Here is a 72089-nt window from a genome sequence, read left to right as displayed (position 1 = left end):
AGGCCCATTTTCAAGTCCCACTTGCTCCAGAGAGGTGTAAAAATATCCCTGAACAAGCTGATGAGAAAATATTTACATTGAGAAATTCCACCAGTGATGTCCCAGAGGTTAGCTGACTGACCTCCAACAGCTGCGACTATCTACCTTGATGCCTGGTATGACTCTGAGAAGCAGAGTTATTCCCATTGACTTCAGTTTTGGATAAGCACCTTGCTATTCAAGACAGTAACTCTCACCTTACCTCTGGAATTCAGCTCTTTTGCCCCTGTTTGACTGTAAGCCAACAAAGCTGTAATGTGGCTTTGGCAGAATCCAACCTGACTGCGAGTGAGCAAATCCTGCTTGGTAATACTGTTAATGACACCCTCCATCATTTTACAGATGATGAAAAGCAGATTTGATGGTGTATTTTTCCATGTTTGTACAGATCATACCTAGGCAACTGTCCACATTGTTGGGCAGCTACCAGTATTGGCCAGGGGTCCACACATTCTGCAGCACGTCTTCAGAACTACTGCCACAATATTATTGAGGTTAACAGTTTTTGCAGTGTCCAGCACCTTCAGCCATTTTTTTGATATCATGTGAAGTGAACTGAATTGGCTGAAACCTGGCATCTGAGAGGTTAGGGACCTCAGGAGAAGATTGAGATGGATCATCAACTCAGCGTTCCTGGCTGACAGTTGTTGCAAATACTTCAACCTTACCTTTTGCACTAGTGTGCTGGACTCTGTCATCATTGAGAATGAGAATATTTCTGGAACATCCTCTTCCAGTTATTTGTTTAATTGTCCAACACTATTCATGACTGAATGAAGCAGGACTGAGATGATAGATTTCCAGCAGCTAATACAACTATGCTCTTTATGCTTGAAATGATTCAACTAGTGGAAAACTTGCCCAATTTCCATTTCTTGGGCTCCTCGATTTCACTCTTGGCTAATTGCTGTGTTGATGTCAAGGGTTGTCACTCTTACCTCACCTTTGGAGTTTAGCTTTTTTGTTCATGTTTGCATCAAGGCTGTAGTGAGGTCAAATGCTGAGTAACACTTGCAGAGCCCAAACTGATGTGAGTAAGCAGATTATTGAAATATAAAGTGTCACTTGATAGTACTGCAGATATCTTCCATCAGTTTGCTGATCATGGAAAGTAGGCTGATGAGATCTACCTAGCTGGGTTTGATTTGTCTTGCTTTTTGTAGACAGGACAGATCTGTGAAACACCCTCTTGACTGTATATTTCTATGCTAACAGCACTATTGGGTCTTGGAATGGTGATGGTGATAACTGAAACAGTGTCTGCAAGGTATGATTCACTGAGCAGGTCTATAAGAAAGTTGTTGCCTGATGAAGCTATAGCACAGGTCTCCCAATTGTGGCACAAGCCCCAGATGTTAGTAAGGAGGACATTAGAGGGCTGGGATCGCCATTGAAGTTTCTGGTGCCGAGGTTGATGCTGGGTGAACAGTTCTGTTTCAAACAGACCCCAGCACCAAGGATATATTTCCCTCCCCTCCCCTATCAGCTTTCCGTAGAGACCACTCCCTCCGCGACTCCCTTGTCAGATCCACACCCCCCACTGACCCAACCTCCACTCCCGGCACCTTCCCTTGCAACCGCAGGAGGTGCAACACTTGCGCCCACACCTCCCCCCTCACTTCTCTCCAAGGCCCCAAAGGAAACTTCCATATCCGCCACAGATTCACCTGCACCTCCACCCACATCATCTACTGCATCCGCTGCAGCCGGTGTGGCCTCCTCTATATTGGGGAGACAGGCCGCCTACTCGCGGAGCGACTCAGAGAGCACCTCTGGGCCACCCGGACGAACCAACCCAACCAACCAGCTCGGCACCGCCTTCCTGACCTGCAGTCTTCTTCTTGACCTCTCCGCCTCCATCCTACTCCGACCTATCACCCTCACCTTGACCTCTTTCCACCTATCACATTTCCAACGCCCCTCCTCCAAGTCCCTCCTCCCTACCTTTTATCTTCTCCTGCTGAACACTCTCTGCTCATTCCAGAAGAAGGGCCTGTGCCCGAAACGTCGAATCTCCTGTTCCCTGGATGCTGCCTGACCTGCTGTGCTGTTCCAGCAATAAAGTTTCAACTTTGATCTCCAGCATCTGCAGACCTCACTTTCTCCTCCAGTTCTGTTTCATACCCTTTTGACTTTTCTATAGAGCATGGTACCACCTAGTGGTGTACAAGGTCATTTTTGGGGCAGTTGAGCATTGACCAGAATCTGTAGTTAATTTTGACCAAAACAATATTTCCTTCCCCACAGGACATAAGAGAAACAGTTGGGCTTTATGACAACTGACAATGGATCCTGCCACCATTGGTTGGCCTAGCTTCTTATTCCTGATTTATTTAATAATTGAATTATCATAAATTTTTTGTCATGACCAAACTTCACTTAAGATGTGAGGTTCCCTGGAATGCTGCAGAGTAGATTTATCAAAGCAATTCTAATGGATTTGAATGACAAGATTAAGTTGGAGAAGGTGAGATTGCCATCCTTGGAGGAGAGGATAGAGGTATATAAGATTATGGACCGGTTTTCAAAAGACAGACAAAAGAAACTGTTTCCATTAGCTGATGGTACAAGGACAAAGGGGATTCAAATTTAAAATTTTGGGCAAGTGATGAGGAAGAACATTTTTTTAACATGGCAAATAATAAATAACTTGAAATTTGCTGCTTGCAAGGTTGATAGAAGCAGAGATGATGAATAATTTCAAAAGAAAATTGGATGAGCACTTGAGGGAAATCAACTCAAGTTTAACTTGAGTTAAAAATCAACTCAACTTTAACTTTCCTGATATTGATTGGGAAAGCTATAGCTCAAGTTCGTTAGATGGGTCAGTGTTTGTTCAATGTGTGCAGGAATAATTTCAAAAGAAAATTGGATGAGCACTTGAGGGAAATCAACTCACATGGCAAAGGATAGAGAGTGAGGGAATGGGAGTAGCTGAATTACTCTACCAAGAGCCACATGGACCTGAGGTGCTGAATAAGCTTTTGCTTTTTTTCCAGTCCAGGTGGAAAATATTTGGCCCATTAAATCTGTACTCCTCTCTGAAACCACAACTCTGCTAGTCCCACACCCCTATCTTTTCCCTACACCCCAACAAATATTTTCCCTTCAGTTAATTAGCAAATTTGTCTTTTTGAACCAAATTTGAATTTGCCTCCAACACACTTTGTGCATTCCAAATCCTAGCCACCAGCAGCATGAAATGTTTTTCCTCATGTTGCCATTGATTCTTTTGCCATTTCTTCGATCATTGTCTTCTGACTTTTGACTGTTCGACCAAAAGGAATATTTTCCCACTACTCTGTCCAAAACTCTCACAAAATTGAACATCTCTTTCGAATATCATTTCAATTTTCAATAAGGAGAACAGCCCCAGTTTAGATTAGATTAGATTACTTACAGTGTGGAAGCAGGCCCTTCGACCCAACAAGTCCACACCGACCCGCCGAAGCGCAACCCACCCAGACCCATTCCCCTACATTTATCCCTTCACCTAACACTACAGGCAATTTAGCATGGCCAATTCACCTAACCTGCACATTTTTGGATTGTGGGAGGAAACCGAAGCACCCGGAGGAAACCCTTCTCTAATCTATTCATATAACTGGAGTCTTCTATGCCTGGAACCATTAGCACATCTCTTTTCTCCATCCTCTCCAATGAGTTAACATCCCCACTAACGTGGTGCTCAGAATTGGGCACAGTAGTCCAGTTGAGACAGATTCTGTTTTAAAACACTCATTGCAACTTGCTTGGTTTTTGTACTTGCTGCCTGCGAGCATAAAATCCATAATCTCACGTGCATTTCTGGTTGTAATCATTTGTACAAAATATAGGCAACTCATGGACTTATAGAAAACAAAAGGAAGATATAATGCAAAGCTGATTTAATTGAACATTTTCTTCCAAAACTGCTGTGAGGAAACAGTTTGCTTGCTGTCCAGTCCATAAGACCACACAAGATATAGGAACAGGTCATTCAGTCTGTCAAGTCTACTTCACCAATCGTGGTCAATCTGATGGTCCTCACCTCCACTTTGTTGCCTTTTCTTCATAACCTTTAGTTCCCTTACTAATTAAAATTCTATTTCAGCTTGAATATAGTTAATGACCCACTTCCGCAGGCCTCTGTGATAAAGAATTCCACAGTCACTATCCACTGAGAAAAAAATAAATCCTCCTCATTTCTGTCCTGGCTTGGGTGAGTCCTACTCTAAGATTATGCCTTCTGGTCCGAGACACTTCCTCAAGCAGAAAAAGACCTTTTTGCAAATCCTAAGAATCTTGTGTGTTTCAATAAGAATGCCTCTCATTCTTCCAAATTCGAGTACAGGCCCAACTTACTCAACTTTTCTTCATAAGACAGCCTCCCCCATACCTGGGATTAATCCAATTAACCTTCTCTGAACTGCCTCCAATGTCAGTATATCTTTCCTTAATAAAAAGAGAGACCAAAATTACCAAATCTCAATCCAGATGTGGACTAATTACTGTCTCTATATTTTTGGCAAGACTTCCCTACTTTTATACTCTGTTCTGTTTGAAGTAAGCGTATCATGCATTTGCAAAAAACAAAAATCTGCACAGCTCTTCCCAGTCACACTCCTCCAGGGTCCATTCCTACTGGTTCAAAGAGCTACTTTCTCCAGCATTATTACTAAAAGTGCAACCTCTGGATATTTTGGTTTGGAATGCTCCTCTGCAAGGGGCATTTCCTTTGTCTCTTGGGCCATTTTACAACATTCAACAATGACAACATTGCTATGGAAATGCAATTTATTGTTCAATCATCGCAAGAGAATAGTAATATTTGTGCAAAAGGAAATGGAGTTGGAAGAAGTGCAGACTGTGTGTGCAAATTAAAGTTTATTTGTTAACTAAGATGGCAGAACATTATTGAGAAACAGTCACTGCTGATTTAACATGGGTAGATGATGTCCTATTGACAATTTAAACATTGATTTCTTTTTATTGTCATCAACAGAATATATGGGTGCCATCTTCTGATATTTTTGTATATGGGAGAATTGGATGCAAGTTCAGAGGCCACCTCCTTGTCCACTATCTGTGCTTCCAATCGCCCCCACCCCACCCCAACACACACACACATATAAATATTTGCAGGGGTGACAGATAATCAGAGAAGGCAAATTGAGGCCTTTCAGATACCATTAACTGACCGTTTAGGTGTCTTAATTGCTGTTAAGTGAAGAATTCAGCCATGGGCATTCTTGCACATCATCTAATTGCTATGATCGTGAAAAAGGGGTGATTTCTGACTGGAGGAAATCTACCCAATTATTTCCCCTAATATCCATCTCCAAAGAGGAAAATTCTATGTCTTATTGTTGTCTATATTTAATGTGTTTTATGTGTGAGATCAGTGTGTTGGCTTACCCTTAGAATGATCTGACCCAATTTGTTCATGGAATGCCCTGCCAGTAGCAGTGGTGGACTCTCCCTCTTTATGGGCATTTAAGCGGGCATTGGATAGGTATATGGAGGATAGTGGGTTAGTATAGGTTAGGTGGGCTTGGATCAGCGCAACATCGAGGGCCAAAGGGCCTGTACTGCGCTGTATTCTTCTATGTTCTATGTTCTAATTTAAAACAGGACGTCTTGTGCACCTCATCATGCATATGGGGCAATCTAGGATCAGAGGACATCATCTCAGAATAAGAAGTTATACATTTAAGACAGATGAGGAGGAATTTCTTCTCTCGGGGGTAGTGACTGTGTAGATTTCTTTACCACAGAGGGCTGTTGAGGCTGGGTTGTTAAGTATATTTAAAGCTGAGATAGACAGATTCTTAATCCATAAGGAAATTGAGCGTTATAGGAAATAGGCAGGAAAATAAAATTCAGGATCATCAGTTCAGCCATGATCTCATCAAATGGCAGAACAGATATAATGGGCTGAATGGTCTATTCAAAGAGTCATAGAGGTGTACAGCATGGAAACAGGTCCTTTGGTCCAACCCGTCCATGCCAACCAGATATCCCAACCCAATCTAGTCCCACCTGCCAGCACCCGGCCCATATCCCTCCAAACCCTTCTTATTCATATACCCATCATGATGCCTTTTAATAGTATTGGCCTCCACGACTTCCTCTGGCAGCTCATTCCATACACGTATCACCCTCTACGCGAAAATGTCCCTTAAGTCCCACCTGCCAGCACCCGGCCCATATCCCTCCAAACCGTTCTTATTCATATACCCATCCAGATGCCTTTTAAATGTTGCAATAGTATTGGCCTCCACGACTTCCTCTGGCAGCTCATTCCATACACGTATCACCCTCTACGCGAAAATGTCCCTTATGTCTCTTTTATATCACTCCCCTCTCACCCTAAACCTATGCCCTCTAGTTCTGGACTCCCCCACGCCAGGGAAAAGACTTTGTCTATTTATCCTATCCTTGCCCCTCATTATTTTATAAACCTCTATAAGGTCACCCCTCAGCCTCCAACTCTCCAGGGAAAACAGCCCTAGCCCATTTAACTTCTCCTTATAGCTCAAATCCTCCAACCCTGGCAACATCCTTGCAAAAAGGTTTCACAACATCTTTCCGATAGAAAGGGGACCAGAATTGCATGCAATATTCCAAAAGTGGCCCAACTAATGTCCTGTACAGCTGCAACATGACCTCCCAACTCCTTTATTGGTCAGCGTACTCAATACGCTGACCAATAAAGGAAAGTATACCAAACGCCTTCTTCACTATCCTATCAACCTGTGACTCCACTTTCAAGGAGCTACGAACCTGCACTCCAAGGTCTCTTTGTTCAGCAATGCTCCCTAGGGCCTTACCATTAAGTGTATAAGTGCTGTTAAGATTTGTTTTCCCAAAATGCAGCACCTCACATTTATCTAAATTAAACTCCATCTGCCACTTTCAACCCATTGGCCAACCTGATCAAGATCCCATTGTAATCTGAGGTAACCTTCTTCGCTGTCAACTACACCTCCGAATTTGGTGTCATCTGCAAACTTACTAACTGTACCTCTTATGCTCACATCCAAATCATTTATATAAATGATGAAAAGTCGTGGACCCAGCACAGATCCTTGTGGCACTCCACTGGTCACAGGCCTCCAGTCTGAAAAATAACCCTCCATTACCATCTTCTTATTCCTATACCAATCTGGATATCTTTGAAATGTTGTAATTGTACCAGCCTCCATCCCTTTCTCTGGGAGCTCATTTCATGCACTCAAAAAGTTGTCCCTTAGGTCCCTTTTAAATCTTTTCCCTCTCACTTTAACCCTATGCCCTCTAGTTTTTGACTGCCCCACCCCAGGGAAAAGACCTTGTCTGTTTACCCTATCTATGCCCCTCATAATTTCACAAACCTCTAAGATCACCCCTCAGTCTCTAACGCTCGAGGGAAAATAGCTGCAATCTATTCAGTCTCTCCCTATAGCTCAAACTCTTTAACCCTGGCAACATCTTTGTAAATCTTTTCTGAACCCTTTCAAGTTTCACAACATCCTTTCTATAGCAGGGAGATCAAAGCTGCATGCAGTATTCCAATAGTGTCCTAACCACAACACTAAAGGCAAACTTGCTAAATGCCTTCTTCACTATCCTATCTACCTGTGACTCCACTTTCAAGGAACTGTAATGTAATCTAATTAAAAACTATGAACCTGCACTTCAAGGTCTCTGTGTTCAGCAGCACTCCCCAACTTATACACCTTACCATTAAGTGTATAAGTTATGTCCTGATTTGCCTTTCCAAAATGAAGCACCTCACATTTATCTAAATTAAATTCCATCTGCCAATCCCAGATATAACTGGGTTACAATTGCATATCTTAATCCAGCAGCACTAGAAAGAAATTCCATTGTAGTCTGAGGTAACCTTCTTCATTGTCCACCATAGATCCAATTTTGGTGTCATCTGCAAACGTACGTTCACTCTTATATTCACACCGAAATCATTTATATAAATGATGAAAAACAGTGGACCCAGCACTGTTCCTTATGGCACACCGCTGGTCACAGGCCTCGAGTCTGAAAAGCAACCCTCCACAACCACCCTCTGTCTGCTACCTTCGAGCCAGTTCTGTATCCAAATAGATAGTTCTCCCTCTATTCCGTGTGATCTAACCTTGCTAACCAGTCTACCATGAGGAACTGTCGAACACCTTACTGAAGTCTATATAGATCACATCCACTGCTCTGACCTCATCAATCCTCTTTGTTACTTCTTCAAAAATAAATGAAACAAGAAAAAAGTTTCCCTCTGCACTTCATTTCAGATGATTTATAGAAGTGCTATACTTTCAAAATAGAAAATAGTTTTATCAAAAACTGATGAGATATAAAAATAGACTATTTAATTTTTTTTAAATTAAAAGCATCATATTCTGTGTGTGTTAGGTTTAGAATAAATAGTATGGCTGCTCGTGTCCTCACCTTCTCAGTCTGATTCACCCATCACCATGGTCTCTGAACCACACTGCCTTCGAGTTAAGTAATGCCTAATTTTTCCATAGTTCTGAAATATCCTGTCGCTTTAGAATCCTCACATATACGCATTTCTCTAATTCTGAGCATCTCTGACTTTAAATGCTTTACCAATGTACACCTCTCTGCCTTTCTACTTTTAAAAATACTCAATACCTACCTCTTTGAGCAAGCTTTTGTTTATCCGTCCAAATATCCCATATGGCCTGACATCATCTTTGGTATTATAATGCCCAAAGAGATTTGACATGTTTTAGTGTATTAAAAATATACAAAATACAAGTTTTTGTTGTGTTTTAAATAATCTAGAAGACAAATCTAAAATTTAAAATAAATAAGACATTTCCTCCTGATTTATCTCATTTTCCTTTTTATCATTTAAAACAGTGACATTTAGACAGATGTACCAGATTTGTTATCTTATTTTAAATTCAAGTCAGCTCTTTCTGCTGTGTTACTTTCTAAGTGGAACTGGAGCCATTTCACTGCCAAACAGTGTTTTGACAGATATAACTGGGTTACAATTGCCTATCTTAATCCAGCAGCTCTAGAAAAAGAGAGCAAGTCTCTTTAAAAAAATAAGATTTATTTGCTCTGTTGCCCAATAAAAAAATTTATTAAATTTGAAGAATTTGAGACTTTCATGACAAATCTTTCTAGTATCAAGCAAAAACTCCAATCAGACCCCATGTTGCTCAGAATATGACTTTTGCAAGTCAATTAGGTAAGTTTACAGGAGGACCTCCCGAAGAATAGGTTTCATGTTGTTATGAATGCACATAAACCTGTAATTTAAATGTTATTTATTCATTGAAAAGATGTCGGTGCCACAGGAAAAGCTGATGTGTACTGCTCTTCTACTGTTGCCCTCAGCTCTATATAACTGTCCGGAAATTTCTAGACTGCTTAAGTAGCCAACCACATAAAAGGCCATAGTGAGTGAGAAAAGTGAGTTTCCTGGCCTAAACTGCATTGATTATGTTTATATGACAGCAGACAGTCTCAAGGTCAATTTACTGATGCTATCTTTCTTTCTTCAATCTTTAAGTAAAGATACTGAATAAAGATCTGTCGATGTGACATTTTAACTCTGAATTTACTGTGCAGAAACAGGCCATTCAGCTGTGCCAACCCACACCAGCCTTTATGCTCCATTCAAGAATCATATCCTTCTTCACTTATCAGGATAATGCTCTATTACTTTCTCCTTTGTATTCTTGTCTGGCTTCTCCTTAAATTCATCAATGCTATTCATTTCAACTGTTCTCTGTAGTTGAATTGTAAACTGGGCGGCACGGTGGTTAGCACTGCTGCCTCATAGCGCCAGAGACCCGGGTTCAATTCCCGCCTCAGGCGAGTGACTGTGTGGAGTTTGCATATTCTCCCCGTGTCTGCGTGGGTTTCCTCCAGGTGCTCCGGTTTCCTCCCACAGTCCAAAAATGTGCAGGTTAGGTGAATTGACCATGCTAAATTGCCCGTAGTGTTAGGTGAAGGGGTAAATGTAGGGGAATGGGTGTGGGTGGGTTGCGCTTCGGTGGGTCGGTGTGGACTTGTTGGGCCGAAGGGCCTGTTTCCACGCTAAGTAATTTTTAAAAAAATGAAGATTTCATCATTTTAATTTTTGTGGAGAGCCATTTGCACTCTTAAAATTTATGTGCCTTTCTTTCCTGTTCACTGTGCAGTAGTGTCATATTTACCATACTAGCAAACTAGAGGCAGTAAGAAGAGGGGTTGGGGAAAAGAATGTCTAGTTGAGCTTTTAATGAAATTAGGACAACTAGGGACAGGCAATATATGTAGAATTACCAACACTACCCACACACACTGAAAACAAAATCGAAAAAGGACCTCAATATAAAATTGTCATTTTGGATCTGTCGTCTCCATAAAATGGTATGTGGAGTACCGTCTTATGGTCTGAACTTGCAAAGCAGTAAATGGCTTCCAATTGATTTTCTCATGTGCCCTTTTCAAAACAGCAAATCCTCATTCTTCCCACTCCTGAGAATTTCGAGATTGCTACAAATTGTAGGCCACTCAAAGAGATATCTTATTACAATTTTTATAAAAGAATATTATATTTATTGATCAAAGGTTACAAGGATTTCAATGAATATGCAAAATTTCATAAGTCATTTGCAGATATTGTTTTTTGTGAATGAAAGAATTCTGATAGCATGAGTGAAAGAACAATTTTTTTTATTGGCTGCCTTCCCAGATTTATTCTGAAAAGATATTGGGTAGAATCTTATAGGGGCCTGGGCTATGATGAGAACCTGGGAGAATTGTGTGAGAAGTTGAGCGAGGCCTTCCTGACAATGAAAGCAACTAGCTGCATTTTCCAAATAAAGAGATGAGATTCTCACTAGACACTGGCAAGATGCCGATTAAAGGGGATTACTGCTTGTTGTCTGCCCATTTCACTGCAGATTGTACCTCAGTAATATGCAACTTCTTATTCTACCACCTGCGCTGAACAAATTAGACACTAAGAAATCTTGACTTGAAGTCTGAGCAGTTACCTAGCAGCTTCTGCTCACTACTTCCTACCAAGGCCCTCCATCTAGGACACCCAATATCAGTATCTCAGGGCACACATCCATGAACAGTGATTGCATACACCATATCCACTGACTTTGGCACTGGATATTGCCAGCCCCTCCACATTGTCATGGCACATCTCTGATCCATTTACAATATGTTTCTGCACTTTAAAAGGTACACCTCAGGGTTCACTGACAACTAACAGGATCAGGCATCCAGCTTAGGGATTGTACCAGGCTGCATCTCAGGTATGTTCACTTGCTGTTATAGTGTTTACTCACTTTGAGCCTACCTGGATGCTTATAGTATCCCTGCGTTGCCTTTTTGTACTTTCCAGTCTGAATCAGAGCTGTCAGGTTCATGGTACTTCAGTCTTGCCTTGCCTTTCAGCGCAGACACAAAATCAAGAAGTTTAACATGGTTGACAGCTGTTCTCAGTTAAGGGAAATAGCCTTCCATCAAGGACCCCGGCACAGTAAGGGCAACCTCCAATACCTGTCTTGGATGCAGTCAGTCAGCCTCTTGGGGTGGTCAGGATCCTTTCCTTGTGAGGGATGAGGAACTGAATATCAGAACATGTTCATTCTGCCTTCATGTGGGTTGTTTTCTCCTGTAATGAGAGAAGAGGAGGAATTGAGCGAGATGAAAGTGGCTGGCACAACTGTTAGTGTTGTGCTGGTGCAGGTAGGGGAAAATGGTGATGTATCCCAAGTGAATGAGTAAGAGTAGAGGCATGCAGGGTTAGCGGTGTGGGGTTTGAGGTGGGTGACAATGAGTGAGAGGAGATGTTGCATGCAATAGTAAAAAAGGGTTGAGCCTTGAAGGGAAATTGGTGAAGAAGAGACAGAGTGATAAAGAGGTAGTAGAGAGACAATAGCAGCTTACCCTGGTAGATCCGAGGAGGTCAATGACCTTCTTCATGCAGTGCTGGGCATTCTCTGGATGGCTGGGCTGGGCATTCTCTGGATGGCTGGATTGCACTGATTTGTGTGGCAACCAAGGACCAGGTTGGCAAGGCCTGTTGTCATGGCCTCCTTTGGCAGTCCTGGAGATTGAGGATGGTACTCCTGTGCACCACCCCATGGAAAAGAACCTCCAGCCGCCTGTCCTCAAAGTTAGGTCAAAATGTCCCTCTATGCCATGACATTTGCCATGGGCAAATATCACAAACTGTGCAGGGCAGTTTGGGTGTGTCAGCGTTGTCCAGGTGCAAAATAATCTTTAAAAGATGGCACTGTCAACAGGAATGCTGGTCTATTTCAAAATATCTGGTCAGCGGCAAGTTTTTCCAGTTATGGCAAGTGGTAGAATAAAGCAAACATTGAGTTGCTATTGGATTGGGCAGATAGATAATGAGGTAGTTTTGGGACAAAACTTACTAAGCCTCACGGACATGAACCTTCTGTGAAATTCAATTAAGCTGACATGTAGCCGGAAAAAATTTTTAAGGTTCAGCCTGTTGTCATTGCAGACTATTAAAGAAAAAGTTAAAATCCATTAGTTTAGATTTGAGCTTTTGCTGTAGATAGTTATGACAATCCGAAATCGTTAAAGTAAACCTTGCATCCAAAAAAAATGTCTGCTTTATTTAGTTTTCATTGGAACAGAGGGCGAGTCAGTGAAAAAAATGCATGCTACTTTTGTGAAAGAAGCAATTTAGGGGAAGCAACGGCCTAGTGATATTACTGCAGGACTATTAATCCAGAGACTGAGGAAATGTTCTGGGGACTGCTGGGTTTGAATCCCGCCATGGCAGATTGTGGAATTTGAATTAAATAAATATTTGGAATTAAGAGTTTAATGATGACCGTGAATCCATTGTCGATTGTTGGGAAAAACACACCTGGTTCACTGATGCCCTTTAGTGAAGGACACTGCCATCTTCAACTGGTCTGGCCTACATGTGACTCCAGATGCACAGCAATGTGGTTGACCCTTAGTTGCCCCTTTTGGGCAATTAAGGATGGGCAATACATGCTGGCTTAGCCAGCGATGCCCTCATCCCATGAATTAATAAAAACAAAATTACCAATGAGTTCTGTACAATACCAGACTGATTTCAACTCGTGGCTTTAATGTAAAGAAATTGTTAAGTGATGATGTGGGATTCTCTTAAATTGTCCTAAAACAAAATGCATTTACAGAATCCAACCATTCATGTTGCTATATTCAATCCCACCTAAGCAAATAATTGATAATGTAATATTTACATGGAAAAACCAGTGCATTAATTTGAATGCTTCTATAATCCGTATCCTGAGATTAGAATTAACAAACATTGTAAAAGCCTGTGTGTGGACAATTAGATTTGAAGTAAGGGACTACAATGCTCAGGCCAGAAGCCTTATGCTTCAGGTCAGTCTCCACAGTAAAGAGTAATCTGAAAGAATGATCATGCCAGAAACAATTGTCAGCCGTGCAAATTAGAATCAGCACTGACTGTTCGCTCGCATATTAATTTGCTGTCCATGAAATAACGCTACTTCATGATCATATTAGACTTAACTTTATAGCATCTTAGTCAGCCCACTTTGGAATAATTGAAAAAATGTGTATGATAGCATGTGTGAAAGATGTAATATATAATCTACATCTTAAGATGGCCCTTTGCTTGACCTTAGTTTGACTTTGGGTGATATGAGCACATTGCAAACAGAAGATGCTCAGATTGCTTACAGGAATCATCAGCATTACTACATCACAGCACATGAAAATATCTAAAGCAGATATAAAACCTACCCTTTATATCTCTCATGGTCCTCAAATTCAACCCTCTCCCTTCTTTGATGCCCTTTTATCGCCCAAGTTGCCTCCCAATTCCTTGCGCTCATTGTTAAGCTTATAACTCCTATTTTCGACACAGCACTGAGCTCTGGAACTGCACCAGACAATGTTTCAACACCAGGGAGTGGGGAGGGGGCTACTGCTGGTCAGGTGCATAACCTCAATCAGGCTGATAGAATCATAATATTGAGATTTTCCATGTTCCTATATAAATAATATGGAGCTGTCTGGGATCAGTCCTCTCTTGCAAGGGTGGATTGGTTGAATTGGTGGATTTACTGGTCAATTCCACTTGAAGAGGTCATTAGGGGACAAATCACATGCCTGAAAGAACACATAAGAGATTGATTTATTTTTAAAAGTTGCACTTATCATGAACAAACATTGCAGTTACATTACAATGTCTTGAAATTATTTTGTAAGTGTTAAAATTTCCTGAAAATTAATTAAAACATATTTAATTTTCAAATTTAAATTGAGTCTGAAATTGAGCTATAATCCAGAAACTTCCTAGGGAATAAAATATTAAGCAAGAATCACTAGGTTACTTTGACTTCATATCTCAACCGAACATTTGAAGGATCATTCATTCCTCTTTGCTTTTGGAGATCAACTCATTGACATGTGATTACTACTCTTTTACTAAAATTCTTTCCCACCATTGATTATAGCTCAGTTGGCTGTACAGCTGGTTTGCACTGTAGAGTGCTGTCAACAGGGTGGGTTCAATTCCCAAATCAGCTGAGGTTACCATGAAGGACCCTCTTTCTCAACCTCTCCCCTTGCCTGAGGAATAGTGACTCTCAGGTTAAAACACCACAAATTGGCTCTCTTTAATGGATCAGCAGTTCTATGGTTTGGAAGATAATGGTTGTGGAAGGTTCCCTGTAATATGTTCAGGCCGTGGTAAGCCTTTTTGTTTTTTAAAAAAACTGATGTTTTCAAATCAACCTGTTTGGAAAACACATGTCTGGGGCAAAATGGTACTTGAACATGACTTCTGGCCCAGAGGCAGTGTGCCACAAGATCCTTCCATTATTGATGATATTTTTATCTTAACAAACTAATAAATCCCATGCCATTGTTAATGGCAAATCAAAAAATAAGTATTTCACAACAACATGTTCGATAGTAGAATATCCATTTTATTTGGCTTAACCAGTTATGGTCATAAAATCTAACATGGCCAGAACTGAAATATGATCTACTACTTGCTCTCTTCTTTCTGGGTAAACACTATAATTAGACACCAACTCTTGTGCTCAGGGAAGTCTTATATTAAAACGAAGATGTTTCAGCGATATTTAGAATTCTCAGCCAAATAATCGTTTTAACTGAAGGAGACATTTGGACAGCTTTTAACTTTTAGTTTCAGGCACTCCAGCCAGCTCTGAACAAGAACGGGAGTGAGGAAGCATTGGACAGAAGGGAATCGGACAAGAACGGGGTGCTTGAACTAGCCCCAGCGTCCAATGTGAAACAAAAACAAAAAAAAAACTTAAAATGCAAAATTATGTAAAATACAAATACCATGAAAAGTAAAAGGAAATCGAATTTCCGAATTTATTCTGGTTTGCTTTTCTCGAAAAGCATTTTGGCTGCCGGAGGCAATTTGTCATAAAAATATTCCCAATTCTTTTTCCACTAGGCGACTCCCACATCACTGATAAGACAGGCATTCACTCCATTTCTCAGGATTTCTGGTAGCGTACATAGTTTTTTTTTAAAATACGTTTTTTGTTAGTTAAAAGTTTGTGTCCTCTATCGGTTACAATCCAATCTCGCAGACAACTCGCCGACGTGTGTGTTTCTTTGTATTGGTTGCCCGGCAACAGTGTAACAATCTCAGGAGCAGGCTTCGGGGAGAGTCTCCACAGTGGGGAGCAGAGCACCAGAATGGCGAAACCTCCAGCCGAGAAGCCGCCAAAAGATATGGTACATCAATTGGCATTTGATCGTGAGTCGATCAGGAAAGAACTGCGCTCTCTGAAACTGAAAACCACCTTTAATATCAACCCCCGCTCCAAATGTAAGTGATCGCTGTTACTTGTGACTCGGGAATAAACTGTGCGTCCAGTTTTAGTAGCCTCCAGATAGGAAACAGCCTGTGAATCCTAAACATATTCCAATAGCATCTCATTAATTGGAACTCAAGTGAAAAGTAGTGAACACAAAATTGGGAATTTTAAACGAGAAAATACTGAAAATATGTTAACCAAAAAGGAACATAATGATTGTTAGGAGAAAGTGCATCTCATCCATTTCCCCACCTCTGCCCTCGAACCCCAACCGCAACAAGAACAGACTCCCCCTCTCACCTTCCACTCCATCAATTTCCGTATACATCAAATCATCCTCCATCATTTCCACCACCTATTAATGAACCCCACCAGAAGAGTTATATATTTCCCTCCCCTCCCTTATCAGCATTCCATAAAGACCATTCCCTCCGCGTCTCTCTTGTCAGGTCCACGCCCTTCACCAACCCACCCTCCCCTCCCTGCCACCACAGGAATTGCAAAACCTATGCCCTCACCTCCGTCCAAGGCCCCAAAGAAACCTTTCACATCCAGAGTTTTACCTGCACTTCCACATTTACTGTATCCATTGCTCCCAATGCGGTATCCTCTACATTGGGACGCCTACTTGCAGAACGCTCCAGATAATATCTCCAGGACTCCCACACCAACCAACCCCACCACCCCATGGCTGAATACTTCAACACCACCTCCCACTCCGCCAAGGACATGCAAGTGCTGGGCATACTCCATTGCCAAACCCTAGCCACCCGATGCCTGGAGGAAGAATGCCTCATCTTCTGCCTTGGGACCCTCCAACCACATGTGATCAATGTGGATTTCCTCATTTCCCCTCTCCCCGCCTTATCCCAGATCCAACCTTCCAACTCGGCACCATTCTCATGACCTGTCCTACCTGTCCATCTTCCTTCCCTATTCCACCCTCCTCTCCAACCTAGCACCATTACCCCCAACTTCATTTACCTATCGCACTCTCAGCTACCTTACCCAAGCCCCACCCCCTCCCACTTGGCTCACAAGTCTCATTCTGACGAAGGGCTTTTGTCCAAAATGTCGATTCTCCTGCTCCTCGGATGGTGCCTGGCCTGCTGTGCTTTTCCAGCACCACACTCTCAACCATAATGATTGTTACCCAATCAATAATCTGAGACATGAATTTGCTCAACACAGTAACTAGAGAATTTAAATGTAATTAATTATAAAAATCTTAAAAGAAAAGCTAGTATCAGTAATGGTAATCTTGTATCCATCATTGTCCTAAAACCCACCTGATGTACTGAGGTCCTTTCATGACAGAAATTTGCTGGCATTAGAGAGTCAGGCACACAAACTAATCCAGACCTATAACAATGTGGTGGACTGTGATCTGCCCACTGATATAGAAGTAGTAAACCCTGAATTGGCAAACCATTCTGTTTATTTCAAGCACATTACTCACCAAGCACCTTCTCAATGTGGTGGACAATAAATGCTGGTCTTGTCACCATCATCCCCATCCTCTGAATGAATAGAATAAAACAACAGGGTTGGTTTGCATCAATCTGGTTGCTTAGGGTTTTCATGACCAATGGATGTTTCAAAGTACTTTACAGTCAATCAAATACTGTTTAAAGTGCTGTCACTATTGTAATTTAGAAAGCACAACAGTTAATTTGCACACAGTAAGCTGTCACAAATAGTAAAGGAGTAGATTAGATTAGATTCCCTACAGTGTGGAAACAGGCCCTTGGGCCCAACAAGTCCACACCGACCCTCCGAAGAGCAACCCACCCTGACCCATTCCCCTAATATTTACCCCTGACTAATGCACCTAACACTACGGGCAATTTAGCATGGCCAATTCACCTAACCTGCACATCTTTGGACTGAGAGAGGAAACCAGAGCACCAGAAGAAACCCACGCAAACAGGGGAGAATGTGCAAACTCCCACAGACAGTTGCCCGAGGCAGGAATTGAACACGGGTCCCTGGCGTTGTGAGGCAGTGCTAACCACTGAGCCACCGTGCCTCCCAGTAATGAGCAGCTAATATACCTTTTATGATGTTGATTGAGATATTGGTCAGGATATCTGGGAGAATTGCCTTGCTTTTTGAAATTGTGCCATGGGATCTTTTATATCCAGTTGAGCAAACTGTGAGTCCTCAATTTAATGTTGTACACAAAAGACAGCAACTCTGATAGTGCAGGCTCTCCTTCAATACTGAACATTGAGTGTTAGCTTTGGTTTAGAGCTCAAGTCCCAGAATGGGATTTGAACCTGTTGCCCAGCTGCAAGCATCCTACCCACTGAGCCACAGCTGACACTATAGAGAGAACATGTCAAAAGGTTTTAGTTCAGGCCTTTGCAACAATCAAAAAGTAATTGTGAAGGAGTTGTGATGGAGGAAGCAAAACTAGTGGAATAACTCGTAACTGGCTTTAAAGTAGAAATGGAGAATAAATGATGTGAATGATTTTCTATTCAGTCAAATGAAAAGCAAAAAAGAAATCAAAGAAATAAACCATAACTTTTAAAAAAAGCATTCAAACAGCCATACCAAAGAGATTATTTATTCATCCAAGCAATGCATAATGGGACAACTTGGAAAATACAGACTGGGTCAGTCATGCGAGGTTGAGTGTTTGTGGATAAAAACACAATCTAACCAACCATCACTTTAAGAATTATACTAGACAAACATAAGAATGAGGTGTAGGCCTCCAAACCTTCAACATTGTTACATCATTCAATAGTTGATCTTTTATCAGAATTCCACCTTCTTGCATTATCCCCATTTTTCTTAATTCCCTTAGTTCCCAAAAATCTATTGAAATTGGTCTTGAACAAATTCAATGACTGATCATCCACAGCTGCTTAGAATAGAGAATTCCAAAGATTCACAATCGTTTCAGAGAAAATTTCTCCTCATCTCAGCCCTAAATGGTTGACCCCTTATTCTGAGAACAATTCAGCTTATGCTACCAGTAGCTAGGTAAAACAATTATTCTTTATTTACAAATTCCTTGCAACATACTAATTGATCAACAGTTAAAATTTAATTCATATATCTTAAGTATCAAATCAATGCAGTATTTTGGAAAAGATATATGTATAAAGTTTGGGGAAATATAGGTAGCATTTCCAGAGAAACTACACACTCACAAAACTAAGTAAATTAATAGCAATTATCATTAAAGAGGAATCTGATGCTGGTAAAGTTTAGATTATAAAGATATTATTAAAACTTTCTGTTTGGATTTGGAAGCACCTTACTTCTTTCTTTTCCATCCTTTTTATCTGAGCAACATTGAATTCAAGGTTGTTAAATGTTCAAAACCTTAAATAGGTCATCTGTGGAAGAAGGACCTCTTGCAGCAAGATGAATTTTAGATATTAATTCCAATGTGTGACAAAAAGGATACTTGGAATTATTAATTACATGAGTGAGCTTCAAGATATAATAGGCAAAAGTGAGGATTGCAGATGCTGGAAACCAGAGTCTAGATTAGTGGTGCTGGAAAAGCACATAAGGTCATGCAGCATCCGAGGAGCAGGAAAATCGACGTTTCGGGCAAAAGCCCTTCATCAGGAATCTCAAGATATATTAGGTCAAAATAGAGGAACTTTGGAACTGTGCTCCACTATCATGTGCACCTTACAAAATCTGTCTTCCTCAGAAAAATGTCAAACATCTTGGATCTATTTCAGGGTTTAAAAAATACAGACTCTCTGCTAAGTGATCAAAATTCTTATGGCTGGGAAATTCTTGACCAACTGGTTTATCTTGAGGAACAGTGTCCAATCCAAAAACAATTATTGGCTAGGGGCTATAATTATTGTTATAAGATATTATTGGCCGTATAGAAGTCAACTTATTGCTCCCTTTTTACTGAAGAAAGTACATGTTTGGGGTGCACAGTTTTCCAAACTTTTGTCCATGAGAACAAATAACTATGAAAGCCTGTGCTACAGCCAGTCCCTCTATGTCTGTATTTGATTCGGTGAATGCTGCCTACTCTTGAATAATCTTTTTTGCCGAAAACATTTAGCTTTTCCAGAAATTATTGGCATCATTTCCAAACGGTCAAAAAAAAACAATGGGGCAGGCAAATTGACAGTAGAAATGGTGCATATTGGCCAGTGGCACATTGTTTCAAGATGTCTATACCGCCAAGAAATTTATACTAACAATTCAGATTAAAGTGCTAAAAATATGATGCAGCAAACTTTTGAGAAAAAAAAATATTGTTTTCAACAGCATAATAGTGACATGGGGGGAAATATCTTACTTTTCATCACTTCTACAAGGAAGAAGTCTCTTAAAAAGGACATGAAATCTGACTTTAAGCTTGTCAGGCTGTTTCACAAATGGTGCTTGGAATATAAAAGTTGTTTTGTTGGACAGAGAATATTAACTTATTTTCAACTTTAAATAATATCAATAATATCTGTCTGTGATCAGTATATTATATACTAGCCCAATGTGCATAATATATATATTTTATCAACAGTTCATTGTATAACGGGGAAACCTAATGTCCAAGATTTAGAAATGGACAGCAAAGAGGACCGTATGTACTGTATTATTTATTTTGCATTTCAATTAGTATAGAATGTTTACATGTTTTGTGAACATTATTTTGCGCTTTTGAATCTGAAGATTGTTTCTATTTTGTTTCTAGAGAATTTAGCAAAAATACTCTGGCGTAATTTTTTGGAACCAAGGATGAAATATACAGTGCCACAAACAGAAGCACAGGAGATTGGCTGGATAACTACTCCCCTGGTAAAGACATGACCATCATAGAGTCACAGAAATGTACAGCTCGGAAACAGATCCTTTGAACCAACTTCTCTATGGCTACCACATATCCTAAACAAATCCCATTTGCCAGAACTTCGCCCATATCCCTCCAAACCCTTCCTATTCATATGCCCATCCAGATGCCTTTTAAATGTTGTACCAGCCTCCACCACTTCCTCTAGCAGCTCATTCCATACACGCAACACCCTCTGCTTGAAAAAGTTGCCCCTTAGGTCCCTTTTAAATCTTTCTCCTCACCTTAAATTTATGCCCTCCAGTTCTGGACTCCCCCACCCCTGCGAAAAGACCTTGTTCTATTCATCCTATCTATGCCAGTCATGATTTTCTTAACCTCTTTAAGGTCATCCCTCAGTCTCTGATGCTCCAGGGAAAACCGCCCCAGCCTATTCAGCCTCTCCCTGGAGCTCAAATCCCCAACCCTAAAAACGTCCTTGTAAATCTTTTCTAAACCCTTCCAAGTTTCACAACATCCTTCCTATGGGACGGAGACCAGAATTGCATACAATATTCCAAAAGTGGCCTAACCAATGTCTTGCACAGTTGCAAAATGACCTCCCATTTCCTTTATTCAATGCTCTGATCAAAAAGGAAAGCATACCAAATGCCTTCTTCACTATCCTATCTACTTGCGACTCCACTTTCAAGGAACTGTGGACCTGCACTCCAAGATCTCTTTGTTCAGCAACACTCTCCAAAACCTTACCAGTAAGTTATACATCCTGCCCTGATTTGCCTTTCCAAAATGCTGCACCTCATTTATTTAAATTAAACACCATCTGCCATTGGTCCAACTGATCAAGATCCTATTGTACTCTGAGGTAACCTTCTTCTTTGGGGAAAAAAAAATTCAAAGGGGAAACGTAACTGTTAAAAATCTATCAGGAAAAAGTTGGTTGAATTGAGTAGTCCACTAATGAAGAAATTTAAAACTTATAAGATGGCATTTCAGACAAGGCTAAAGAAATGTGTATAAAAATTCCAGATTGAATGTAATCAAGTTTCTGTAACAGATTAATGAGTTGTAAAACAGTTCTTGAAATGATCTGTTATTTTGTATTACGACTATGTTGTAGGTTATTCGACTGTGGGTCCACTGTTTCTGGAAAAATGGTTTTGATGGACTTAGCCACTGAAAATCAAATCACCAGTTAGGGTAGACAGAAACTTACAGGCACCCCATTTTATCACCTTAAACATTCATTTCTCATACTGGCACACGATTGCAGACAGTACTATCTACATTATGCACCGAAAAGCCTTGATAAGGTTTCTTCGACAGCTGCCAAATCTGTAAAGTACCATAAGACCATAAGAAATAGAAGCAGAATTAGACCATTCGGCCCACGTTTCACCATTCAATCGCTGATGTGTTTCTCAACCCAGTTCTCCTGCCTTCACCCCATAACCCTTAATCCCCTTACTAATCAAGAACCTTTCGCTTAAAGACACTCAATAACTTGGCTTCCACAGTCTTCTGCGGCAATTAGTTCATAGAGTCATAGAGATGTACAGCATGGAAACAGACCTTTTGTCCAACCCGTCCATGCCGACCAGATATCCCAATCCAATCTAGTCCCACCTGCCAGCACCTGGCCCATATCCCTCCAAACCCTTCCTCTTAATATACCCATCCAAATGGCTCTTAAATGTTGCAATTGTACCAGCCTCCACCACTTCCTCTGGCAGGTCATTCCATACCCGTACCACCTTTGTGTGAAAAAGTTGCCCCTTAGGTCCCTTTTATATCTTTCCCCTCTCATCCTAAACCTATGCCCTCTAGTTCTGGACTCCCTGAGGATTCACCACCATTTCACTGAAGAAATTCCTCCTCATCTCAGTTCTAAATGGTCATCTCTTCACTCTCCTACTAGTGGAAACATCTTCTCCACATCCACTCTATCCATTCTGTAAGTTTCAATCAGATCCCTTTCATCCTTATACATCCAAATACAGACCCAGAGTCCTCAATGTGACAAGCCCTTCACTCCCAGGATCATTCTTGTAAGGGTCCTCTGGACCCTCACCAACAGTATAACATCCTTCCTTAGATATGGGGCCCAAAACTGCTGACAATATTCAAATTGTGGTCTGACCGGAGCATTATGCCGCCTCAGCAGTGGATCTCTGCTCTTGTATTTGAAAGGCTAACATCGCATTTGCATAACATCGCTAACATTGCAACTGCTAATTAATCCTGCATGTTAACTTGGAAAAGAATCCTGAACTAGGACTCACAAGTCCTTTTGTGCTTCAGATTTCAGAAGAACCATCACCAAGAATAACAAAGGTATCAAAAGTTACCCAAAAGTTATTTCCAAGTCGAACAGCATTCTTTCTGGGATCTATACTGTCTCTCTTTAAAATGCTGGGTTAAAAACCTGAAATCCCCTCCCTTACATCACTGACAGCCTGACTTTATTATGTAAAGTGCCATGATTTAAGAAGTTAGCTCTTCAGCAGCTTCTCATGAGTAATTAGAAATGGGCAATAAATGCTTGCCTTGGCAATAATGATAATAGTTGAGAGTGTGTTGCTGAAAAAGCACAGCAGGTCAGGCAGCATCAGAGGAGCAGGAGAATCGACATTTCAGGCAAAAGCCCTTTCCTGACTAAGAGTAAATTACTGATAAAAATTAACGTTTATTGTAATATATTCAATTAAAACCACTTTGTACATTACTGAAATTAAAATAAATCAAAACATTCACAAGTTACTAATCATATTACATTTATCAAAAGTTGTTATCAATTATACTAACCCAAGCTATAGTTCTTGTGTTCCAGAGCAAGTTCTTAACCATGATTTCGTGCATTTCTGAAAGCCATGTCAGGTGAAAAACAATACAGTATGTTGGTCATATATTAGTTACTCTGTTCCAAGCAAGGTGTTAAAGCTATTACTTCACAAAATAATTTATTCAAACATCAGTTTTATGGGGTGTAGGTTTGCTCGCTGAGCTGTAGGTTTGATATCCAGATGTTTCATTACCTGGCTAGGTGACATCATCAGTGGCGACCTCCAAATAAAGCGAAGCTGTTGTCTCCTGCTTTCTATTTATATCTTTCTCCTGGATGGGGTTCCTGGGGTTTGTATTGATGTCATTTCCTGTTCGTTTTCAGAGGGGTTGATAGATGGCATCTAGATCTATGAGCTTGTTTATGGCATTGTGGTTGGAGTGCCAGGCCTCTAGGAATTCTCTGGCATGTCTTTGCTTAGCCTGTCCCAGGATAGATGTGTTGTCCCAGTCAAAATGGTGTTTTTTTTTCATCCGTGCGTAGGGCTACGAGGGAGAGGGGGTCATGTCTTTTTGTGGCTAGCTGGTGTTCATGTATCCTGGTGGCTAACTTTCTTCCTGTTTGTCCTACGTAGTGTTTGTGGCAGTCCTTGCATGGAATTTTATAGATGATGTTGGTTTTGTCCATGTGTTGTACTGAGTCTTTTAAGTTTGTTAGTTTTTGTTTGAGAGTGTTGGTGGGTTTGTGTGCTAATAGGATTCCGAGGGGTCTCAGTAGTCTGGCTGTCATTTCTGAAACTACTTTGATATATGGTAAGGTGGTTAGGGTTTCTGGCTGTGTTTTATGTAAACATTAATTTGTTGACTAATTTCACATAAAACACTTGGCATAGTTGAAAACAATTTTAAGTATTGCAAACATAATTATTGTTACCATTTATTGCAATACCACCTCCAAAATGCCTCTCTTGTCTCTCCACTTTCCATCCTAATTATAGATACATTGCTCCTGAACACTTGCTTATTATATAATCTGTTGTGTCTGCTATGGACACTGCTTCACTTTCTCTCATGTGGGAAGCTGTACATCTTAACACCAGTTGTAGCTGAGTTGGAAGACTGCTGTACTAAAGTTCTTCTTCCTCGCCTGGAGGAAAAACGCCTCATCCTCCGCCTTGGGACCCTACAACCACACTGGATTAATGTGGATTTCACCAGTTTCCTCATTTCCCCTCCCCCCAATTTTCCCCAGTCCCAAACCTCCAAATCATCGCTGCCCTCTTGACCTGTCCATCGTCTTTCCCATCTATCTGCTCCACCCTCCTCTTCAATCTATCACCTTCTCCCTCACCTTCATCTACCTTTTGCATTCTTAGCTACCTTCCTCCCCAACCACATCCCTCTCCCAATTATCTCTCAGCCCACAAGACTCCTTCCTGATGAAAGGCTTATGCCTGAAACATCGATTCTCCTGCTCCTCTGACAGAGCTAAGCAATGCCACAACGAACACATATCAAAGCTTCACTGTTCTTTGACATCCAATTGAAAACAGTGGTGAGCAATTAAACAGTTATTAGGAATTGGAGTTTCCATGAGCATTCCTTTTCCTCAACAATATCAGAGCCCAGCATATCTAAGCAAAAGGCAAAGCGGAACCATTCACCACTACCTTCAGCCAAAAGTCCGGAGTAGGTGTTTCCAAAAAAACACTTGCACTATCACAGATCTTCAGCTAATTTGATTCACCCCTTGGGATATCTAGAAACAGCTGAAGCCATTATGAAGGTAATAGGCCCAACATTATTTGATATTTATTACTGATTATCATTGCTCTGAAACAGCAGCTTTGCGAGCTGAGATGTTTCATTAGAACCCAACAAAGTGGAATATTGCCCAGATTTATCCCATCCACAAAAGCAAGAATTAATTACTTGTCGATTACTCACATATCATTGGCAAAACAATGGAAGGTCTTGACAACAGTATTATTAAGCACCACCAATAACCCCATCACCAATGCAAGTTTGGGCTATGCCTGGAAAACTTAGCCCGAAATTATATCATAAATATAGTCCAAATACGGATAAAAAAATCTCAATGAAACATATGCATCTTTGATATCAACAGCATTTGATTGAGCATGGCATCAAGGACCCGCAGTAAAACTATGGTCAGTGCGTTCTGGAGGAAATTCTTCACTGGTAGGTTGTGCCTTGCAGGAAGGAAAATGATGGAGTTTGTTGGAGTTCAATGATCTTAGCCCCAGGACATTGTTGCAAGTATGTCTTGTAGTAATATTCTAGGCTCAATCTGTTAAGCTCAGTATGCAATTCCTTAGGTATTGAATGAGTCGGCACCCAAATGCATCAAGATCTGGACAAAATTCAAACTTGGGCTGATATTTAGCAAACAAAAATCATGCCACAAAAATGCCAGGTAATAATCACCTTTAAAAGGAGAGAATATAACCACTACCACTTGACATTCAATGTAGTATGATCATCAAATCACTAAAAAAAACTCAATATCGCCAATGATCAGAAACTTAACTAGGTGAAACGTTCAAACTCCTACAGCTATAGGAGCAAGTCGGTGGCCAAGTCTTCTGCAGTGAGGAGTTACCTCCTGACTTTCCAAAGCCTTCCCATCACTTACAAGGCACAAATCAAGACTAAGATGGAGTATTCTCCATTTGCTTGGATGACTGTGGCCCTAACAGCACTCAAGATTCTTGACATCATGAGAGACATAATGGCCTATTTGATTGATACACTACCTACCTCCTGAAGCATTCATTACCTCTACCATTCATGCAACGTGGCTACAGTGTGTACCATCCACAAAATACACTGCAGCAACATGCTGAGGTTTCTTCTACAGGAGTTTGCAAACTTGTGACCTCTACCAACTGGAAGAACCTGGCCAACATGCAAATGGAAAAAACCAAGTGTCATACTATCCTGACTTGGACATTTATCCCCATTCTTTCATTAAAACTGGAGCAAAATCCCCAAACTCCCAACCGCCTGCACTCTGGGAATACCTTTACCAGATATACAAACATACAAATGAGGAGTAGACAAATCATCCCTCGAGCCTGCACCACTCTTCAATAAGATCATGGCTGATTTAATTGTATCCTCAAATTTGTATTTCTGCCGATTCCAAATAACCTTTTGTCCCCTTACTTAAGGATCTATCAACTTCTGCCTTAAAAATATTTAAAGTCTCTGCTTTCACCATCTTTCCAGTTCCAAAGACTATGATCTTCTAACAGAAAACATTTCATCTGCTGTTCTAGATTTTCACACAAGGGGGAACATCCTCTTCACACCTACACTGTCAAGGCTCCTCAGGACCTGATATGTTTCAATCATCTCTTCCTCTTCTAACCTCCAGTGAATACAAGCCTAGCCTGTCTAACATTCCCCTATAATTCATTCCACTCCTATTAGTCAAATTAACCTTCTCTGAACTGCCTCCAATGTATTTACATCCTTTCTTAAATAGCATGACCAATACTGTGTACAATATTCCAGATGTCGTCTGAGTGCCCTGTATAATTTAAGTGTAACCTCCCAGAAAGACTACATCGATTTAAGAAAGTAGCTTATCACCACTTTCCAAAGAGTAATTGGGGTGGATAATAAATGCTAGCTTTGAATGTACTAAGAATCTCATAAAGGAGCTGAAGCTCCCGGTTTAATTTAGCAGGGGTGAAAATCAAAGTGCGTTTTTTTCACCCTGGAAGGAAAGCAGCTGAGAAACTTTAAGAATTGTACAAAATTGTACTAAAAACAAAAACCTTAAATATTAAACTAGTAGTCAGGCTCAAACTGGTAAAAAGCACAGATACACAGATATGGTACTAAAAGCAATATCGTTGGGATAATTTAATGTTTGGATACTCTGATTTGAAACAGAGGGCCAAAAGATTTATTTCTGGATCTTATTCCTCATTTGTATTTCTTTTGAGAAAAGTCTTTAAGATATTATGGCTTTGGTCAAGATAAAGATGCAATATGTGCTTTAATAATAAAATAAGGCTACAAATATATATTCAGTTTAGTTTTACATCATTTTCTCTTTAAATGTGCAAAATTTACAAGTCTTTTAATACTTTGTATAATCCATAAAATTGTCAACTTCTCTTATAGATTGATACAGATCCAAAAGATCGGAGACTGAACTTTCATCGTCGCAGTAATGAAATTACAAAATTCGTGGCACTTTCATCAAAAACAACGTAGAGAGAAAAATGACATTAGGTTTATGTTAATGCTGCTAGTTGTTATTTTACCTCATCCTTGGCAAAGGGAGATGGGGCATCATGTAATTTTAAATACGGGACAAGATAAAAACATCCTTGTACAGTGGTGAAGAATAAAGTATACAATATGCCTTAGCAGTGGTAAAAATGGTTTTATTGGCACTATGCAAATTTCTTGGCTCCAAAGAGTCAGGGAAATCATTAGTGGAATGTGATTTGTTTGAAACAAATACAAAAGTTAGTTTAAGGTCAGAATACAAACCCAGAAGACAATATTTCCCAACATGTGTAGAGTAAATTTTGAAATGTTTATAAAAGCTTTTCAAACTGGGTGTTCCACTTAAATTTATAATTTCAGTAATTTTAAAGGCTGCAATAGAAAGTGTTTTAATAGGGGCTACTATTGATAAATCATTGAAGTATGGGGTGAGTTGGGAGAGGAGGGTCAATCTTGCCATTTCATAAAGTTCAGCTCCACCTCTCTATTACACCTACCTGCCTGGCTTTCCATGCCTAATCAGAATGTGGCCAGTTCACAACAGCAATTTCACTAGAAAGTGTGTACATAGGAATTTAGAACAGAAATATAAAAGGGATTTTTAACATTTAGGAATTTAAAGTAGTGCATGAATTCTGTCCAAGCAATCTAATTAATTTCCAGTTTCAAATTCAGTACATGCGATGTACTCCTATTACAATTCCTGTAAGTTCTGCTTCACCTCAAGATTACAATTGGTCTGTAACCTCATCACACAAGTCAACCTAGGTGTCAATTTGATTAAGAAGAATTTCCCCATGACCAAATAAGACGCTATGAACTGTTGCAGGACTCAGATCAGGAAAGGTTCCACATGGAGGCAGAAATAGCTCTTCTGGACATTCAAGTGTGAAAAACAATCTTTAGTCTGATTTTATTTCGAACTACTTCAAATTCTTTCTCCTGCAACAATCCCACCATCATCACCTACCCTAAACCCTCACACCCAATGGTGTCCAAGCTCCTGGTCTGATTTGCTGCCAAAGTAATCAAAGTTGCATGGCACCACATCACTTTTTACCCTCAGCCAAAAACCAACTTCAATCCCCTTCAGTGTGAGTAAAAATACTGTATTCAGTTGACATGCCAGCTCCTTCCTTTCCAATGTTTGTTGTCATTTGCACCCAATTGATGTTTTCTTTGGGGAGCTTCGCTTCTGTACAGATGTCAGTGGCCTACAGAATCAATACTGCTTTTAAAAGGGACATGGATTGGAGAGCTTATAGATGATACAGACATCAAGAATAAACTATGCACATTCAACAAGAGAGAAAAAAAAACCTATTCTGGTTTAAATATTAAATTTAAAAAAAACTGCATTTCAGTCTTGAAAAATAATACCAACCATATACTTAATTGATGTTTCTGATCTGGCCCACTCATGTAGTCAACAGAATTGCCCATTGTATTGCACTGGCTCTCTCAGCATTTTGACTTTACGCTAATCTTCTACCCTTTTACGTAATACTTCATATTGTTACTTCATATTGTTACTACAGGTAGTTCCCCTATAATGTGGTAGTTGTGTTCCAGTGCAACACCATGTTATAGAAAATGACACAATATAAATAATGGGTCCCTTGGGATAAACAGGGTTGCAGCGCACCACCAAAAATATCAGCAAAAATTGGAACAACAATAGTAGTTAATCTAACAATTGCACAATCTAAACATATCTTTAAATCATATGTTTTAATGAAATAATACAGTACATTTAACACTAAAATCACTGAATACAGCACTGTACCTTTCATGAAGCTCTTCCCAGAAAGTCAGTCAGCTCGCGCACTATGTGATGCTGACACAGATGTCAAGTCGTCCTCAATTCTCTCCCCCAGTTTGAAATAAAGTTCTTTCCAAACGTAGACTACAATTCCCAGTTTCAAACCAAGTTTCAAGACTGACAAAGCTGGTTGCATTCCTCTTTTAGCAGTACACACTGAATTTTAATTTTGCAGACAAAAGATCCTGTGGCTGGGTTTTGCTGTTCAGCTAGTGCTAGGAATGGAATCATGTAGCAATGAACTGGAGTTCACTTTCTAAAGAAACGTCCGCAATTCACCAATCACATTACAACCAAATCGCGTTTAATAAGTGCATGTTATAGGAGAACTATCTATATTTAAATGATTACCTAGTGCCCTCCTTGAACAACTTCCAGGCATTTCAGACACCAACCATTTGCTGTGTGAATATTTTTTCCTCACCTCACATTTGCTCCTTTTGCAAAGCACTTTAAACCTATGTAGTCTGGTTCTTGATCCACTTAGCAATGGAAACAGGTTTTCCCTACTTGCTCTCTCTCAACCCTTGTGATTTTGATTACTGCTATCAGACCTCTTAGCCTTCTCTTTTCTAAGGAAGAGTCTTAACCTTTCCAATCTTTCCTCATAACTGAAATGCTTCATCTCTATAACCATGCTTGTAAACTTCATCTGCACTCTCTCCAATGTGTTCACATCCTTACTCAAATGTAGCACCCAAACCTATACACAACTCTCCAGGTGAAGTCGAACTAATGTCACATTGAATTTTAGCATAAAATCCCTGCTTTTGAATGATGCCCCAATGAATGAAGCCTAGAATCCTGTATGCTACTGCTCCTCTGATATTGCCTGAACTGCTGTGCTCTTCCAGCACGACAAATCCAGAATCTGGTTTCCAGCATCTGCAGTCATTGTTTTTACCTGTATGCTTGATTAACTGCTCTCTCCACTTATCTTGCCACCTTTAACAAATTATACACCCAGGCCTCTCTACTCCTGCAAACCACATTGAATAACACACTATTTTGTATTGTCTCTTAAACATTTTCTGTACTAAAATTTATCATCTCAACTTTCCCACATTGAACTTAACCTGCCACCTAACTACCCACTCTGCCAACTTAATGCCCTTTCAGTTTACAATGCTTCCAAGTTTGGTGTCATTTGCAAATTTTGCAATTGATTCCTGCACACCTATATCAATACTATATCAAATCAGAAAAATAAAGGGTCCCACTACTGATCCCTGGGGAAGTCCACTGCAAAACAGTCCTATCTTTCTTATCCGTCATCCAATTTTGTATCCACATTGTTAGTATCCCTTTCATTGCATCAGCCGTAACTTTTTTCACAAGTGTGGCACTATATTGTACCAAGCAAATATTTAAACACACCATGAAAAGAACCCATGCTGGCATTTCTGAATTAGCTGATATCTTGCCTTTTGAGTATTAAGTCCTATCCCTAACAATTGCTTCTACAAGTTGCCCCATCACCGAAGGTAAAGTGACTGGTTTGCAGAGGTTATCCCTGTTACCCTTTTTGAATAAGGGTATAAAAAGCTTCATGTGTGAGATGGCATGAATATTGGCAGGCTTTTTACTTTCAATATCAAGTAAAAAAGTACAGTATGGTCTTCAGATTAAAAGCTGCAAATGAAACTGGAGCAGTGTAAATTTCCATGATTCTCAAAAGCTACATTTACATTTTTTGTTCTGGCCATAAGCCCAGTTACACTTGTGTGGACTGTTTCTCCATGTGGTGTGTAACCATATTCATCCTAATATCAGGTGTTACTCCCAGGATTCATAACTTTACTTTATGATAGTTTTGACAAAGTATTAAATAACATGCTAGATTAATCTCAGTTGATATTTCCATGGTTTTACACTACAGTATCTTGTATTGACAGGCATCTAATTCTTTCCAATATTTCATCTCGTTTGTTTTATTAGTGTTTTACTTAAATCTAGTTTTCATAAATAAACAACTTTGTGACAGACAGAACTTTGCAAAAATTTAATATTTCCAACCTTCAGACCCAACACTGAATAGATAAAAACCCCTTCCAAATCAACATTATATTTAAAAAATCACTTGCCACATTTAACGCGGTTACTCTGATATAAAAATTATTGAAGGTATAAGTATTTCATGCAGGCATATTTTATTTCATTCAAGTGCTTCATACTCAATACAGAGCAAGAAATGTGGTATTTTATGTACAAAGAGTCAGAATTATTAACCTTGGAAATGATAAATGTTAAACCTTGTCTCCACTTATTTCTATACATTAGTGTGGAATTATTTTTGTACAATAAATACATCTATCAGCAGTAGTTTTCTAACATTTTTGGTTGAAGAAAACCATTTCAAATAGATTATAAATATATATCTTTCTTCCACCCACAGTATTAAAATAAACTTACAATATGAATATGATGCCTGTAATGAATACTTTAATAATGCTTTTCAAAAGCCAGTTACTTTCTTCCTTGCACTCTCAATGTTCTCACTGATTCCAGTTTTGCTAGCACTCCTTCATGCCATATGTGGTTAAAATGCTGCCTCAATGACAAAACAGTCACTTCCACCTCACCTCTGGAGTACAGCTCTTTCATCCATGTTTGGAACAAAGCTCTAATTAAGTCAAAGCTGAAATGCATTGGCAGAATCCAAACTAAACATCAGCAAATAAGTACTATTTAATAGCACTGTCAGTAACCGCTTCTATCACTTGTTGGTGATCGAGTGTCGACTGAAAGGGCAGTAGTTAGATAGGATGAATTTGTCCTGCTCTTCCTGCACAGACATACTTGCGCAATTTTCCACAATGTCAGGCAGATGACATTATTTTCAGGAACAGCTTCCTTTTAGACATGGCTAATACTGGACTATAAGTCTAAATTAATCTTAAGAACTATTGCTGGTATGTTGTCAGGACCCATAACTTTTACTATATTCAGTGTCTTCAGCTGTTTATTGATACCCTGTGGGGTGAACTGAATTGGTTGAAAATGGCATCTGTTATCCTGGGACCAGGAAGAGACCAAGAATAGATCATCCACTTGGCACATCAGACTGAAGATAAATGTAAATACTTCAACCTTGTATTTTGTACTGGTATACTGGGCTCCTCCATCATTGAAGATGTGGATATTTGTGAATTTTACACTTCCTGTGAGTTGTTTTAATTGTCAATCATCATTCACAACTGGATGTGCAGAATCACTGATCTGAGATCTGATCTGTTGGTTGCAGGATCACTTAGCCCTGTCTATTGCATGCTGCTTCCACTGTGTAGTATGAGTACAACTGTGTTGTAGCTTCACTAGGTTGACACCTCGTGTTAAGTATGCTTGGTGCTGCTCCTGGCAAGCCCTCCTGCATTCTTCAGCAAACCAATGTTGATTCCCTGACACGATGGTAATGGTAGAGTAGGGGATATGCTAGGCCATGAGGTTGCTAATTATGGTTGAATACAATTCTGCTGCTGTGTTGACCGTGACTCATGGATGCTCAGTTTTGAGTTGCTAGAGCTGTTTGAAGTCTTTTCCATTTGGAAACACAGAAAATAGGAGCAAAAGGAGACCATTAGGCCCATTGAACTTGCTCTACCATTCAAAATGAACATGACTGAACCTTTGTCTCAATGTCATAGTCTCCTTTTCTCCCCATACTCATGATCCTCAGTGACTTGATCACTTACGTAGCAGAAAATTCTAAGGGTCCACCAACCTGTGAGAAAACAAATTTCTCCTGATCTCAATCCTAAATGGTCTGACCAGTATCTTGAGACCATGAACTCTTGTTCTAGACACTCAAAGTCCAGTTTGTCTAGTTCTCTTATAACTTTTTTAGATTTCAAATGAGATCTCCCTTACATCTTTGAAACTCCAGTGAATATAGATCTAGTTGACCCAATCGCTTCTCATATGTCAATCTTGACATCCCAGGAATCATTGTTGAAGAGTGCGGTGCTGGAAAAGCACAGCCGGTCAGGCAGCATCCAAGGATCTGGAGAATCGGCATTTCGAGCATAAGCCCTTCATCAGGAATAAGGCTTGTGGCCCAAGGGGGCGGAGAGATAAATGGAAGGGGGTGGGGCTGGGGGGGAGGGGGGGTAAGGTAGCTGGGTATGCGATAGGTAGATGAAGGTGGGGGTGAAGACGAAGGGTCGGAGAGGAGGGTGGAACGGATAGGTGGGAAAAAAGATGGACAGGTAGGACAGAAGTTGGTAGGTGTGTGTGTGGGGGGGAGTTGGTGCAGGTTTTTGCACTTCTCAGCACCTTCCCCTGCCACCGCAAGAAGGGCAAAACCTGCACCCACACCGATCTCTGTCTAAGGCCCCAAAGGATCATTCCACATCCGACCTTTATCTTCCGCGTTTGGACCCTCCAACCACATGGGATCAATGTGGACTTCACCAGTTTCCTCATTTCCCCTCCCGCTACCTTATCCCAGATACAACCTTCCAACTGGACACTGCCCACTTAAACTGTCCTACCTGTCCACCTTCCTTCCCACCTATCTGCTCCACCCTCCTCTCTGACCTTCACCCCCACCTTCATAGGGCTTATGCTCGAAATGTTGATTCTCCTGATCCTAGGATGCTGCCTGACCAGTTATGCTTTTCCAGTACCACACTCCTCGATGCAGTCCACACTTTCTCCATCCCAGTAATCAGTCTGGTGAACATTTGCCACTCCCTGAATGGCAAGTACATATTTTCTTTTGTAAGACCAAAACTGCACACATTACTCAGGTGTAGCTTCACTAAGGCCCTGTGCAGCTCAAAAACACATCCTTCTGTACTCAAATCATCTTGCAATGAAGCGCAAAGTACCTTTTGCCCTCTTAACTGCTTCCTACTCCTGCTGCTTGCTACACCTGAATGTTTGCTTTCAATGATCATTAGTCCTTTTGTATATCAACATTTCCCAATATATTACATAATACTGATATTCGGTTTTTCCTATATAAATGGATTACTTCACACTTATCCACATTATACTGTATGTCATGTATTTGGCCACTGTCAACTTCTCTAAATTGTTTCAAAGCCTCTTTACTTCCACCTCACCAATCACTATTTCTCTTAGTGTCATAAGCAAACTTGGAAATATTACATTTGCTTCCCTCAAATGTAAATTGTGTGTGTGTACCAGAATAGTTGGTTCCCAAGCAGATACCTGTAGTACTCCATTAGAACCATTCTCCATGAAAAATACCCATTCATTCCTGTTTCTATTCGCTAATCAATTTTCATTCCATCTCTGTTAATTATTCCCATGTGCTTTATTTTTGCCCACTAGCCTCTTACGTGGAACTTTAACAGTTTTCTGAAAATCCAATACACCACATCACCTTATCTATTCTACAAGTTATATCCTCAAAAAACTCCAATAGTTTTGTCAAACATGATTTCCCTTTCATAAGTCCATACTGACTTTGTCTCATTCTGTTGATATTTTAAAATGTTTTGTTATCACATCCTTTATAATACTTCTATCATTTTACATAATACTGAGTTATGGTCTATAACTCCAATTTTCTCCCTTTTTTAAAATTAAAAATAGTGGAGTTACTTCTGCCCCCTTCCAATCTGTAGAACTATTCCCAGAATCTAGAGAATTTTGAAACATGGCAAACAACACATTCACTATCTCTATGCCCACCTCCTTTAGTATTCAGGAATGTAAATTATCAAGCCTTGGGGATTTATCCAATAGGTTTTTTAAAAAAAAACAATAATAATTTCCATAAATTCCTTATATTCAATAGATCCTTGTTTCCCAACCATTTCTGTGAAGTTATTTGTGTCTTCTGCAAAAGTAAATGCTTAATTGTTCTACTATTTCCTTGATCTCTGTTTTAAAAAAATTCTCAAGGTCAAGGACCAGGCTCGCAGGAAAGTAGTCTGACACAGAACAAACAGCCAAGAGGCGAGTCTGCTAGAATATAAGTGTTTTATTCCCCGCAGCGTCGCCACAACCAGGTCTCGTACTTACAACGGGTCTGGTTTATACTCACTCTACGTGTTACCGGAACTGGGAGCCGTCAGTTCTCGTAGAGCGGTTGCCAACAACCCACGCTCGGCGGTTAAACGCAACCCCGGAGCAGACTCTACCGAACTGGAGACTTTTCCAGCTGATATACTCTTTTCGAGATCTAAACATTCATGTGAACAGCAGAGCAAGGCTGAAAAACACATTCCATTCTGGTCACATACAGATAAGAAGATTCACACGGGAAGGTGTGTAATAAGATTCACACGGGACTAAGCGACACCTTCCATTTTCGGTTAGATTCACACATGTATTGGGACACAATTTTAACCCTTTCACCACATTCCACTGCTTGGCCCAATACATGTGTTACATTATGATTCACACATGTATTGGGACATAATTTTACACCACAATCTCCCATAAGCGATTCTGCCATTTCAGACTGTATGGGACCGACCTTTATCTTCATTAATCTTTTTCTTTTTACATATTTTTAGAAGCTTTTACAGTCTATTTCTATGTGCTCTGCAAATTTACTGTCACACACTATTTTTCTCCTCTTAATCAATCTCTTGGTCCTCATTTGCTGAATCCTAAACTGCTCTCAGTTCTCAGGCTTGCTACTTTTTCCAGAAACTTTAACTGACTCTCTTTAGATCTAATAATCAATCTACTACAACCAACTCTTGCCTCATCTTCATAGTTTCCTTGTTTAGATTTAGGACCCAAGGTTTAGATTGGACTTCTTTAACTTTCTATCCCAATGAGAATCACATTATGGTCATTCTTCACTGAAAGGCTTTGTACAGCAAGATTATTAGTTAATCCCTTCTCATTGAACAATACCAAATCTAAAATAGCTGTATCCCACATTGGTTCTTCAGCATACTGACTTAAAAAACTCTTGAACCAATGATGTAGCTAACAAAAAAAGTAGAATCCTGCATGCAGAATTTTAAGAGCTAGCAATTTATCATGTTTTGTTGCTAATGTGATTAATCCAGTCTACAAATAGATTAAAATCATCAATGATTACTGTAGCCCCTTTGTAACATGCACTGCTAATTTACTGTTTAAAGTTGCTCCTTAGCTTATCATTACAGTTTGGAGGCCTATAGACAACATCCATTAGTGTTTTCTGCCCCTTGTTGATTCTTGGTTCCACCAAGACTGATTCTGCATCTATGATTTCCAAGCCAATATTATTTATCACCATTGTTGATTTCAACTATTACTGACAACGCTAGCCTTCCTTTCCTTTTTTACCTACCCTTCCTAATACTGAATATCCGTGGATATTCTAGTCATCCTGCAGCCATATGTCTAACTATTTATGTTGTTAATTCATATATCTTATTGCAATTTCTCCATGTACTCAGATACAGTACCATTAGGTGCATAGCTAACATTATTACACATCTTTTTTGTACTATGGCTTTATTTGCTGCTAACCTCCTTTCCTCTGCCTTCCATATTTGCTTTCTAATCTTCCACCTTTTACTTCTATCCCGGTTTCCATTTCTTGTGTTTCCCAGCTCAGGTTCACATCCTCTTGCTATTCTAGTTTAAACTCTTACCCCAGTTCTAGTGAACGCCCCTACAAGGATACCATTCCTGCTCCTGCTGGGGTGTAATACATCCAGTTTGAAGAGGTTTCATCTTCCCTAGAATCAGTCCCAATGTTGCCGGAATATAAATCCTCTTCCTGTACCATTTCTTCAGCCTCATATTCAACCGTCCATTTTTCTGTCCTTGGTTTCTTTAGCACGTGACATTGAGAATAATCCTGAGTTATTATCTGAGGTCCAGCCATTGATTTCCTAGCTTGCCACATTTCATTTGCAGGATTCCACTCTCTTTTTAGCGATGTCATGGGTACTGATGTACACCTTGACCTTTAGCTGTTCACCCTCCCACTTCAGAATGTTCTGCAGTCACTCATTCAAATCTTTGACCTGGCATCAGACAGACAACAGACCATTCTGATGCCATGTCTGCAGCCAAATAAACATCTATCTGTTCCCTTTACAATAGACTTCCTTATCACTATTACTTTCAACTTTTTTGTTTGTACCCCTTCCACCCCTCATCCATGCAGCCATTTGTGGTGTTACAGCCTTGGTCTCTCAGGGAAATCCAGAGAGAACCATCTCCCCCAGTAGTATCCCCAATGAAAATATCTATTCAAGGGGGATCTGGATCCAGGGTACTACCTACCTAGTGTTTTTTACTGTTTGGTGCTCACCCATTAACTTTCTGCCCATTTACTCTGTACCTGTATTGTGATAGCCACACTCTGCAGCTATCCACAAATATCTCAGTCTTGTGGATGCTCCAGCAAATACAATCACTGGTCCAGCTTCAAAACATGGGTTTTGAGTAGCTGCTGCACAGTCATCCTGACTTCCCACATCACACAGGAGAGTATTCCACCGAGCTAAACTACCCTGCTTTAACATTATCCCCCTTTAAGTTCACTTCCTCTAGTTTAACAAATGTCAAATACATATTAGAGAACTTATCTTAATACTATTACTTTAAACACTACTTAATCTAACCCAAAGACCAGATTTCTTTTCAATTCAAATTGAAATTCAAAGTCCTGTTATTTTGGGGAAAAAAAGTGGAACAAGCAAACAAGCAAATCATCCAAGTCCGTTTACATTTATTATACTCTATGTAGTGATACAAACAGTCACAGTTTCTTCTATGAGAAGAAGTTAATACTCACAGCATTGGCACTTGAAATAAACAAGCCATATACTGTTTACTTATCAGAATATAAAGAGAAGATTAAACCACAAAAAGAAAAAAATAGATTCACATAATAGCTGACATTATTGTGGTTAGTTTCAGTGTAAATTCACATTGACAGCACTTTTTAAATAACATTAGACAAAACATGAACACTTGTGATATAACAGTTAATAAACAACTTTGATATCAATTGTTCAGAAAGAATGACCATTTATATTTGAAAACCTAACGACATAGGTTAAACAAACACAGAATATCATGTAGTGACCCACTTGATTTTAAAACTAGATTTGAAGACAATATCAATTTGATGCTTCTTTTTTAAATATTTTTCTGATACACACTGGTATTGGAGCACTGCAATATTTCAAAAAATATTGCAGTGTTTGCCTTGCATTTTGCTAGAAAGGTCAAATGACAAGATGCATTATGTGTCAAAATTTTCTAAACGCACAGCTTCTTTACTTTTTAAAAAAAAATGGTAGTCTCATTGCTAAACATATTTTGAAATTTTATTTTCTAAAGGAAGGAATTTAAGGAAGGAGCTAAATAGGCTTTTCAAAGGCTTCATTTTCTCCTTCCAAAACAGGCACCGAATTAATAGCATTATGATTTATAGGTTGAAGAAAATTGCGAAGGAAACAAAGTAGTTTTAAGGCCAATTATATAAACATTACTATTCATAACATTATACCAGAGAGAGCAAAACTACACAGATCTCCTGATTCATCATACAGATAAGGAAAAATTGCATTCTTGTTGCTTGACCTTTCAAATCATTCAAAAATGCTGTTTATCTACTCAAATTGAGGCTCTGTGCTATATATATTTTGTAATAGCTAATAAAAATAAAGAACCAGGATCTAGAACTAAAGATGCAATATGAAACAAAAGCCTAATTAATCACCTTATATTCAATGATTATATTGTCACAAATAGCATAGTACACAAGCAACAATCACACAATAGTACATTCTGAGCATTTTGCTATACAGTACCTTAATTCGGCATCATGGTTATTCCCTTAGTCATTCATAATGACTTAAGCTCAGTACCAGAAATGTGCTTGATGTGCATGGTACTTTTTGTGGATATCTGAACTTATGACTTTCAAAGCTTAGCCGTGTTAACACATAGATAACAATACTTTGACACAATGGGAAACCTGACAAACTAATGATGTGCAATAGAGAGGAATTCTTAAATTCACTGAAATTCCACTTGGCATCAAAAAATCTATAGTAAATACATTTCACACAACCTAAGTTTGTTGCAGCTAGCACTTGAAACGTTTACATCTGATATTTGGTAGCATTACAACATAGAGTTTTACATAGCCTTTACATAGACAGGATAACTGCCTGAAACTCACTGTATGGAGTTATACTGAATATTTATCACAGAAAAGGTCACATTTTTGAAGTTATAATACGAGAATGTCTTTCAAAAGATGAGCAAGTCAATTATTGCAACTACTGTAATTCACTGATCAAATGCTTCAAAGTATATTTCTGCAATAAGTCTTTTGTTAGTAACCAGTCAATTATGCCTTGGAAAACAATAACTGCTTTAACTCATCATTTTTATTATATATAAAAAGTCTAAAATCAATTATATTATTCTATGATATAATAAACTATCAATTTCAAAATCTGAAACTAAAATTCTGTAATCTAATAAAATAATCAGTGCACATTTACTTACCACCTTTATTACACTTAATTTTAGATTATTTCAAATAAAGATGAAAATGGCTAATGGGAGAAATGATGGAACAGTAATGGATTCAAAATACTATTTTGAAGTTGTTAACAAGTTTTAGTTGAAACGTAGTCACTTATTATTCCATGTTGCCTATAGTATTTCCAAACCAGTTTTTCCCAATGTTACTGTCATATTACACAAAGGTATTGCTCCCGTAATATATGCATTGTGATGGCAGCAATGGCATTTGCAAAGCCAGTATAAAATGATAACATACTATGATCAGTGACAGCAATAAAACCTTTTTCAGGAACAGAGAACATGCAGGTATTTTGGGGTGATGGGGAATCAAATTTTATTCCATTTGTCGTAAAAATTCATCAAAGGATATCAGAAACATACAGAGTATCAATCAAATAAGGACTATATCTTAAATAAGACAATGCCACAAAATTAGCTTTGTGCAATTAGGTGCAGGTTGTCATAACGAAGAAACTGTTTGTTGCAAAACAGTTTAGTTACCTGTAATACATCCACATAGAATCATTAAAGTTCAAATGTGAAGCAGAGTATTCAGTGTTGTATATAAGTGCTATTTCCCTAAGCCAAAATAAATACTTTCATTCCATTTCCCTGGTCTTGCTGTACTGACTGCTATTTAGTCTGCGAAGACAGTATATTGAAGGTTGGGAAGTGGGCTTGGAGTAAGAAACGGGGTTGGGCAGGGGGGAGAGAGAGAGAGAGAGAGAGAGAGAGAGAGAGAGAGATACACAGGGAGAGAGATAGAAAGAAACTGAGTCACTGATTGAATATGCAAAGATTTACCAAGTGTCAAATTTGTACTTTCTCATAATGAACACTAAGTAAAGATAATCTGTTGGAAGCTTTCAGTAAAATACAATAGCAAGTAAGTGATTATAAAAGTTGTTTTGAGCTGGTCTATTGGAAACCGGTTTAAAATGAGAATGAATTAAGTCTAATAATATTAAATCACTTAGCCATGCACTACCGACAACAAAAATCCACTATCCCTCATGAACTGTATATTTTTAAAATGGCACTTTACAAATCATTACTAGACTAATTTAATGTTCACAAATAAATTATTAAAATATATAAATGAATCAAAAGCTACTAAATGGTGGGATATAAACTGTGTTGACATTTTGTTCTCAGTCCTTTTTCAAAAAAAAAAGTTAAATCATGCAAGTGTGTATGATTCTGACATGGACTATTTTGTGGAGAAAGTGTTGAATAAGCTCAAATAGCCCATTACAGTGTACCTTTTATTTTATTTCAGAATTAACTTGTTACTAGAAAAGGACACGCAATGGAATTCAAAGATTAAACATCACTTCGATCTCCCTCTAATCGTCAAGGCACAAACAGATCCCTTCTCCCTCTCTCCCCATACCAATCAAATTGTCCACAATGTTTGATAAATCCTGCTGGTACTGGAAAGGCAGACTCCGGTCATTCATATCACTAATTCTTTATGTGATCCTATGTATGTAATTACGAAATCAGCCATTACAAGTTTCAATACTTGAGGCTGAGCAACAAACCTTAACTGAAATACAATGGAATAGACTTTAAACTTGCTACTTGGCCAAGAGCCTGATATTCCAGGTTGGCTATCTGTTAGGGAAACTGCCTGATTTTCATATCCATTCAAACCAACAGCAGAGAAAATTGGCTACCCAACCCCTGTTCAAAAAAATCAGCTAATCTGCAGTGTCAATTTTATGCCCAGATTAAAATCTATGACAAGTTTATAATTTAGATTACCTACCTATTTCACCTTCAAGTTTACCATTCAACTTAAGATACAGCTGTGATTCACAAAGGTTGCAGTTTTAAAAAGCAAATCAGTTTAGATTCTTGATAATGGGAAAAAAATTATAGTCAACAAGTCCTTCCCTTCTTATGGCACACACTACTTAACAAAACCCAGAAAATCTGGGCAAAATTAGAAATCTTCAAAACTGTATTCGGACATTTCTAAAGTTTGGACAGTTTACAATTCTGCAACTTGTCAGCAGAGAATACTGGTAAGCTTGCTGCTGCTTATCCATTTGGTCAATGTCAACCAACTCTCACTGAAAACCTATGTTTCCACATCCCACCAATGAATCAACCTAGCTGATCCATTAACAACATTCTAAAATTCCAAGCTCAGACATCAGATTAATATCTGCTTTCAAACTCACAGCAACGTGTTTCAGAGCCAAACTATCTAGTGACTCAACTTACAGAGGATGAATGGATATGAATACACAAGTAGCAGTCCTCTATGGGTACCACTTGCAAATACAGAAATCCTCAGTATCCACAAAATCATGAATCGCAAACTCACCACCAAAAAATAAGTTCACAAAAATCAACACAGTGGACAAAAATCATGTTTTCTGCTATATCTCAACATATTTTTAATGTTCTCCGGTGAATTCCATCATCTGCAGGGGTTCTCGGGTACAAAACCCTCATGGATACAGAGGAATGCCTGTATTGAGATTTTCTGGAAAAGGTATAAAAACTGTAGCAGACTGGAAGCACTATATTTGCAATAATATATATTGATCACATCACTTCAGGGTCAAGGTGGTTTATAGCTAACTATTGCTACATTTATTACAAATTAAAATTCAACTGTTTGCAGTCTTTTGTAATCTAAAATCCCAAAGTACAAGTATTTCATACCAAGATTGCATTTAGTCCTCCAGCCTAATTACGGTAATGTTAATCACTGAATGGATGTGTAATTGTCAAGTGTTTCATTCAGACAGAACATCGCTGGCCATTTTCAAGAAAACAACTAACTTTAGATACTTTCCTATGCATGTTTACAAGATATTGATTAACTACTGATTGGACCAAAAAGCTGTTCTATTGAATCCTGCATTCTCAGCTTTGGTTGCTGGAAAGCAATCTTTTGTCTCACTTGTTTATTCCTATCCTCTTTCCTCCAAAAACTGTTTGTCTTATTATTGGGTCACAGTTTCAAGGGCCTATGTCTGTATGAGCAATGTTTAATTGAAAGGAAACTTCTACTTACCAGACTAATAATTGATTATTTAAACCACCAATAAGATAGTCATTATCCAATACTTGTGTTCAATATTTACTGTGCCAAAGATATAACAACTGCAAATATATACAGTATATAAATAAAAAATACCTATCAACCGACTATCTTCATTACTGTCAATCTCCTGTATGTTTAGTTATATAAAGCCGATATCAACTGTGACAAGTATGAAGTACGCACTGCTACTGTGTCAAATATTCCAATATTATTCAAAGCTTTTCATGAACTGTTGTTCTCATCATCCAACATCTCAAACAAGTCTTGTTGAAAGTTCAGAAGCTTTCATGTAATTTGAATTTCTATGCTGTCTGCAAACTAACCTGTGGCCTACTCATACAGATCACATTTAGAACTAATTAACACCAGAGGTCTGAGTTTACCACTTACCACTAAATCATAAAACCCAGGTATAATTTTGTTGTTCAGAATTAGGTTCAACAACAGAGCAATTTAAGTGTAATTGCAATGACAGTACCCTTTTCAACCTTCAAGTACAACATTCTAGATTGGTTACAGAAAAGGAGACCATTCGGCCTGTCATGTCCACACAGACCCTTTGCAAGAGCAAATGATTGTAGACAATTTTCACTTTTACGTTTAATCACTTGCATGAAAACCAAAGTCACTTTAAGCTGCTACCTCAATCCTCTGTTACAAAGAATTGCCTTTGTTAGTTGAACAGCATTTCTACACATAATACTTCCAGTCTAAATTTAACAGTATTGGTGTGCAAATGCAGCATACAACATATTAGCAAAATACCATTCAAAGTCTATTCTTGGTTTTGCTTTTCCTTCTTTCCATTCAGTTTTATATGTAAGGCTCAACTCTTCATTTCGATTCGCCAAAGATCACAATTGTGCAATACTTAAGTGTAACGTGACTGGAAAAATGTTTTGGTCAAATAAGTGTTGTTATGGCACCAACACAGTTCAACTGATGCCCAGGCTGTCACTACTGAGACTGTTGATTTTCTACTGGATATGAGAACACCACTAAATGAGTCAAAAGCACTTCAAATGTCTTCACTACATAAAGTACCTTATATCATTCAATGAGCCAGTTGGCCCATTTGCTTTGTCAGCGAACATCAGGTACCTGATACAGCTTAGTGCATGATGTCACATGACGATGAAAACTGTCTCGCCACATGAATTTCTTACTGCAGATGTGGCACTCATACGGTTTAATGCCAGTGTGGATCTTCATGTGGCCAACAAGATGGTGCTTCATTTTAAATTTCTTACCACAAACACCACAGCCGTAAGGCCGAAGACCTAGATGCATGCTCATGTGCCGATCTCGCTGACTCTTGTGAGTAAAATTTTTGCCACATTGACAAGGGTAAAGTTTGTAAACAACAGCTGTAAAACCAGAGTGCGAGGTCTTTTCGCTGACACCCGTTCCTAGTTCAGCTTCAACACCATAGCCTGGCAATCGATTCACTTGCATTTCAGCTGCCATTAAAGGGTCCTGATGGTGCGCACTGACATTTATCTCTCCCCGGTCAGATGAAAATTCATCCAGTGATGAACCATAGTAATCAACCTGTTCATCATAAGAACTACGTTCATGACCATCTTTAAAAATCTCCTGGGTTTTGGCAGCAACAACATTAAAGCTGTCATCAATGCTGGAAGATTGGATCACTGGTTCAGCCTGAGTAAGATTTTCTGATTCAGAGATACGTTGCTCTTCAGCAGTAGGGCATGATGTTCCATCACCATAGTCCTCTTCAAATTTCTCTTGCTTCACATAAACCCACTGCTTGTGAGGCATTATACTAGGTCGACTATAGATTGGCCTGGTATATGGATACTCTATAGTATCGCTTGCTCCTTCCTCACCATCCTGACTGCTCATTTCTGCACTTAAATGATCATGTTCCCCAGAGGAATTGCTAGGCAGGTTGTCATGATCCATTAATTGGGGTGGTGACATGTCATCCTCTTTGGGGCTGTCTTCGCCATTTTCAGCCTTTGAATCCCCATTCACACTTCTATGAAACTCAGGGTGCCCCACAGCCCCAAGTTCTGAAGGTTCTACCGAACCATTGAAATTGCTGCTGCTAGGTGACTGATGATCATTCAAATGATTAGACTTCTGGCAATGAACTGCTGGGCACACTTTTAAAAGTTCTGTACACTTATCTACAACATGCCACATTTGAAGAAAGCTTGCCACTGTTAAGTAACTAACAATGTCAGTGGCTGGCAGTACAAGTTTTCCTGTGTAGCAAAACAACAAAACATTTTCAAATGCCTTTGGATTCATTACATCTGGTAGAAGGATTCGATTACTGTTCTTCAGTAGTACCTGATCACAAAAATAAGGTGAAGTGGCAGCGAGGACAGCCCTATGGGCTCTGAATAAATGGCCCTGAACTTGAATAGCAATGTCACATAACTGTCCCTCTTGACGCTGTTGGTTTAACTTCTGTAGTAGAGTATTTGTAAAATTTGGAAATTCCACATGAAAAAAATTAGTTGCTAGCTCCATCGTGGATGAAAGCATGTACTGTTCAAAACATAAGACAATAAATATGTTAAACATGATTTTTGGAAACTGTTAATGTAATGCTGATACTCAAAAAAGGTCAGTCTTAGCCTCAGAAACCTTTTGTTAAACAATTGCTCTCAAAGCAAAACAGCCATATGAAGGTCAGAAATAAAGCCTCAAAGTATTACAAGCAGGGTGGTTGTACATGGTTATTTTTTGAACTGGAGGCCTGTGACAAGTGCTGTGCCACAAGGATCAGTGCTGGTTCCAATGCTTTTTCTTCATTTACATAAATTCTTTGGATACAAATATAGAAGGCATGGTTAGTAAGTTTGCAGGTGACACCAAAATTGTTGGTGTAGTGAACAGTGAAGAATGTTATCTCAGAGTATAATAGGATCTTGATCAGATGCGCCAAGGAGGTTTAATTTACATAAATATGAGGTGTCGCATTTGGGGACGACAAACCAGGGCAAGACTTATACATTTAATGGTTAGGCCCAGGGAATGTTGCCAAATAAAGAGACATAGAAGTGTAGGTGCACCATTTCTTGAAAGTGAAGTCGCAGGTACACAGGGTGATGGAGAACACATTTATCATGCTTGCCTTCATTAGACAGTGTATGGAGTATAGGAATTTGTCATGTCATGTTGTGGCTGTTCAAAACACTGATGAGGCCATTCTTAGAATGCAGCATTCAATTCTGGTTTCTCTGCTATTGGAAAGTTGTTGTTAAACTTGAAAGAGTTCAGAAAAGATTCACAAGGATGTTGCTGGGATTGGAGGGTTTGAACGATAGGAAGAAGCTGAATAGGCCGGTGCATTTTTTCCTGGAGTATTGGAAGCTGAGGGATGACCTTATACAGGTTAATAAAATCATGAGGGGCATGGATAGGGTGACTAGCCAAGGTCGTCTTCCCAGGTAAGAGGGCGAAAACTAGAGGTCAAAGATTTAAAGTGAAAGGGGAAAGATTTGAAAGGGATCCGAGGGGCAACCTTTTCACGCAGAGGGTGGTGCATGCATGGAATGAGTTGCCAGAGGAGGTGGTGGATGTGGGTACAACTATAGAATTTAAAAGGCATCTGGAAGGCTACATAAATAGGAAGGGTTGAAAGGGATATGGACCAAATACTAGCAAATGGGACAAGGTCAGTTTCGGATATCTGGTCGGCACGGACGAGTTGGACTGAAGGGTCTGTTTCTGTGCTGCATAAACTCATGACTCTATGACACAAATCAAATCCAAGATCTTTTCTCTTAGCTTTGAAGATCACGTTTAGGCTGACTTCTTCCCATTGAAGACATTTAATAGTGACAGAGCTAAAAGTGGTAGGGTTGGGGTTAGAACTCCATAAATGAGAATAAACAGTGACAAATTATATAATGCACTGAAATAATTAAAACATGCATAATTATAATTTGTTTTTTAAATTAAGGATATATGCATTCAACAATCAGGAAACTCAACAAATGGAAAGATTTATGATCTGTCTACATACACACTCAAACCACATTCACACTTATAAAGGCTTCACCTCATTGATACTGCTATGATATTTAAACCAATTTCCAGATTAAAAAAGTGATAGTGCACCATTTTATTGGGTGTATGTTAAAGTATTTGTTTTTGTTATTTCCAGAACAAAGTACATTTTAATGTTAAAAAAATAGAGTTGTTGGTATTTAAGAATTGGAAGTATTAGGTTCTCATTTGAACAATGAACCTTAAAGCAGTTAGATATTTGTTTACAACAATTATTTGTTTACAGCAATTATTTTAAATCCAATGATATCAGATTGACCCAGTGTTAAATAAACGCTGTTAAAATAATTAATTTTTAATTAAAGATACGTATTCCATCCCACCCAAATCTGTCTCATGCATGTAGAAATGCAATGTCATGAACACTATTTTCCATTTCAAAATGCATTTCCCAATTATTTATTTTTAAATTCTGATTTTACTTTCACATTTCTTACGTAATTTTATAGATAGCATTAGAATTCATAGGTCAGTCAAAATGCTGGCAGATTCAAATCTCCCTAAGGCAAAATAAAATGCTAATTGCATACAGTTACTTACACTTGAAATTATTTGTACAAATTATATTCAATTCTTAATGCAAAGAACCCTGAACCTCCACTTTTATGGACTGTAAGGCAAATATGCCAGTAAGGAATTAGTTCCAGTGAGGAGAAACATCTAAATTTACCATTGTAGTTTAATTTGGAAATAAAACATTGGTTTGAATTTTGATCTGAAATAGGGCTGCAGTTAGACGGTTTCAAATCTAGAGTTTTGACTATGGAAATACTCATACAGATGAACATGTAAAATAATGCCAAGTGACAGTTTTGTACATCTTTAGGGCAGGACTGCAGTTTTGATGAGCTGGCTGACAATCTTAATATAACTGTCATGTAGTACATAACATGTTTCAAAATTCACAACACTTTTTTTTCCAGATTTAAAATGATATGGATGAAAATTCTTATTTGCAGAACTGAGTCATGTTGAATACATCTAATATAAATTTATGATTATGTTTCTTAATTCTTGGTCTTATTCATTTCATGATATTAGTTTAATGGCCCAAAAAAATCCAGGAAGCTGAAGTAGTTTACCTTGTCATATTCTGACAAGCTGAAAGCAATAAAAGTTAAAACCAAATACATTTCCTCCCCTTCCGATGTTCCAAAATTACTGCTCCATCAATTTTATCCGAGTCCATTCTTCCTCACCACAAGTCCTGGTTTTTCTTCCCTAGCATCTTCCCATTCAAATGCATGAACTGCAACATCCATCCTTTCAATTCCTCCATTTCCACTCTTTTTGCCCAAACACACTTTCCAGATTTACTCGTACAACACATTATGCAGTAATGTACTCTCCTCTACGATGGGGAGACAAAATGCAGATTAGATGATCACTTTGCTGAACAGCTCTGTTCTGTCCACTTACCTGACATGGAGCATCTAGCTACTTGTCACTATAACTTACTGTCCCATTTCACTTTGATGTCTCACTGCTTGGGCTCCTACACTGTTCTAATGGAGATGGAGTTGGGGAAATGCAGTTCATTTATCTAATAAGCTTAAAAATATGGATAATTTGGACACCAGGTTATGTGCCAGAATCACTCGGGATGGAAAACATCTGAGTTGGAGTGTGGGATCAGGATAACTATCAGTATATGACTGATGGACAGTTCATACACTGGGTATCTACCTGCACTTCTGTCTTGTCTCAGCCCATAGCACCTAAAATTTGCAAAGATGTGTCCCTAACCTTCCAATATTCGGCTATAAACATTTATACTTTCTCCAGATTTATCTTTAGTTCCATTAACCTTTTTGGTCTCATTTTGGTCCCTTCTACCATTTCATAACTTGAACCAAAATATTAACCCCATTTCTTTCCACAAATGCTTCTTAATTTGCTCAGTATTTCCAGCATTTTCATATTAATTTAAAATTAAAATTTGCCTTCATCTAGCTACCATTAACTTTATTAACTGACGTAAAGAAGAATTATGAATTTATATTAATTCATCACTAGCAAGCAAATTTTAAAATCAAAGGATGGTCTTTGAATAGCTTCTCATGACATGCCTTTTGAACAGCACAGTTGTACGTTGGTTCCCATTCAATCTCCAATATCTGTGATAGATTTTTAGCAACAATTTCATTTGGAATTGGGTTCCAAACTTGCTCATTTGTGTGTGATTCGAAAATCATAGCAGTTAAACTCCTCATATTTCAACAGAATGTATTTTTGAAATTCAATTTAAAATTCCCCATATCAAGGGTGCCTTAAGTATCAATCTCTTATGGTTAGTCTTGACTGGTGTCTTTGCTTCAATGACACTGGAAGAGCTACTGTTGATCTGAACCTGCCTCAGTTTAAGTTCTAAATAAGTGGCCCTACCTGCACACCCTTGGCTTGAATTGCTGAACACCCATCCCACATGTGTACTGTAATTAATTCAAGAAATATTACATAGCATCTAAATTAAACTCATTCTTTCCTAAGGCTCAACTGGAATTCTTCTCTCAGTCATTCTACACAATACATAATCTTCAAGCTTGTTGTCATGCAATAACTAATTTATGGTGCTCTCAGTTTAACTTTATTAGTGCCCATGTTGGCTTTTGAAGTAATAACACATCTCATCATGGGCTCTAGCACAAACAATCTTTTGATCATACAGTATCATTTGTTATTTTGTTTTAATCAATTTCCCTATGTCCACCAATTCTTGCAAATTCCTCTTCCCTATAGCCAAAGAGTAGAACACTATAACTGGATCTATGTCAGAAATTGTAATAATGTGAAAACCATGTCCTACTGGTGAAATTAGAGGCATACCTAAAAATCGAAAATCAAAACAATTATGTTTATCCTTGAGATGGCACAAAACATTGTGGCAAATTGTTTTGTTGACCTGACTAACAGCACTGTAAAAGAACTTGCATGTGGCTAACCAAATATTGTATACTGCCATTAGCAGGTCTCTATGTTCACAGTACATTTCAAGAGATCTGCATTTTCATGAATAATCAGTAGAGTATATTCCTACCCCATTGTACTGCAGAAGATTCCTTGTTAGGTACTGCACCATCTCCAATAATTCCAGGACAAGGAGTCCAAGCTGCAGAAAAATTCCACATAAAAGCACCAAAACTGTCTCTTTATATCAGCTAAGAAAGGAATGCCAAAAACTACCCAGCTATCAGATTTTCAACATTAAAACTGGACAATTTCATCCAAACACAGATTACAAACTTATTTTTTCATGGAATGGCATCCAAGCAATTTACCCTAAAATAATAGGCAAGAATCTACCAAGTTAGCATTGGCGTATAATTCAAATGTTCCACGCAGATGACTGGATTTTCTGCAGATTATAATTGGATTCCCTTATATTAATAATATGGAAGTAAATTTATTGGTGCAACCACTCTGAGAATACTGAGTAGAATTATGTCTCTCACAATCCTGTACAGAAGAGAGCAAAAGATTCCTTGCAGGATTGGAGGGTTTGACTGACAGTGAGAATTTAAATAGATCAAGAACGTTCTTACAGATAAAAGGATTAGAGGGTGACACAACTGCTCTGCTTGGAATTCTTTAAACAAAAATCTAGATAATGTAGGCCACAAGAGCAATTTCATCTGAGGCAGACATAGAACCAAAGGATATGGTCTATGCTGGAGAGGATTTAAATTCAAAACTAATTTGAGGGAATACTGTTTCAATGAGTATATGACCAAAAGATGTTACAGATTCTTTTTAGAGATGGTGGATATGGTACTAATTATTCAAACATAAATTAAAATGATTTTCAGAAAATGACATTTTGGAATGCATTATACAAGTAATTTAAGACATCAATTGGTTATTCACTAGGTAAGATTGCAATCTTCGACCTCCATCAATGGCATTTGCATTTTTCTTGTGTCAAATCTGGGTTTGTTGGAGATTGATCACAGTGTTCAATCTCCAAATTTATTGTTATTATATCTTGCATCTATGAGGGTGGTAGAAGAATCCAGATGGATCTTGGTCTTTTGTCATTTCATAATTTGTATGTTCCTATTCTTAACCATCCTCGGAAGGTAGTGATGGTGGACCTTGTTCTTATAAATTAACAGGACTACATTTGGAACAGGGATTCACCATTAAGCATAACATTAATACAGTTAGAAAAAAAAATGCTTCATGTTAAGTTGTCCTTGATCTCAAATCATTCTTCAGTAATTAAATTTCAATGTTCAGTAAAATGAAAACAGAATTTTCTAAAGCTCTAACTAGAGAGGTGAATGGAGTTTAAGCTTCAAACTCTGGTTAAAATCAAAGGTTATGTTATTAGTTTATGGCAATTGAGAGAATGCACTTGAAGTTCTGTGATTAACAGTGTGTCAGGATTTCAAAGCACAGTCTGACTTAGCCTTGCATTTGATTCCAAACGATTCAGTATCAATGATCAGAATCTAACGATCTTCATCCTAATTGCTTCATTCCTAATTGACATAGTGAAAATAGACAAAGTTTCTTATGTGTTAAGCATATCAAAATCTTTCACTAACTTGTTTTAAATCATACTTATAACTGGGTGAGACTGAAGATTTCTATCAAATGTCATTGGAGTGTTCTCCATGGCAAAGCCTTGACCAAAGACTACTTGCCAACCAATCAGCACAATCCTACTACAGTATAAAATGTTATTCCCTTTTATATTGTTATTCATGTAAATTGTCCTGATGAGTGCAAGTCAAAAAGCATCTTTTTTCCAGCAATACTCAAAATGTAAAGTGACAAAGATGGTAAGAAGTAACATTATCCAATATTCAGCTGTTCAATAAAACATTACCAGATGAACATTTGGCAAATTGGTTGAAATGTATTCTTTATGGAATATAAGAAATTACAAACCTTCTTAAAAATCTCACCAAAAGAACTTGTATAATTAGAGAACATCACATTCACATGAAATATACAATGAAGAACAATGATAGCTATTTGGGAAGTGATTTACCAAGAAACTAAGAGGTACTTTTTGACAATTCCATCGCAAAACCTCCATACTCAAAAAATTTGCTAAATGTAAAACAACGGAAGAATCTCATTTTTTTCATAATGAATTGCGCAAGTTTTCAAAACAACCTACTTGTTAAGATCAAAAATAACAAAGAAACTCTCCTGTCCTTTTGATCAGTCTATTAAAGTTGGTATATTTGCAGATGTCCAAATTAGACTAGAAGTCAACAAATCCTTGTCATATAGGTACGTAACTGCATACTCCTCGGGAAATAATAACTGAACGAAGTAAAGGAATGGTGATTGGGGAACGGTGGGAAGCGTGCCACCCAGAAGTTTCTTCCCTGCTTCACAGCTGACCAGGTTGACACTAACTGGAAAACCAAGCCCCGCCCCGTTCTCAGGGCCGCAACGGCCCGCCCTGCTCAACATCTGATTCGCCAGCCACCCACCCATCAGGTCATCCCGCCCACTTTCCAGGACCCCGTGCGACCCTATCCGACAAGGGGTCTGTCCCTCAAAGCACAACCAGCCAATCAAAGCGGTGATCCGCCATCTCCGCCCCCACATCCCCAACAACCACACACGCTCGCGCGCTCCGGCTCGAGACGTCAACAACCCTCTCTCCCTCTGTCTTTCTTGTGCTATGGGGCCTTGACAACCTCACGTCAGCCGGGGCCGAGGGAGGACAGGGACAAAGCGAGAGGACGGGCCGCGCCAGGACGGGACGGGCCTGGCCTGCCAGTCAGACAGACAGCGGTTCCCTTCACTCACCCCGCGACGCCGCTGTCGGTATGGTTTTGTGGAGCGTGCCCCCGGACCGGGAGAGTTGAACCCGCACTCCCTTTCGCTCACCTGTGAGCTTCCCTTCACCTGATCCCTCGCCAGCAGGGCCTCGACACCCCGCGCCCACGTCATCTGCTCACGTGACTGCTGCCGCACGCACTCCGTGTAAACAAACGGGCCGCGCTGGCGCGCATGTGCACCAGCCCCCTCAGTCTTTCATAGAACAACACAGTACAGTAGGCCATTCAGCCCTTCAAGCTACCTCTTCCATTCAGTATGATCTCTATCTCAATGCCATATTTCCTCCTTCTCTTCGTATCTTTGATGTCATTACAATCTAAACAAGTAGCTAGAATCATAGAATCCCTACCTAAATCTTTCTCAATGGCTGAAGGAAGCAGGATGTTGATAAATAGAGAAATTAAGAGCAGGAGAAAGTTATTTGAGTGAAGGAATTTTTGCTCAACTCCGCCTTAAATGGCTTGTTATATCTTAAGATTGTGGCTCCTAGACTCCTCAACCCAGAAAAAAATTCATCCATATATGTTTTTTTTTAATTTTAATTTCTACCGGAGTCTATCCTACTCACTCTGCATATAATGTGGCAGTGTTGGTGTTGGACTGGGGTGGACAAAGTTAAAAATCACACAACACCAGGTTATAGTCCAACAGGTTTATTTGGAAGCACTAGCTTTCAGAGTGTTTCTCCATCAGGAAATGAGTGGGGCAGGATCATAAGACAATATATAGCAAATGATCACAGTGTCATGCAATTAAAACGATATATTGAAAAAACTGAGATTGCTGTTAAGTCTTTCATCTTTTAGAATGGGTTGCAGGTTTCGGTTCATTAATATGTAAACCCCAAAACTTCTTTTAAGTCATATACTTGAGATAACTTAAGGTTTTATTAAAAAAAAGTGACATCTCAGTTCAGACAATGTATTAAAGGTGAAAGTCTGTCAGTATCCCAATCTTGAGTCAGACTTGTTTTGTTTCCAAAGTTGGAATTTATAAATTGTTATATAGATTGACTGCCTGCAGGTTGTGTGCTTTTTGAGCAAAGATAGAATGTATCTGCAAATACAATTCTGCAAATGCAAATTCGCCCCATCGACTTATATATGTGTATGTGTGAATGTGAGGGAGAGAGAGTGCGCAAGTGAGTGCACGTGAGAGTGTGTGTTTACATGTGTGTGTGCTTGGTAGAGCGTGTGCGTGAATGTGACAGAGTATAAGCCTGTGAGAGGGAATGTGTGAGAGTTTGGGGGGTGTATGTGTGTGTGTTTGAGAGAGAGCATGTGTATGAGAGAGGGTCTGTGTGAGTGTGTACGTGTGCTTGTGTCTGTGATTGGTTAGTGGGGTCACCTGTAGTGTGACATGAGCCCAAGGTTCCACTTGAGGCCATCCTCATGGGTGCTGCATTTGGCTATCAGCCTCTGCTCCTCCACTCTGCGAAGTCTGCCTTGGATGATGGTTACCCAAAGATCTGAGGCCGAATGTCCCTAACCGCTAAAGTGTTCCCCGACTGGGAGGGAACATCCCTGTCTGGCGATTGTTGTGTGGTGTCCATTCATACATTGTCATAGTGTCTACTTGGTCTTCCCAATGTACCAAGCCTCAGGGCGTCATTGCTTGTAGTGTACGAGATGGACAACGTTGGCTGAGTCACATGTACCTGTCGTATACATTAGTGGGTGGTGTCCCCACGTGCAATGGTGGTATCCATGTCAACACTCTGACCCGTCTTGCAGTGGTTGTCAAGACAGGGTTGTACGATGTTGTCCTGAAGGCTGGGCAGTTTGCTGCGAGCAATGGTCTGTTTTAGACTTGGCGGTTGTTTAAAGGCGAAAAGTGGAGGTGTAGGGAAGGTCTTGCCAAGGTGCTCATCCTCATTGATAATGTGTTGCAGGCTGTGAAGAACATGGTGCAGTTTCTCAGCCCCTGGAGGTATTGGACAATGAAGGGTACCCTATCGGTTACACACGCACACAAGTCTATGGGGTGAATTTGCACTTGTACAATTGTATTTGCAGATACATTCTATTTTTGCTGAAAAAGCGCACAACCTGTAGGCAGTCGATGCAGGCAGTCAATCCATATAATATTTTATAAATTCCTACTTTGGAAATAGAATAAGTCTGACTCAAGACTGGGATACAGACAGTCTGTAACCTCAGACCTTTAATACATTGTCTCAGCTGACATGTCACTTTTTAAAATAAAACCTTAAGTTATCTCGAGAATGTCACTTAAAATAAGTTCTGGGATTTACATATTAATGAACCGGAACTTGCAACCCATTCTAAAATATGAAAGACTAAACAGCAATCTGGGTCTGTTCAATATATCATTTTAATTGCATGACACTGTGATCTTTTGCTATAAAGTTTGAGTACAGGAGTTGGGAGGTCACGTTGCGGCTGTACAGGACATTGGTTAGGCCACTGTTGGAATATTGCGTGTAATTCTGGTCTCCTTCCTATCGGAAAGATGTTGTGAAATTTGAAAGGGTTCAGAAAACATTTATAAGGATGTTGCCAGAGTTGGAGGATTTGAGCGATAGGGAGAGGCTGAACAGGCTGGGGCTGTTTTCCCTGGAGCGTCGGAAGCTGAGCGGTGGCCTTATAAAGGTTTACAAAATTATGAGGGGCATGGATAGGGTAAATAGACAAAGTCTTTTCCCTGGGGTCAGGGAGTCCAGAACTAGAGGGCATAGGTTTAGGGTGAGAGGGGAAAGATATAAAAGAGACCTAAGGGGCAACCTTTTCACACAGAGGGTGGTAAGTGTATGGAATGAGCTGCCAGAGGAAGTGGTGGAGGCTGGTATAATTGCACCATTTAAGAGGCGTTTGGATGGGTATATAAATAGGAAGGGTTTAGAGGGATATGGGTCAACTGCTGGCAGGTGGGATTAGATTGGGTTGGGATATCTTGTCGGCATGGACGGGTTGGACCGAAGGGTCTGTTTCCATGCTGTACATCTCTATGACTCTATATTTATTCTTTGCCTGAGCCACTTCCCACCTTAATTCATCTAACTCAAATTTATCTCATTTTCTTCTCTCCCTCATACACTTAATTAACTTATTCTTAAACACATGAAATGCATTTTATGACCCGACTGGGTGGAATGTATGCCATGCACATTCTGCACAGTGTCAGCTTACAGTTACACTAAAGAGGAAACCTGAAGGTCAGTTAGTCTTTCTTACTGTTGGAAGTATGCTCCTCAGGAAACAAATGAAACCACTTCTATTCTGTTTTATTTTTAAATTTAACATGTGTACCTAAACATTTCAAAAAGTGATGTTGCTATCTGGTAAGATACTTAGTAAACTTCTGAGGAGGAATCAGAATTCTGTTTGATATACAAACCAGTGAATCTTGTGAATGACACAAATTGGTCTGACATATCTTGTACACCTCAGATCAGTGCTCCACTATGTTCAATTCCATGTGCTACATTTTTAACTGGATTTTCCCATATATGAAAATGTGTAAAATCACATATGAGCAATGACACAATCAGATTCCAGTTCCCTCCTTTTATATTTTGAAAGAACACCACATTTCTGATGAATGATTCTGATCAGGGCTGTTTCAGAAATGCAGGAATATATAGGACCCTCATAGTGCAAGGTAGTTCAGGGAAAGAAAGCCACACTCCCTTTTCTCACAGGCAGTCAGTTTGACAGCTCCTGTGAAAGGATATGTACATGAGGGTAAATATGAGATTGGGGTGCCACCAAGATGGAATACCAAGTGGGTAGGACATAGGCTGCCAGAAAAGTAGGATGCCAGGTGTGTAAGGTGAAAAGGCAGATAGTGGGAAGGAGCCAAGGAAGTGATGGAGTGTATATGGTGGGGCCGGGAGAGATGATAGATGGATGGGGGTTGTCCCAGGGGAATGAGTGTTGGTAGGTTGAGACTTAAGTTTAGCAGTTACTCAGGAATTAGATTAGGGTTTTATTCAGAATCGTAGAGACATACAGCACAGAAACAGACCCTTCAGTCGAACTCATCCATGCCGACCAGATATCCTCGATTAATCTAGTCCCATTTGTCAGCACTTGACCCATAACCCTCTAAACATTTTCTTTTCAGATATCCATCCAGATGGCTTTTAAATGTTGTAATTGTACCAGACTCCACCACTTCTGCTGACAGCTCATTCCATACATGCACCACCCTCTGTGTGAAAATGTTGTACCTTCTCCCTCTCACCTATGCCCTCTAATTCTGGACTCCCCTATCCTGGGGAAAAGACCTGACAGCTCATTCCATACATGCACCACCCTCTGTGTGAAAATGTTGTACCTTAGGTCCCTTTTAAATCTTTCCCCTCTCACCTATGCCCTCTAATTCTGGACTCCCCTATCCTGGGGAAAAGACCTTGACTCTTCTCCCTATCCATGCTCCTCATGATTTTATAAACCTCTATAAGGTCACCCCTCAGCCTGTGACGCTCCAGAGAAAATGGCCCCAGCCTATTCAGCCTTTCACTATAGCTCAAGTCCTCCAACCTTGGCATTTTTCTGAACCCTTTCAAGTTTCACAACATCCTTCCTATAGCAGGGAGACCAGAATTAAATGCAATATTCCAAAAGTGGTCGAACCAATGCCCTGTACAGCTGCAACATGATCTCCCAACTCCTATACTCAATGCACTGACCAATAAAGGTAAATACCAAACATCTTCTGCACTACCCCCCCCCCCCCCGTCTAACTGTGACTCCACTTTCAAGGAACAATGAACTTGCACTCGAAGGTCCCTTTGTTCAGTAACACTCCCCAGGGCCTGACCATTAAGTGTGTAAGTCCTGCCCTGATTTGCCTTTCCATAATGTGGCACCTCACATTTATATAAATTAAAGTCAATCTGCCACTCCTCGGCCCATCTGATCGAGGTCCTGTTGTACTCTGAGATAACCTTCTATGCTGTCCACTTTATGTCTAATTTTTGTGTCATCTACAAACTTACTAACTATACCTCCAATATTCATGTCCAAATCATTTATATAAATGATGAAAAGCAGAGGATCCAGCACCAATCTGTGTGGCACATTGCTGGTCACAAGCCTCCAGTCTGAAAAGCATCCTTTCACCACCACTCTCTGTCTCCTGCCTTCGAGCCAATTTTGTATTCAAAAGGCAAGTTCTTCCTGTATTCCATGTGATCTTACCTATTCCATGTGATTTAATCCATGAGGAAATTGTCGAATACCTTACTGAAGTCCATAGATCACATGAATTGCACTGCCTTCATCAATCCTCTTCGTCTCTTCTTTAAAAAACACAATCAAATTAGTGACAAATGATTTTCCATGAACAAAACCATGCTGCCTAATCAGTTCTTGCCTTTCGAACTATATGTAAATCCTGTCCCTCAGAATCCCCTCCAACAACTTGCCCACCACTGATGTCAGGCTCACCGGTCTATAGTTCCCTGGCTCTTTCTTACCACCTTTCTTAAGTAATGGCATCACGTTAGCCAACCTCCAGTCTTCCGGCACCTCACTCATCTATCTTGTCTTGAATAACTGTTTACATTAGCGGAATCCTCTGAATTCTCCAATTTAAATGGAGTCTTTTGGAGAGTTCCAGTTGCTCAATTGTAATCTTCAATTTTTCAGGCAATTTCCATGAAGTCTGTTATGCCAGGGATTTTCCTGCTCATCAGATGTTGCCTGAACTGCTGTGCTTTTCCAGCATCACTAATCCAGTTTTTACCTATTCCTCAAGATCCCATTGTCTCTCCACTGCATTTTCAAAGTGGCATTTCCTTGTAATTACTTTTTTCATCACAATGCAGTGGAGTCTGAGAGTGAGATATATAGCAAGTATAAGGTACAGGAAGCAGGATCGACAGTGAGCCACACCATGCAATTTTTCTTTGATAATTTGAAATTTATTTTATAAGTTATTTCTTTACCATTTTAGGAGTGTGTAATGTTTTAATTTTGCTTTTCTAATCAGAAAGGTCCTACAGATATAACCAAAGCTTTTACATTGTTTTTAATGGGAAACTGTGATTCAATTAAAGTCAGTTCACGTAAACATTCACTTTTCATGAAACCAGCCACAAGCTGTCAAATAAAGGATTGCTATACTTTTGTGAAGGTACTTTAGGGGTATCTACTGAACATTTACTGACTTTTATCCCTAAACCATAGGTCAATTATTGTGTCTTTACAAGTCATTCGATAGATCTCAGTTTACCATTAGGAAAAATGGTTTTCCAGATTAAAACGGTAAATGGAGCAGCAAGTAAGCAAAGACTAATCATGCTCTTATCTTCTGGATCCTTAGGAGGAACAGCCAATATTTTCTCCTCTGGAACATTTGAGCGATATAACAGATGGACTCTGTAAAGCAATTAAAAACAACACGCCTGGAAATAACTGAAAAGTACATTTTCAAAAAAATCAAAGGAAAGGATTTAACTATATCTGAGATAATCTCAAAAACAGATGACAAACTATGTGAAGCCAAACGTAATCCATCTGATTATCACTTTGGTCGTTGAAAGATTGAGCAATTAGGAAAAGCAATTATCATGAAATCCAAAGTGATTCTTTAATCACAGACTATTATCTTCAAGATGTTGAACAATAATTTCATTCAGAAGCTTATGGCCAGGAAGAATACAATGCTGATGGATCGATAGTCTTACAGAAGTGTTGGGTCTCCCTCTTCCTAAAAGAAAATGTTTTTTCCCTCACAGTAGGTATTTATTGTGAGAGGAATGATGCTTTGCAAGTTTGTTTTAAATGCATGATCATTATAGACTTCTTTGAAGCAAATGATTATCTGTTTACACCTAATCTTCTGGTTGAGGCAATGAGAGGATTTCAGGGAAGCAAACTGTGCAAACACTGGTCACTGAGCTGACAAATTTGCACAAAATGCTCAAGGTAGACTTGCATTTGTACCCATTTAGTGGCAGAGAGAGGGTAAAATGATTAGCCTGTATAATCACACATGTTAAACCAAGTCTGTTCTTGTAGTGGTTCTCACAGCTTCTTATCTTTCCGTATTCAAATTTATTGATGTTAACACCCTAAGGTTTAAAAAAATTGCAAATATATTGTGCCCCCTCCATCTCTTTTTACTTAAACACAGTGGCTCAGTGGTTAGCACTGCTGCCTCACAGCACAAGGGTCCCAGGTTTGATTCCAGCCTCGGGCGACTGTCTGTGTGGAGTTTGCACATTCTCCCTGTGTGTGCGTGGGTTTCCTTCAGGTGCTCCGGTTTCCTCTCAAAGTCCAAAGATGTGCAGGTCAGGTGAATTGGCCATGCTAAATTGCCCATAGTGTTAGGTGCATTAGTCAGAGGGAAATGGGTCTGGGTGGGTTACTCTTCGGAGGGTCGGTGTGGATTGGTTGGGCCAAAGGGCCTGTTTCCACACTGTGGGGAATCTAATCTAAACGAAGAGGCTAAAACATAATCAAAATCTGATTCAATGGTACTTTTCTTTCAAGCACATGGGAATAATATGAATTTTCAAAATACAAACAGAGAATATTGTAAACAGAGTACAGGTCTGGCAACTTCGCTGGAGAAAGAAGCAGAAATTTCATCAGTTTTGGAAGTGAGATTAATTACTCCTTTTGAAAGGCTGTAGTTTGTGCATTGACTTCCGATCAAGTTTTCTGTAAATAAAAGAAATTGCGCTAAAGCTTACTTTTTTTGAAAGTGTTCAGAAAAGATTTGCAAGGATATAACCAGGGTTGGAGGATTTGAGCTATAGGGAGAGGCTGAGTAGGCTGAGGCAGTTTTCATTGGAGCTTCAGAGGCTGAGGGGTGACCTTGTAGAGGTTTATAAAATCATGAGGGGCATGGATAAGGTGAATAGACAAGGTCTTTTCCCTGGGGGAGTTCAGAACTAGACATTTAAGGTGAGAGGGGAAAGATATAAAAGGGACCTAAAGGGCAACTTTTTCACGCAAATGGTAGTGGATGTATGGAATGAGCTACTAGCAGAAGTGTGGAGGCTGGTACAATTATGACATTTAAAAGACATCTGGATGGGTACATGAATACATAGGGCTTAGATGGGTTTTTGGGCCAAGTGCTGGCAAATAGGACTAGATTAATTTAGGATATCTGGTTGGCATGGACAAGTTGGACTGAAGGGACTGTTTCCATGCTGTACATCTCTATGATTCGATGTACGAGTTGCATTGATTTTGTTTTTGGCTCGGGTTGGTCCTCACACGAGATAGGTCTCACTGGTCTTCTTGTCTGATTCTGCCACAAATATCTCATAGACAACAAAGCTCAGGCCCCAATATAATTCCACCCAATTTTCACATTTATGATCTCGGAGATATATGTCAACTATCATTTTTGCACTCAATGGTTTTATAATATTGTGCTTAAGTTTGTTTTTGGCTTCTTTCCTTTTAATAGTCAATGCAGGCTTGTCCATTCCTTTCACATCAGTGGTCACATTTCAATTTTTCATTCACTTGGGGTCCAGTGGTGGTCTTTAAGAAGAAAGTGCCTGAATATTGCAACAACAACTGAATGGTGACTTATAGCAGTACAGAAGCTCCTTTAAAAAGCATTCAGCACATAGCTGCTTATCAGAGAGACTGCACTGCATTGAAAATCATATCAACCAATGATGCTCCAGGTACTTTCAAGAAGCACCTTTGGGGTTTCATTATCCCTTCATATTGCATGAGAATGGACTCTCCTATTGCAGCTCAGTGAACCTGAATTATCCATGCATTCATTAATTTGATAGGCATTAATGCATTAATGGTTGGCACATTTACTATCTGTAGTTTATGGGACATATTTATGTGTTTAAAGCAACACTCAAAGATGTAGCTTAGCACAGTGGCACGGGTTGGCACGGTGGCTGAGTGTTTAACACTGCAGCCTCACAGTGCTAGGGACCTGGGTTCGATTCCTGCCTTGGGCAACTGTCTGTGTGGAGATTGCTTGTTCTCCCCGTGTCTGCGTGGGTTTCCTCCGGGTGCTCCGGTTTCCTCCCACAGTCCAAAGATGTGCAGGTGAGGTGAATTGGCCATGCTAAATTGTCCGTAGTGTTGGGTGGATTAGTCATGGGTAAATGTAGGGGAATGGGTGGGTTGCTCTTCAGAGGGTCAGTGTGGACTTGTTGGGCCAAAGGGCCTGTTTCCACAGTGTAGGGAATCTAATGTAACGTGATGCCTAAATATTTAAAGCTATCCTCAATTTCAGAAAAAAGTACAAACAATCAAAAACTCTTCATGTCCTAGTGGAACGTATCCTAAATGAATCATCATCCTTGCATTGTTGTTAAAGGTCGGTGTTTAAAATAGGTACTTCCACACCCCATCTCAGCTCTCAGTATTTCACAGAAGCTAATAAGAAGACATACAAACAAGGAACAAGAATAGGGCCCTTTGAGTCTGCTCTGTCATTCAATAAAATCAGAGCCAATCTGATCTTAACTCAACTCTACATTGCCTGTATATCCCCTGTAATCATTCAGCCCACAGGTAATCAGAAATCTATCTAACTCTGCCTTCAAAATATTTAAAGATTGTGCATCCGCTGCCTCTTGAGGAAAGGAATTCCAAAGACTCTCAACCTTCTGAGAGAAAAAACAGTGACTCTTCATCTCTGTTTTAAATGGGCATCTGTTTATTTTTAATCTACAACCCCATTTTGAGAATCTCTCACAAGAGGGAACATTCTTTGAACATTCACCTGGTCAAGTCCTTTCAGGATCTTATATGTTTTAATTAAGTCACCTCTGACTCTTCTAAATTCCAGTGGATATAGGACTAACCTGTCGTCGTTCCCCAAAAGGCAATCCATTCAATACGTATTAGTATAGCAGGAAATAGCAGGAGAACTTAACAAGTACTTTGCGTCAGTCTTCACAGTGGAAGACATGAGTAATATCCCAAAAATTAAAGGGTGTCACGGGGCTGAATTGAGTATGGTTGCCATTACGAAAGAGATAGTGCTAGAAAAGTTAAAAAGTCTTAAAATTGATAAATCTCCTGGCCCCGATGGGATACACCCTAGAGTTCTGAGAGAGGTGGCTGAGGAAATAGCAGAGGCATTGGTTGAGATCTTTCAAGAGCCACTGGAGTCAGGAAAGGCCCCGGATGATTGGAAGATGGCTGTTGTAACCCCCTTGTTCAAGAAAGGATCAAGGCAAAAGATGGAAAATTATAGGCCAATCAGCTTAACCTCGGTTGTTGGTAAAATTCTAGAATCCATCATTAAGGATGAGGTTTCTAAATTCTTGGAAGAGCAGAGTCTGATTAGAACAAGTCAACATAGATTTAGTAAAGGGAGGTCATGCCTGACAAACCTGTTGGAATTTTTTGAAGAGGTAACAAGTAGGTTAGACCAGGGAAACCCAGTGGATGTGGTCTATCTAGACTTTCAAAAGACCTTTGATAAGGTGCCACACGGGAGGCTGCTGAGCAAGGTGAGGGCCCATGGTGTTCGAGGTGAGCTGCTGGGATGGACTGAGGATTGGCTGTCTAACAGAAGGCAGAGAGTTGGGATAAAAGGTTCTTTTTCAGAATGGCAGCCAGTGACGAGCGGTGTCCCGCAGGGTCCGGTGCTGGGGCCACAGCTGTTCGCAATATATATTAATGATTTGGATGAGGGAACCGGGGGAATTCTAGCGAAGTTTGCCGATGATACGAAGTTAGGTGGACAGGCAGGTAGTACTGAGGAAGTGGGGAGGCTACAGAAGGATCTAGACAGGTGGGGAGAGTGGTCCAGGAAATGGCTGATGGAATTTAACGTGAGCAAGTGCGAGGTCTTGCACTTTGGCAAAAAGAATAAAAGCATAGACTACTTACTAAATGGTGAGAAAATTAATAAAGCCAAAGCACAAAGCGATCTGGGAGTGCTAGTCGAGGATTCTCTAAAGGTAAACATGCAGGTTGAGTCCGTGATTAAGAAAGCGAATGCAATGTTGTCTCTTATCTCAAGAAGGTTGGAATATAAAAGCAGAGATGTACCACTAAGACTTTATAAAGCTCTGGTTAGGCCCCATTTGGAGTACTGTGTCCAGTTTTGGTCCCCACACCTCAGGAAGGACATACTGGCACTGGAACGTGTCCAGCGGAGATTCACACGGATGATCCCTGGAATGACAGGTCCCACATATGAGGAACGGCTGAGGATACTGGGATTGTATTCGTTGGAGCTTAGAAGATTAAGGGGAGACTTAATAGAGACGTACAAAATAATACATGGCTTGGAAAAGGTGGATGCTAGGAAATTGTTTCAGCTAAACGAGGAGACTAGGACCCGTGGACACAGGTCTTATGGTCTTATGGTCTAAGCTAGAAAATGTTCTCTGAACTGCTTCAAGTGCATTAACATGCAGGTGGCATGGTAGCTCAATGGTTAGCACTGCTGCCTCACAGTACCAGGGACCTGGGTTTGATTCCTGCCTTGGGTGACTGTCTATGTGGAGTTTGCACATTCTACCCATATCTGTATGGGTTTCCTCTGTGTGCTCCAGTTTCCTCCCGCAATCTAAAGGATGTGCAGGTTACGTGAATTGGCCATGCTAAATTGCCCATAGTGTTAGGTACATTAGTCAGGAGTAACTATGGGGAATGGGTCTGGGAGGGTTGTTCTTCGGAAGGGAATCTAATCTAAAACCATCCTTCTACAAGTACAGTGCCCAGTTTCATCAATTACTTGTATAATTTGAAGCATAATCCTCCTACTCTTGTGTTCAATTCCCCTTATAAGAAACCATAACATTCTATTAGCTTTTCTAATTAGTTGCTGTACCTGCATACTAACCTTTTGTGATTTCTGCACCAGAACACCCAGATCTCTCTGCATCTCAGAGCTTTGCAGTCTCCGACCATTTAGATAATATGATTCTTTTTTATTCTTTCTGCCAAAATGGACAGTTTCACAGTTTCCCACATTGCACTCCATTTGCCAGATCTTTGCCCACTCACTGAGTCTATCTTTATCTGTAGACTCCTTATGTCCTGTGTACCACTCACTTTCCTTCCTATCTTAGTGCCATCAGCTAATTTAGTGACCATAGTTTTGATCCTTTCATCTAAAGCTTTTGTATAAATTGTAAAGATTTGAGATCCTAGCACTGACTCCTATAAGACATCACTTGTGACATCTTGCCAGCCTGAAGAAGACCCAATTATTCCTACACTCTGCTTCCTTTTAGATAGCCAATTTTTTATCAATGCCAATATGTTACAACTATAACATGAGCTTTTATTTTCTGCAATAATTTTTGATGTAGCACTTTATCAAACGCATTCTGGGAAAAAAAAACCTGGTTCTCCTTTATCAATAGCACAAGTTACTTCGAGTCATAGAGTCATAGAAATGTACAGCGCGGAAACAAACCCTTTGGTCCAACTCATCCATGCTGGCCAGATATCCCAACCCAATCTAGTCCCACCTGCGAGCACCCAGCCCATATCCGTCCAAACCCTTCCTATTCATGTACCCATCCAGATGCCTTTTAAATGTTGCACTTGTGCTCGCCTCCACCACTTCCACTGGCAGCCCATTCCAAACACGCACCATCCCCTGTGTGAAAAAGTTGCCCCTGAGTGTCTCTTTTATATCTTTCCCCTCTCACCCTAAACCTCTCGTTCTGGACTCCCCCACCCCAAGGGAAAGGCTTTGTCCCCCACCCCAGGGAAAAGGACCTATCTATGCCCCTCATAATTTTGAAAACCTCTATAAGGTTATCCCTCAGCCTCCGACACTCCAGGGAAAACAGCCCCAGCCTATTCAGCCTCTCCCTTTCACTCAAATCCTCCAAGCCTGGCAACATCCTTGTAAATCTTTTCTGAACCCTTTCAAGTTTCACAATGTCTTTCCGATCGGAAGGAGACCAGAATTGCACGCAATATTCCAAAAGGGGCCTAACCAATGTCCTGTAAAGCCGCAACATGACCTCACAACTCCTGTACTCAATATTCTGTACAATAAAGGAAAGCATACCAAACGCCTTCTTCACTATCCTATCTACCTGCGGCTCCACTTTCAAGGAGCTATGAACCTGCACTCCAAGGTCTCTTTGTTCAGCAACACTCCCTAGGACCTTATAATTGCAACATTTAAGAGGCAAAATTGCAACATTTAAGAGGCATTGGATATGTATATGAATAGGAAGGGTTTGGAGGGATATGGGCCGGGTGCTGGCTGGTGGGACTAGATTTGGTTGGGATATCTGGTCGGCATGGACGGGTTGAACTGAAGGATCTGTTTCAATGCTGTACATCTCTATGACTCTATTAAGTGTATAAGTCCTGCTAAGATTTGCTTTTCCAAAATGCAGCACTTTGCATTTATCTAAACTAAACTCCATCTGCCACTCCTCAGCCCATTGGCCCATCTGATCAAGATCCCATTGTAAACTGAGGTAACCTTCCTCCAATTTTGGTGCCATCTGCAAACTTACTCCTTCAATAAATTAGTTAAACGTGATTTCCCATGACAAAACAATGTTGGTTCTACCTGATTACCTTGAACTTACCAAGTCCCCTATTAGAATGGTTTCAATAACAGCTTCCATCATGTTCCCTGTGAAAGATTTTAAGCTGGCTGGTCTGTAGTTTCATGTTTTCTGCCTCCCTCCCTTCTTGAACAAAAAGAGTTACATTAGCTATTTCCAATCTGGAGGAATCTTCCCTGAATCCCATGTGTCTTGGAAAATTAAAACCAACACATCAATCATTTTGTTGGCAACTTTGTTTAAGACCCTAGGATAAAATCCAGCAGGATCTGGGTTCTTGTCAAATTCCAGTTCCAACAATTTACTTAGTCCTACTTTCCTGGTGAATGTAATTTTCTTGAATTCCTCCCTCCCTTTCAATTCCTCATTTACAGCTATTCCCAGGATGCTACTTGTATTCTCTCTTGTGAAGATTGACTAAAAATATCTATTCAATTCATCTGCCATTAGCCTCCGTTACTAATACTCAGGTTCATTTTCTTGCACCAACGCTTACCAAGTCAACTCTTCTTTTCTAAATGACTGTAGCTGAGGAAGGGTCACCAGACCCGAAATGTGAATTTTAATTTCTCTTCACAGATGCTGCCAGACTCACTGTGCTTTTCCACCAACCACTGTTTATGTTCTCTCTAATAGCCGATGTTGGTCAGTGAAGATAGTCTGAGGCCTTCAGCAGTGACCTGCATCAGCCAATGTCAGCCACTAGATAGAACCCTGATCAATCTAAAAGGTAAATGGTATTTAAAAACAAAATGTATATTGTATTGTATCATGTATTTATTTTATATTTAATTATGCATTTTATTTTTTCAATTATTTCAGCTACAAATGCATAATGTTATTCCTGTAAAGTACAGTATTTCAAATTTTACATGAAAGAAATATTTGAAGGAACCAAACTCTGGCTTTAACAATAATTTCTATGGGAACACATGATTCAATTAAAATTGCTTCACCTCAGATTTGTGATTTGTAGGAAAGCAACCTCAATTTTATGTCAGGATTTATTTTTGTGCTTGCCTTAGCCAGATTTTACAGTTGTCAGGTTGATAGGAACATATGAACAGCGCAGCAAGAATAAGCCATTTTATGTTCATGGTTTCCACCCCAATGTGGGTGGATGTCCCGTTTTCAAAAGCTGCTGGCCAGTCAGATGTCTAATCCCACTGGAAATAGGGTCACTCATGGGGCTACAGTCAGTTCCAGCAAGGAATAGCACTGGAAACTGCACAGCTATGTAAGTGGGGCATCTTCATTGTAGCTAGCCAAACAGGGCCTCTGCTGGACCCTAATGTAACATTAATATCATCTTTCTTGACCATTCTATTGTCTCTAAATTGTCTAACTGCTTGTCCAACATCCAGTACAGGTATCCCCTGCTTTTTGAATGTTCACTTTACGCAATTTCGCTTTTATGAAACAGCTACATTAGTACCTGTTTTCACGAATCTGAAGAGAATTTTCGCTTTTATGAAAAACGACGATACTTTTTCCCATATAAATCATGCACCTTCGCTTTGTGCCATTTTTGGCTTGCGAACGATTTCTTCAGGACGCTCTACATTCAGTTAGCAGGGGCTACCTCTATTGAATAAGCAGGAATGTTTCCCAATTAAAAATTGGGTAGACTGAAACTCTTGTCCTTGGTCCTTACCATAAATTCCATTCGTTGATTAGAATTGATCAGTAAATACAAAGGGGGGACTGATGTGTGGAAGGAGCAGTAAGACTGAGTAATTAACAAACTCTACTACAAAGAAAGGTGTGTTGTTTTCTGTCTCATCATGTGGCTTACACTTGATTGATAGTCTCTTGGTCTGGCAAATTCTCAAATCTAAAAATCTCATCCTTGTTTGCAAATCTCTCTAGGGTTTTACCTCACACATTTTACCTCTGTATCATTGTCATTAAAGCCTTTAATATCTCTATGTGCGTCCAATACTGGACTGTTGCACATCTTCAATTTTGATCACTCTGTTATTGATGGCCTTGTCTTCATCTGCCTAGGCCTTAAGGTCTGAAATCTTCTCCTTAAATCTCTTTGTCTCTCCACATGTTTCTCTCTTTCTTTAAGACAGTTTTGTTCCATGCTTTTGGCCAATTGTCCTGTTACTTTATTATGTGGCTTCTATGAGATTTCTGTTCGAGCAGTTCAACGAAGTACTTTGGGTGTTTCACTTCATTATAGGTACTACACAAGTCCAACTGGTTATTGATCTGCTGCGTTCCTCTTTGTTTATCAGGCTCTAAGCCAAAAAGATGAACAAATTCGGATCATTGCTAAAATGATAAAATAGTTTTGTTTTTCCTCTTGCTGGTCTCTTGTTCACAGTGTTCTCAGGGAGGTGATGGCCTAGCAGTATTATCATTAGACTGTTAATCTAGCAACCCAGGTAATGTTCTGGGTGACCCAGGTTCAAATTCTGCCATAGTAGATGGTGGAATTTGAAACTAATAAAAAAAATTCTGGACCTAGGGGTCTAATGATGACTGTGAATCGATTGTCAGGAAAAACCCATCTGCTACTTCGCCTGGCCTACATATGACTCCAGACCCACACAATGCGGTTGACTCTTAACTGCCCTCTGGGCAATTAGGGATGGGCAACAAATGTTGCCTGCCCAGTGACATCCATATCCCAGGAATGAATTTTTAGAAATTCATGCTTTTACTTATGGTAGCAAGTTCCATTTCTTTGCAACATAGTGTCAGGTGTATGTGGCAGTTACATATTTGCATTTATCCAAGTGCAGATTTTAACTGATCAATGGCCTCATTATATGTTAAAATAATGATAAAATAATAACATCTATTGAAAAGTAAATTAGACAATTTTATTAATATGCACAAGTAAATGCAGGGATTAGGAATCGGCTGTCTCAGTTACACAGAAACTTTGCTATAGCAGTATCTCACCAACAGATTTAATATCAAAACACATGGCATGGCATAAAATTGTGCACCTATGAGGTAGATAGCCACTGAGCTCACTGGAGAGCTGCTCCAAACCCGCTTGTGTAAATTTTTTACCAGTGTGACATTAATGCCATACGCACACTCCGGCTTTGTACAAGTGTAGAGCTTCATTCCTTCAGATTTTAATTATTGTTGAAAGTTTTGTAAAACACAATATAAATATTTCTTTAGAAAAATCTCCCTCTCCTGGAAACAGACCCTTCAATCCAATGTGTCCATGCCAAACATGTTCCCAAATCAAACTAGTCCCACTTGCCTATGTTTGGCCCATATCCCTCCAAATCTTTTTTATTCACGTACTTATCCAAATGTCTTTTAAATGTTGTACCCACATCCACCACTTCCTCTGGCAGCTCATTCAACATATGAACCACTCTCTGTGTAAAAAAAGTTGCCCCTCATCATTTTAAAATCTTTCTCCTCTCACCTTAAAAATGTCGCCCAGTTTTGCACTCCTTCACCCCAGAAAAACGACCTTTGCTATTCACCTTATCTCTGCTCCTCATGATTTCCTAAACCTCTATGAGGTCACCCTTCAACCTCCTTTGCTCCAGTGAAAAAAAGTCTCTTAATCCTGTATTTTTTTCCATTTCAATATATCACTTTGTGTACCTGATGTGATATTGAATTAATGATTTGAGCCAACACTTTCTGCAATGCTTAAAGAGGATTCTTCAATCTGTTTGGTTCAGGAGATACAGACTTGTTTTCCTGTTCACCCATGTTCTGGAATGATTGTGGAGGGCAATACACCAGAATAGCTTTCTAAACTCAGCAAATTCCAGTGTATGATCCCCACAGGAACATGTGAGTAAGTGAAAGTGTAATGAATGGCTTGTACTATTTGTTCACCACTTACTACAAAATTCAGCCCAACATGTTTCTTCCAGCAACATGTAGCAAAGCGAATAGGACACATCTAAGACTGTAATTTCTGAACTGTACAATAAGCGGTAATTCTTTTTCCCTGAGTTGGCCTACTGCATCTATGCTTTTTTTCCAAAGTAAATATTACAATGATCTCCCATTATACCTTGAGGCTTTATGTACATAGTATAACATAAACCTGAAGTTTATAGGACATAGACCATGGATTTCCCACACCTGATCAGAGACAGGTTACCTGAGGGAGATGGTGAATTGAGGTGATATACCTTCTCAAAGCGAACGAGGGTAAACAAAAATAAATCAGAAATATTTCTGTAACCCTAAATGCAGCCACATTTACAGCTACAGTAAACAGACTGATTACTTTCCACAAATTAAATCTTGCATACCTTAAACTTCTACATTCCATGGAGATTATAATTGTACTTGTTCCTGTTGCCACAGAATCTGTCTAATTATGGATCTTTGGTATTCAAACAGAAAATTACAATCTATGCATCATGATTAGGCCACAAGATATAGGAGCAGAATTAGGCCATTCAGCCCATCAGGTCTGCTCAACCATTTGATCATGGCCGATACGTTTCTCAAACCCAATTTCCTGTTTTCTCCCCGTAACCCTTGATCCATTTACCAATTAAGAACCTATTCATCTCTGTCTTAAATACACTCAATAGTTTGATCTCCTTAGCCTTTCTGCGGCAATGAGTTCCATAGAGTCATCAGCCTCTGGCTGAAGAAATTTCATTTTGATTTTATTATGACGTATAGTTTAGAGTAAGAATACAAAAATAGAGTGAGAAGCTTTTATTTCCTCCTCATGTAAAGGGTGGTCCGTTCACTCTGAGACTGTGCGCTGGAGTCCTAGTCTCTCCTAGTGGAAGCATCTTCTCCATGTCCACTCTATCCAGGCCTTTCTATATCCTGTAAGTTTTAATCAGATACCCCTCATCCTTCTAAACGCCCTCGAGTACAGACCCAGAGACCCCAACCACTCCTCATATGTCAAGCCCTTCATTCCCAGATTATTTCTGACGTTTGGAATGCCGATTGTTTAACAGACTGACAGCTCTGCTTTGTTCGAATTTGAGGGGATGGTTGGATTGTACTGAGTGAATAAAGGATACGCTTGGCGGGCAAGGTTTGAAGATGATTTGCAAAATACAGCAGGCTGACTAATTATCCAGTTGTAAAAAGAGTATGGATTTTACTAACCTCAAATTCTTGTTATAAATTTGATAATGCTATTGTCAATGTACACTACCAAAATAGAGTGATCGGAGCCAAAACTCCAATTTTTGGCTTAATTTGTCTAAATCTCTGGCTTTTACAAACTTACTTTTTGTTTAGGCCTCACTGAATTATAACACATCAATACATTTAAAAATACATTACATCAATCATATTACAAACATATACAATATTGTTAAGCATAGTGTTAAACAACCTTTTCTTTATAATTGGATATTCCTATTTTTATTGATTGGTTGAAGTTTGAGGTTGTTCAATACTTCTTGCTAGAGCCAGCAGATGGCAGTGAAAGCTAGGTTTTGAAATACCCAGTACATTGAGCAACAACAATGTTATTGAAGAAACTCAACAGGTCTGGTAGCATTTGTGACAAGAAAGCAGAGTTAATGTTTTGAGTCCAGTGACCATTCTTCAGAACAGTATGTTGTACAGTTTGATACAGCATAAGAGAAAAACATGTCTGTATTTGTACATGGCCGTTCGGCAAAGAAAAGAGTAATTTGAGATAACTAACTGGTTTGTACATAATTGGAAATAGTCCACTGATAATAATCAGGTGCATTTTATGTTTGTGTCTGGTGATTCCAAATGTAGCATTGTTAATT

The 72089-nt window shown here is 39.5% G+C and overlaps 3 protein-coding genes and 1 long non-coding RNA gene across 11 annotated transcripts in view; 2 read left to right on the top strand and 2 right to left on the bottom strand.

Moving 5' to 3' along the window:
• The window catches only part of zbtb34 (zinc finger and BTB domain containing 34), a 43959-nt gene extending 31119 nt beyond the window's left edge, over window positions 1-12840 (bottom strand). Inside the window, exons 1-3 of one of the 3 annotated variants that reach the window (XM_043720236.1) lie at window positions 11944-12840; window positions 11554-11668; window positions 11351-11441 (exon numbers count right to left, since the gene is read on the bottom strand). The gene's annotated coding sequence lies outside the window, so the exon portion shown is untranslated. Of the gene's footprint in view, window positions 1-11350 lie in introns of all 3 variants that reach the window. The other 2 variants (XM_043720233.1, XM_043720235.1) reach the window with 2 other exon arrangements.
• A 2898-nt stretch (window positions 12841-15738) lies between these two features.
• Window positions 15739-27672, top strand: fam183a (family with sequence similarity 183 member A). Its single transcript, XM_043719699.1, has 4 exons — window positions 15739-15871; window positions 20374-20433; window positions 20545-20648; window positions 27580-27672. Exons 1-4 carry the CDS (start codon window positions 15739-15741, stop codon window positions 27670-27672), a joined length of 390 nt encoding a protein of 129 aa, XP_043575634.1.
• Window positions 27673-35844: 8172 nt separating this feature from the next.
• On the bottom strand, window positions 35845-53527 carry zbtb43 (zinc finger and BTB domain containing 43). 6 transcript variants are annotated; one of them, XM_043720225.1, is made up of 3 exons: window positions 52953-53527; window positions 50137-50208; window positions 35845-45572 (listed from the first exon to the last, which is right to left on the bottom strand). In XM_043720225.1, exons 1-3 carry the CDS (start codon window positions 53013-53015, stop codon window positions 44136-44138), a joined length of 1572 nt encoding a protein of 523 aa, XP_043576160.1. In that variant the 5' UTR covers window positions 53016-53527; the 3' UTR covers window positions 35845-44135. The 6 variants fall into 6 exon arrangements, with proteins under 6 accessions (XP_043576160.1, XP_043576163.1, XP_043576162.1 ...); XM_043720228.1 differs by lacking the exon at window positions 52953-53527 and adding an exon at window positions 52872-52936; XM_043720227.1 differs by lacking the exon at window positions 52953-53527 and adding an exon at window positions 52228-52475.
• LOC122564864 lies at window positions 52802-67093 on the top strand. Its single transcript, XR_006316029.1, has 3 exons — window positions 52802-52889; window positions 59196-59609; window positions 67006-67093. It is a non-coding gene; the product is annotated as an uncharacterized LOC122564864 (long non-coding RNA).
• Window positions 67094-72089: the final 4996 nt, after the last annotated feature.

Source organism: Chiloscyllium plagiosum, chromosome 30 (assembly GCF_004010195.1).
Source record: "Chiloscyllium plagiosum isolate BGI_BamShark_2017 chromosome 30, ASM401019v2, whole genome shotgun sequence".
NCBI lineage: Eukaryota > Metazoa > Chordata > Chondrichthyes > Orectolobiformes > Hemiscylliidae > Chiloscyllium > Chiloscyllium plagiosum.
Note: the sequence above shows the minus strand (reverse complement) of the source record. Positions and strands in the feature narration are given on the sequence as shown.

Coding starts and splice junctions, on each gene's coding strand:
- zbtb43 (XM_043720225.1), bottom strand. CDS start 53,015: ATGACGTGGGCGCGGGGTGTCGAGGCCCTGCTGGCGAGGGATCAGGTG. Junction 50,209..52,952: donor AGGTGAAGGGAAGCTCACAG/GTGAGCGAAAGG, acceptor ATTTTTCTGCAG/CTTGGACTCCTTGTCCTGGA. Junction 45,573..50,136: donor ATCTTCTGCAGTACAATGGG/GTAGGAATATAC, acceptor TGTTTTGAACAG/TACATGCTTTCATCCACGAT.
- fam183a (XM_043719699.1), top strand. CDS start 15,739: ATGGCGAAACCTCCAGCCGAGAAGCCGCCAAAAGATATGGTACATCAA. Junction 15,872..20,373: donor TATCAACCCCCGCTCCAAAT/GTAAGTGATCGC, acceptor TTTTATCAACAG/TTCATTGTATAACGGGGAAA. Junction 20,649..27,579: donor GCTGGATAACTACTCCCCTG/GTAAAGACATGA, acceptor CTTCTCTTATAG/ATTGATACAGATCCAAAAGA.